At 43.0% G+C, this 69,366-nt stretch overlaps 3 protein-coding genes across 3 annotated transcripts; all 3 read right to left on the bottom strand.

The window, feature by feature from the left end:
* Window positions 1–8,622: 8,622 nt before the first annotated feature.
* On the bottom strand, window positions 8,623–42,859 carry STX7 (syntaxin 7). Its single transcript, XM_063124669.1, has 10 exons — window positions 42,761–42,859; window positions 37,928–38,068; window positions 25,572–25,641; window positions 23,491–23,581; window positions 21,767–21,904; window positions 20,135–20,187; window positions 18,533–18,623; window positions 16,580–16,652; window positions 14,465–14,547; window positions 8,623–10,358 (listed from the first exon to the last, which is right to left on the bottom strand). Exons 2-10 carry the CDS (start codon window positions 38,010–38,012, stop codon window positions 10,260–10,262), a joined length of 783 nt encoding a protein of 260 aa, XP_062980739.1. The 5' UTR covers window positions 38,013–38,068; window positions 42,761–42,859; the 3' UTR covers window positions 8,623–10,259.
* A 15,815-nt stretch (window positions 42,860–58,674) lies between these two features.
* LOC134398196 (trace amine-associated receptor 5-like) lies at window positions 58,675–59,751 on the bottom strand. The gene has a single exon (XM_063125445.1). The coding sequence runs from the start codon at window positions 59,749–59,751 to the stop codon at window positions 58,675–58,677; it is 1,077 nt and encodes a 358-aa protein (XP_062981515.1).
* Window positions 59,752–66,536: 6,785 nt separating this feature from the next.
* Window positions 66,537–67,568, bottom strand: TAAR2 (trace amine associated receptor 2). Its single transcript, XM_063125444.1, has one exon. The coding sequence runs from the start codon at window positions 67,566–67,568 to the stop codon at window positions 66,537–66,539; it is 1,032 nt and encodes a 343-aa protein (XP_062981514.1).
* Between the last annotated feature and the right edge of the window lie 1,798 nt (window positions 67,569–69,366).

Raw genomic sequence — 69,366 nt, 5'->3', positions numbered from 1 at the left:
TGGGAGTTGTCGTTCAATACATCTGTGGGGCACCAGATTGGGGAAGTCTGTTTGAGAGAGTGGATGAACTGCATAGGAGAAGGGGCATGTTCCCCCTGCCAATCATTTCTTTGCTCCAAGTCACTGCAATGACATTTCCCTCTCACAGGGTTCTAAGAACATGCTTTGAAGCATGGCTTCCCATTCAATGGAAGCACCCCTTCCCTTCCTCTCTAATCCCACTTCTCTATTATGTGGCGAATACATTTGATGATATAACATCTAATGAGGTTCTCATTTGGAGAGTGGTGAAAACAGTGATGCTGTTCATAGCCTGAAGGGAAGGAGGGCCTCCTGTTTTTCACAAGCGATGCCTCATACCTATTACGAGTATTATTTTAAAGTATATGTATGTTTATCCCCTAAGGAAAGACATGCAAAGTTCTCTCTAGGTTAAGTGACAGCAAATTGCACAGCTTTGAATGTTTGGAGGGATAAAGTAGATTTTAAATGGCCATGGCCGGATTAACCATTGGGCTAAGGGGGCTGCTGCCCCTGGCCCACCATCTCAGGGGGCCCTACAGCTAGCCCAGATTCCCAGCTTTCAAACTGAAACAAACATGAATCATGGCTTCTCTAAATGACTGATTTATAGCACGCTCGTGACTGACTACTCATGGAAGTTTCCTGGTCGATTACATGGTGCTGTAAACCTCCATTGCCTCTCTTGTACTTTGGACGGATTTCCACGGCTTAATATGAAACCAAGAAAAACTAGTAACAAAAAGACCCCCTTTCTGTTTCAGCATGAAATGAGGAGATCAGGCTATAAGAAGAGGCAGACTTGTAGCTGTATAAATGAAACATAGAGAAGTCCTGGTTAAAGGGAAAAGGGAAGTGTGTGTGTAAAGAGAGCACATTGTGATTGTTGGGTGAAAACGGAAGCACAAAACTGTGGTAAAGTTGTGAGATGTTCCCTGGTGTAGAAATGCTCTCAATCTCGGGCCCTTTCTTAAATGAGGTTGTGCATGCAAGAGTTTCTATGGATCTGTATGTCTCTATGCTGTCAAAGGGTTAGTGTGTGTTTGTATTGAGTTCTCTACAATGGATGCGATATTAGTCTTTTGTTTCCTGGAAAGTGTGGAATGATTGCCACTAAAATATGTAGTAAAAATGCTTTTGCATTGTTGTTGTACATAACCTAGTTTCCTTTGTGTGTGTACATGCACAAATGTCATGCATGAGTTCAGTACTGGGAGCAGAGTAGGGTGCCCACCACAGTTTGCTAGCCCCAGGATCATCACAGCTATGATCCGGCCCTGTCAATGACAGGTGTATGGAACAGCCTGCCGTCATGGTGGGTTTTTTTGGGGGGGGGGGGTTTGCTTGTATTTAAATAAAAAGAGATTGTGATCACCAGCTGAGGCAGGGAATTAAATTTGCATGGAAAACCAGTCAGTTAGGAAAGGGTTACGTGGCTCCTCCCACATAAAAAATGGGGGAGTGTTATAGCATCTGCCATATAATGTCCAGTTTAGGCCAGAGATGGTTTGTTAGTTTTGAATAGAACATTGATGCAACAGAGTTTCAAAGTGTGTGTGAATGGTGTCCCACGGCTGCCATACCTGGGAACTACATGCTCAACAAAGGTGTAGCCGGAGGGGTGTGTGACTGGAGGGCTGCATCAGCATGCAGGGCTAGCTCCTACAAGCCTGTGACCTCCTCAAGTGTGCTTTAACATGTGAACACACACACACACACACGAATTAGCCTTTAAGGGCACATGAAGTGTAAGAGCAAGCTGAATGAAGGAAAAATAATAGAATAACAAAGAATAGAATAACCACACCATGCTCTTGTTCAGAAATGCCCCACTTTTCTTACTGTGTGCACATGCAAGCAAAATGTATGGTTTATTTACAGTCTAATCCTATACCTGCTAACTCAAAAGTGTCCCACTGAGCTCAATGGGTCTTACTCACATGTAATAGTGCATAGGTTTGCAGCCTTTATCATACATACCGTGGTGAGAAAAAGTTTGTGAACCCTAATAATAATTATGGAAATTCCATAGCTTTACCATGATAGCCTTCGTGAATCCAAAGTAGTCCTTTTCTAAAAATGCTGTAGGGTTTATACTAACTAATTCTGTGTCTTGTGAATGAAAATGATGAATAAATTATGCAAACAATGAGTAGTTAAGAGTTCAGGTATGTGCAAAAGTATATGAACTCCTGGATGCATCAGCTCAATTAAAGGGAATAATTAGAAATAGGTGTTTAAGTAATTAGGCAGATCTTCCTGGGTAAGTTTGGGTGGCCCCACCCTATAAAAGGATCAGAAACATTGTGAGTTTGGTCTTCAATGTGTGGTTGCTTGGCAACAAATCATGCCACAATCAAAAGACATCTCTGCTGCTCTTCAGTCTAGAAAGGGTTACAAAACCATTTTTAGGATTTGGGGTTCCACCAATCCACTGTCAGACAGATAGTTTACAAATGGAGAAGGCTCAAGAACACAGACACTCTACCCAGGAGCGGTTGTGCTACCAAAATTTATCTAAGTACAAAACAGTGCATCATCCTGGAAGTCAAAAAGAACCCCAGAGTAAAAGGATCTACAAGCCACTCTCCCCTTGCCTAATGTGAGTATTCATGACTCAATGTTCAAAAAAAGATGGAACAACCATGGTGTTCATGGGTGGATAGCCGGGAGGAAACCACTGTCTCTAAAAAGAACATCTAAAATTTGCTGAAGATTACATAGATGATCCCCAAGGCTTCTAGAACAATGTTCTCTGGACAGACGAGTCAATGGTAGTAGAACTTTTTGGCCTCAATGAGAAACATTATGGTTGATGAAAAAGAAACACTTCGTTCAAACATAAGAACCTAATCCAAACCATCAGACATGGTGATGGGAAGGTTATGGTTTGGGCTGCTTTATTTTAGAATGACCTAGTCGACCCATTCAAAACGTTGTGGCAGGACCTAAAGTGACCTGTTCATGCAAGGAAGACTTCAAATACCACCAAGCTGAAGCAGTTCTGTAAGGAGGAATGGCCCCAAATTGGTCAAAACTTATGTGAGAGACTGGCCAACAATTACAGGAAATGCTTACTTGAAGTCATTCCTGCTCAAGAGCGCATTACCAGGTACTGAATCTAAAGGCTCACATACTTTTAAGCACATGGATATTGAATGTTGAATTAGTCATGGATAAATAAACATTGAAAAATCAGCATGTTTGTGTGCCGTTTGTTTAATCAGATTATTTATTGTTCTTTATCTTGGGATTATGGGGTTAGATTAAGTTCTAATATCATTTTAGGTTGGAAATATGTGACAGTCCTAAGGGGTTCACAGACTTTTCCCTACTACTGTGATCAAGGAAGAGTAGTGGTTATAATACTTGTGATTTACAGGTGTGGCTCTTTAGTGCACATATTGATAGATATTGGCACCTTTAGGGCATCATGTGTACTACATGCTCTGATTTCTCTTAAAACCAGTGTTCCATTCCCTCCCCCCCCCCCCACTAACCACGCATGGTACAAATGGAGTAAATTTCCTGGTCGCCAATGGTGCCCAACTTTCCTATTGTTAGATGCCCAAAGAATCCACCCCATTCTACATAGACTCGGCAGTCCAATGTAAGCAAATTAGTGGTTCAGGCTAAGATGGCAACTCCAATCAGTAGTAGTAGAATGTGTTAAATGTAAGGTGTAAATACTTAACCATACAGACACATAGGATTAGCTCATGGCTGTAGGTAAGGAGAAATATCCCACATCTCTGGTGAGAACCAAGACCTAAAATTGGGGTATATATGTAGATCTGGAGTAGGTCAGAGCTGCAATCCTGATCAGATCAGCAGTTCATAAAATTTGACTTTCTAGGCTAGCCATTTGCCATCACATCCCTACAATGTCCATAATAGATGCCTTTTTGACCATGAAACTCTGCAGACCTCCAGGGAAGAAGCATCCACCATTTAGCTAGACAGCTTATTCCTCTGTGGATGTGTTCCAAGTCCTACCCTCTGCTGTGCACTGAACACAGATGTTGCACTACTTCTACATACTTTGTTGATGGCTGTGATGGGAAGCATTCCTTGCTTAGCGTCATCTTGACGTGTGTTTCTTTTGGGTCAGCTCACATATTGCGATTTGACTGGCAATGTACCACAAAGAGGAGCAGCCTGGGCTTGTCTTTCGATCTTTATCCTAACTTCACCCCAGCCACAACCCAAGGAAGTTTTGTGTATGCACAAGTGAGGTTTACACATGCAGTTCTCTTTGAAATGTTCTTGCTTCAGTAGTTACCATTACAGTACAAACACACTCCATATCCCACTTTTGAAAAAATAAATAAATAAAAAATAGCTTGCCTAAAAGGCCAAAAGATGCATCAGCTACATATAAGGTTCTTTCCTGCACACTTGGATTGCAACCTGTATTTTTAGGGCAGCCTTTTCTTGCCTGTTGCCCTTTAGATGTCCGGGGCTACAACACCCATCATCAGCTATCAGTCATCCTGCCTAGAGATGATAGGAGCTGTAGTCCACTACATCTGGAGGACACAAGGTTGATGAAGGCTGCTTTGGGACATCAAGTGCAAGTGATGCTCCGGCTTCCCTTAAAACAAATCAATAACTTTAAGCATCATAACTTTATCTAAAAACTCACCTGAAAAGTGTCTCCAAGCAAGCATGAAAGAATTTACTAATGGAGGTTTCTTGAGGCTATAGCTTACCCAGAAACTTTTTACAAAGTTAATGCTTTCTTTCTTTTTTTTTTACAGAGTCAAATATAGAAAATAAATATTTCTCAGTCCATCTTTTATTTCACACTAAATAATATCCCATCCCACATTCTGATGTTAAGGCCCAGGTGTTTTAGATTTGGTTTAAATATCTAAAGCAAATTGGTACAAATTCCTCTCGAGCTCAATTGCAATGTGTGAGGTTTACCTCTTACTAAACAAATTAAATGGTGCCTTTTTTTTAAAAAAAAAAAATCCTTTAAACCCAAAATATGTAGAACACAAACTCAAAACTAGTCAAAACAGGTCTCGCCTACTAATGAAGCTGGCACTGAAACAGAAGCCAGAACAGTCTGGAGATGAGAGGCAATTTTGATATCCTCTAGTCACGTACATGCAAAGGAAAGGAAAACACTGAGAAACTATTTAGAAGTAACAAAAAAGTCACAGCACATTTGATGGCCTCCCTTGCATTAGGAATTAAAAATGAAGATATTAGGACAGAAGAAAATAAAGGCTTGTTGGAAGCTACATTTTAATTCTAAGTGCCTAGTGTCAGATTTAGAGTAAGGAGATCTGGAATAGAAAGCTTACAAGAGCACAAGATGTATGAAGAGCCACATCCCCTTAATGCAGTTTTCATTCCTTTCTACTTTCCCTACTGTGGGGGAAGATCTACATAAACAGACAATGGGAAAAAACAATATTCCTTTTTGAGAGGGATGAAAGGTGTGCAAACAACATCACCCCTGGGAAGACGCAATAATGACGATACCAGGAGACTTAACAAGCCTCCAGTACATGTTACGATGCATCATCCTGACAACAGTTCTCCTTGAATTGCACAGGTCACTGAGAGAACTGAGCGGAATGCATGACTCCCTTTCTGCTTAGGTCACTTTTCCATATGTAGGGAAAGGAATATTGATTGTAGAGAGCGGGACCCTGTAATGGCAAACCCAAAACTTGTGCAGTTCAGCAAAGGACCAAGTGTTTGTCTATCCAGTTACCTTTGGCAAATGTTGTTTTTATTTTAAATCCAGGCAACAAGAACATCGGACATGCTCTCAAAAACTGGGAGAGAGGCTGAAAGGAAATATTATTAGTACAAGAAATTGTGGCTACAAACTGGCCATTAATAAATTTGGCTTGCACATGAAAAAGAAAGATGAAGGTGCAAAATTCCACAACACTTTCCCCAATGCCACTGTGGGAACAAAAATATCTCACTGCATGGAAGTTAGAAGTGGTTAAATTTATGAACAGCTTCCAATGCAAAGCCTCAGTTCCAGCCTATTGAGATGAGGATTCCTCCCCTCCCCATGATTGTAGGGTTTCTTTGTCCTCTTCCTCTGGCCATAGTCAATGCCACAACCAGAGTGTGATTAGAATATCAGAGATGAGCATCCCTCTCCCATCTTCCAATTTATCTTGGCAGTAACATGGTGAGCATTTTGCTTACCTTCAGAACACGCTGATAATCAGAGTAAGGATTAAGAAAGAATTGAATTCAGATTGACTAACAACCACAAAGAACCGTTCCTGTTCCCACCCCTCACCCCACTCATCCATCATGCCCAGATTAGCTCATTTGCTCAAGCTATCTGGAGCACTTTGTTGTGGCACCTTTTCTGAAATGTGCTTGCCCTGAATAACACTGGCTAACTTGGCGGGGGTGGGGGTGGGCAGGACAATGGGCTGGATTAAATGTTCTTTTGGTTCCTCTTCCCCTCTGGGAATCTATACAAGGTTGCTTACAGACTGGTGGTGCCTAGTTCCACTAACCATTGCTCTTAGGCTGTGAACTACAAGCAGAATTGCAATTGAATATCCATAGTACTGGAGAAATGCACACACACCCCTCACCAATGGGTGTGTTATAGCCCTGTGGGCAGCCAAAACATGTGGGCCACTGTGGGTATAGAGAGATCATTGTCATAATGAAATGGGCTATCATGAACTATAGCCTGAATTTGGTTGAATTCATTAAGTGAACACATAGAGCTCTGGCCAACTGCTCAGGTGACCTTCCTATTTCAGATATTATGACATTTCTTTTCTATCCTACATTTTCTGCAAAGAGCGCAACAAGGCAGAATACTCCCTGCCCATTCCAAATTCATCCTCACAATAACCTTGTGAGGCAAGTTAGGCTGAGAGGTAGTCACTGGCCCAAGGTTTCACAGATGAATGGACATTTCAAGCCTGGTCTTCCCAGTCCATACTCTAACCATTACACCACATTGGTTCTAATGACAAAAGCTTCAGTAAGATAGCTGGTGGAGCCAGTGATTTGTTTTATTTATTTTTATTTATTTAGAGTATTTTTATCCTGCACCCCAGCCAAAAGGCTCTCGGAGCGGCTTACAATGTATCAATAAAGAAGACAGTCCCTACCCTCAGACTTACATTCTAAAAAAAGACATGACACACAAGGAAAAGTAGATGGGGAGGGAAGAGGGAGAAAATAAAAAGAAATTAAGGAGACTGTTTAGGCTGGTGGGAAGGCCCTGCTCCGTCCTCTCATCTCCCAATAGAAGGGCAAACCAACAGCTCCTTCTTCCCCACAAGGTGAACATGTTAGCCCTGTGGGTGGTGGGTCCAACTGAAGCAGGCTCTGATGGTCCCTGCCTGATCCAGTCTTCCTCGCATCTTCTTCCCCACAGGGTGAAGATGGCAGTTAGCCCCGGGGGGGGGGGGGGGTTCCAACTGAAGCAGGCTCCGTCGCATTTATTTTTATTACATTTATATACCGCCCCACAGCCGATAATCATTGGGATCCATGCAACCTAACAGGCCCACCAAAGTCCAATATTTACCAGGAAAAAATGGTGCCACAGTGGATAAGATGTGTATTTCGTGGTTTGGCAGCAACTGTAGTGTAGGGTAATTTTCTTTGGGCCATGTATGGAAAAGAAGTTCATCCTGTTGCTATGTCTGATATAAGCTAAAGTTCTAATCTTGCCACCTGGGTGCCTGAAGGGCAAAATTGTGGAGCAGTTTTTGTAGGGCCCTAGTTAAAATCCCCTGCCACCAATTTCTTCCATACCTGGGTCTACATTGGCTGAGCCAGGCATATTTAGCCTGGAGAAGATTGAGGGGCGACATGATAGCACTCTTCAATTACTTGAAAGGTTGTCACAAAGAGGAGGGCCAGGATCTCTTCTCGATCATCCAAGAGTGCAAGACACAGAATAATAGGCTCAAGTTACAGGAAACCATATTTCGGCTGGACATCATGAAAAACTTCCTGACTCTTAGAGCAGTACGACAATGGAACCAATTACCTAGGGAGGTCATGGGCTCTCACACACTAGAAGCCTTCAGTAGGCATCTGGACAGCCATCTGTCAAGTATGCTGTAGGTGGATTCCTGCAATGAGCAGGGGGTTGGACTCTATGGCCTTATAGGCCCTTTCCAATTCTACTATTCTATGATTTTATGATGACCTGGATGCATGAAGAAATGGGATGCGAAGACCTTAACTATGATTGGGGCAGTCTCACACTTGAAAGAGCAGCAGCAGCAGCTTCACATTGAGCTCACAGGGTGGAGGATTGCAATCTGTGCATTCTTTCGACTGGATTATTCTTCCGTTTAAGATTAGTCCCTTTTAAAATTCTAAACTTTCAACCGATTAGTTATATACGACAGCGGCAGATAAACAGCACAGGACAACCTGCAAAAAATTCACTTTCAAAATTACCTTTATTTAGATAGTGAAATCCAAGTTTTAGCTTGTATAGTTCTCCCCCCAAATCACAAGTCTCAAGAGCTTATCATGTAAACACTGCTTCTCTATCAAATGGCTGTACAAAAAATGTATAAGACAAATAACATTTATACAGTACATTTTAATAAGCCCAATGTCTTTAAAAAAAAAAAAGCAAAATTGATTAGATGGCAAATAACATCATGTTACTTTTCAAATGTATGTTACCTCAAAATGGGACCCAAAATAGCAGTTTTTAAAAATCTAAGGACTTCAGAAAATTAAGCTGAATTTAACTATTTGGAAGTCAAATCTTTCAAAATGCTGTTCAGGACCCAAGTCCTTCGACACTAAAGGAAAGAGGATTTGCCAAAAACCAAATAAAGGGCTTGCTTTTCATATTGGCTCATATAGGAGGACACATTGGAATTCATGTAGAAGTAAATTGAGAATTTTTGCTGATTACTACCTTATGCAAAATCTGAGGGCCAAACTAGATGAGACCCACAATTAGATCTCCAGGTGTGTGTTTTAAAAGGGTAAATGCAGAGGCACCCTCCCCATCATAGATCACAGAACAGCAGGGGTGTTGATTCTCCCTCTGGTGATGTATTCCCAATATGAGCAGCTTTCTCCATCCTGAGTTGCCATGGCAGCCCTGTGTGGGAACACATAGAGGAACCCACAGGTATTCAGTTCCATGACCTAATCTGATCATGAATCTTCCACTTTCTCATCTAGCTGTTCCCCGAGACCTAACAAAAAGAGCTTTCCAGTTACGTATGTGTATATTATTGGACGTTCAGATGAGAGAAGATTTGAGAGCCAAATTTGCAGTTAATCAACTATACATATTTATTCTGCCTATATACTTTAAACTACAAATATTGAATGAATGCATAAATTAAGGTGCAAATTTTAGCTAATCTTAAATGTGTCCCAAAGGCTTATCATTAAAGGCACACATAAACACACACTGTCTACATGATCAAACCGTTCTTGCTAGAAGAGGCTTTGCTAACTTTGCTGATACCCAGTATCGGTTGTTATTTTTAATATCAAAATACAAAGAGAAAGATATAGTTCTTAAGTAAAAGAGAAACCACAGAATTAATCCAAAGGTTTTGAAAAGATTACGACAGAACGAGACTTCAACCTTTAGTAATCCGACTATTAGATTTGACTTATGCAGAGATTTGTAGAAGGATCTATCCACTTTACTCAGTCTATGGAATGAATCAATGGGACAGTATGTAGGGCATCTCAAAAATGAGAAGCAACGTAGCATTTCATTTAGAACCAAGCCACAGAGAGAGGAACCGTCTCTGAAAGTGATCCGTTCCAGTAAATTAAGCTTCCCATATTAAGCTGTGGAAAGACTAAATTGGAATTTGGGAATTTGCAGTCCTCTCACAAGTCCCTCTCCAAGGCCTTCAAGGGGTGCAGCTTGTAAGACTCCACATTTGTGTACTAAAGCTTGGCCCGCTTGATCAGCAAGACATTCCTGTGCTACAGCAGGCATGCGAGCCTTGTCCCCAATAGCCAGTGTAACTTGGCCTGGAGGTAAAAAGAAGAAAAGGAGGCACCCTATAAAGAAGTTGCCTACACCTGGCTTATGTCTTGGCAAGTTACTTCGCGGCAGTAAATTCAAATTAATCCTACCTACGCAAGCTGAAGGAAAAAAGCACTCTTGGATTAAAAATGCATTTTGTGAGAAAGCAGAAGTGGCAAAGATGGACGCATCATTTACTGAACAGCTTTCACGATGAGACATGTCTGGAAACCCTCCTGCATCCTTTCACACATCATGATGATTTTGATGCGCCCCATATGATTAGGCCAAGGACAGTTGCTCCCACAGCAAGGATAAGAATGAGGATACAGATCTTCTTACGGGACTTGCGCTGCAGAGAAGCAGAAAAGAGGAGATGGTTAGTGAGCTTAGTTCCCACAAGCAGGTACAGGAAACCTGCATTTGTATGTTTCAGAATTCAGGCAGGAATTGCTTCCATGTGATACAAATACTGTCTAGGTAGAAAAAAAGATGTTGTTAGAAGAGTTATTTCCACAACATGCTAGCTTTCCAAACACAGGGATTACTGTATGTAAGAGTGTTCAAATATGTGAGCCCTTACCTGTAATCCAAGGGTAGGCAAACTGATGCCCTCCAGTTGTTTTGGACTACAACTCCCAGAAGCCCCAGCCAACATGGCCAATGATCAAGGATTATGAGACTTGTAGTCTACAACTTGTCTACCTCTGCTGTAGTCTGAACTGGATGTAGCCTTGAACCAGTTTTTCCCATCTCATCTGTTACTTGTCAGAGACCAAGTCTACCTCACTGAGTGTGAAAGAGCTTCTATAGAACCACCACAGACAGTAGAGGTTGGTGGCTCCAATATTTTTTGGGGGTGGGGTGGGGGTATGAATCCATTCTGGGTTTCAGTCAGAACCAGCCAAAAGACTAAAGGAGCTTTACACAATGCTGAAACCATTTTAGGGCTAGGGTAGCTCCTTTAGAGTTCTGGCTGGTTCTGATTGAAACCCAAAATGGATTTACAGCCCCACCAAAATCGAAGCCACCAACTTCCACTGACCAAAGACTAGTTTTCATTTCACCCATGTCCTTTCAAGCACGTGTCCTTTCAACAAGAGGCTTGATGCTGCTACTGTAGCCTGTACGCACAGTCAATTTCTATTGCTCTTTGCAGAATACCACCACACTCATCAGGAGTGACATCTGCTATACCTTGACCAAGGGTATGTCTACACCATGCCTGATCCAGGGGATCATCCAGGGATCATCCCTGTGCATCCAAATGATGCACAAGGGATCCTGGTGGCAGGGGATCCTGGTGGAGGCCTGGTGGCCTCCATTTCCCCGGGATAACCCAGATGGCTTTTAGCCCAATTTCTCCCGCATTCTCAGGATCATCCCGAGACTGCAGAAGCCTCTCCTGGTTTCATCCTGGCTCCTCGTGAGGAGCTGGGTAACAGGCATGGAGCTCTTCAGGCACTCTGTGCCCATTGGGGATGGGGACGGGAGCGGGTCTTTTTTTATGTTTTAATTTTTGCTGGAGCGTGAGTGCGCTCCCGCTCTTGTTCGTAAAAAAAAATGGCCGCCACGACGGGCACGATGCCCAGGACGTTGCGCAGCCCATGTGGACCGAGGGGGAGGATCTCGCGATCAGCATATTGCGAGATCGTCCCCCTCCCCAACCCTGGTGCAGACATGCCCTAGGACTCAAACTCAGGGGGCTCCAGGTTGAAGGTAAGTGGTGGCAGTTGCAGGGAATTGTGCCCTTTGTATGCAAGGAGATTCATGCCCTGACAGTATTCCCTATTGCTGCTTGTCTGGAAGCCAGCTCCTCCCAGTGCTGGGGCAGGAGATGATGCAAACTGCTTTGGTGAAGAGGCCAAGGAGGAAGAGGGAGTAGGCATGTGGCACAGAGACGGTGCTGCTCAGCAGGCACCAAAACATCAGCCTCCGAGGCAAGGAGACCTTGGCTCCACATGCCAACTCAACAGATTGAGATGGATCACATGTTCATTTGAGAGCTAGAGCAATATGCAAGTTAGTTCAAATCACAGTTGGCTTTTTATGATAACAGTTTAGAGGAACACATTCAGATTTGCAGGAGAGGCAGAAAAGGTGAAAGACACTTAATAATTTGCTTTGAAAGTCTGCTAACAGATGGAGAACCTACCCAAGTTTACGGCACTTAAAGCTGTATTTAAATCCCACATTACTCATTTTGCCCCTCCGTAATGGAATAATCTCAGTAATGGGAAATCAGAAGGAAACACGACATTCACATTTTGCTAATGTCAGTTTCATAAGTATAATACATGTGATGGAGTAGTCTGCTAGTTAAAACCATCACCTTTCCTGTCGATCCAACTTATTAAATAGTTCATGGCCATTACTATGGCACAAATATTTTCACCACTGACCATAAGACAGCCAAGCAATATTTGTACTCCACGCACTGAGCATTTGGGTCTTAATAATACATACAGTAAAGGTCCTTCAGGTCAAATGGAACTAGGTAAGTGTGCCTATTTAGGTCATGACAGTAGCCCTATTCAAGTCAGTGGCATTAGCATTAGGCTCAAGGAATGTTGGCATTTCACCACTGTAAAGTGGGTGGGATCCAACCCAATAGATGGATGATGCTTAAAAGTGAACCAGAACTTCTTGGTCTCTGGAACTTCTAATTGCAATCAAGCAAGCAAAAGCTTAATTTCAGCAATACTAGTTCACGCACAACATAAAGCCAATGAATTAGACCAGCCTTCTCCAGTCTGGTGTCTTTCAGATGCATTGGACCACAACTCCTATTGGCCATGCTGGCTGGGAATGATGGGAGCTGTATTCCAACATATCTGGAGGGCACCAAGTTTGGGAAAGGCTACAGTAGACAGAAGATTCTAGTTTACTCCCACCTGGGACAAAGACATTTACTCATTTATTGAATACGGCAACACCTTTCTCCTTTCGCAAATGAGACAAGAGATGGCAAGTTGTGATATCAGCTGGGGTAATTAAGCAAACAACACCGACTCAAGGCTTTTGAAGTGCATCAGAAACTGGGCACAGTAGGTGAGCCCTTTCAGGCTAGGCTGATTATTTTGGCAAGAAGACACATTGGGTGGAGATCAACTAGTTTTGCATTAAATAAGCATTAAGCAATGCTATGTTACTACCAAGCAACCATCTATCATTGTAAATTTCCGGAGTGATTTTCCAAATTAAGTCAAGGCTCTGTGCCTCAGTAGTTCCACTCTACCTGGAGGGTTGGCTTCAGAAGGTGATGCTGAGAGTTCTAGTGCTGCCCCCTAACACTTAGGGCATCACATTCTCCAGCTTCCACGTATCCCCCATTCTATTTAATCCATGTGAAACTACTGCTGGATGGGATTGATGGGTCACCCAAGAATTTGAGGTTTGGAGACATCCACTGAGGTGTCATCGGTGTTCAGATGATCCCAAGCTCTACTTCCTCTTTTCTTCCCCAAATGGTAGGATAGCCTGTCATTGGCTAGTGCTAACTGATGATCAATCCAGACAAGACAGAGGTCCTGTTGGTGATAGGAGTTACACTCCCGACAGAGAGTGAGTCCTGAGTTTGTTCTGGATGAGGCTGCTCTCCTCCTAAACTAAGAGGCTGACAGCTTGGGGATGCTTTTGGATCCAGCCTCATCTTTGGAAGCCCACATGACATCAGAGCACATTGTACAAATTTTGCCAGCCAAGGAAAGTTGAAGCTGGCACACCAATGTTCTCGCTACAGTTATCCATTTTCTGGTCATGGCAAAGTTAGATTGCTGTAGTGCAGTATGCATGGGGCTGCCTTTGAAGACTAACTCTGGCTGGTCCAAAATGTGGAGGTGAGGCCATTGAGAGGACTGCCTGCAATGAATGTGTTATCTTGCAGAACCTCTGATGGCTGCGGGTGTGCAAGCCCTAAATGGCCTGGCCCCAGAGCATCGGAATGACCGTCTGTCATACAAGCCTACCTGCTTTCTCAGACCTGCATCAGAGGCCCTTCTCTGGCAAAGCAGCTGGTGACTAGAGAGAGGACCTTCAGTGCTTTCAGTGCCCCACCTTTGGAAGTGTTGTCCTCCCGCCTCCCCCTGGTCTCCTGAGATCTTCTTGCTGCCTTCAGTGCTGGCATTTCGGCTGCCATCTAGTTGTGCTTGAAAAGTCTCCGAGGGCTGCTTTTTCAGCTGCTGTTTCTCTTATTGCAACTGAGACGTTTCATTTGATTTCAAATGTGACTGCAATTTTGTAAGTTGGTCCAGCCTTTTTCTCTTATAAAAGCAGGATATAGATTTTGTATTGAAATAAAAACAACCATCAAAAGATGGACTAAAGTGTGTGTGAGGTGAGTCCCAAGAGCCTCACATTTCTGGCCTTCGAGTAAATCCAAACTGTAAAAAATTCACTTCTTAATACAATGGATGGAAACTTCCCAACATAATCTTTGTTGCTTGTGATCACATTTACCTGGTACTCTGCTGCTCTAGACAACTGCTGATTTGCTTGCTGAACATGGACTTCAGTCGTTTCTACATTGGCTTCTATGCTATCTTTGGGAAGAAGAAGAAGAAGAAAAACGTTATAAAAATTCCAGAATACAATCCTCAGTAACAAGGATTGCTAATGCTCTGGGACCTTACATGTTTGGCCCTGTTCTGCAACCATGACACAGAAATGACTCAAGGGATAATCCCAAGCACACTTACTTGGGAATAGGTTAAATAAATAGAGCAAAACCACAAGTTACAAAGAACACAGGGCTGCTGCTGAAAATGCGTAATTCCACACACCCTCCACACAATGTTCTGATGTCACTACAATAGTTACACATTGAAGTAAATGTGTTTGTGATTTGAGATCTTGCTTCCCCTCTACCCCAAGAAGGCAAATGGAAGTCCTTCCTCAAATTATAATCGTAACCAACTTGGGAAATCATACTGTATCTGGACAAACGTTATTGCAGTAAGTGCACTGTGGTGACCCCTGAACACAAAAATGCACACTAACTATTTTTTTAAAAAAATGGGACACATTGTCTCAGTTCAGACAACATGTTAGTCAACAAAGTGTGAAAACTGCACTCAATGGCTCAGTTTTTAGGGGGTACATGTTCTAACTTCACCATTATGTGACTGTGGGCTACCGTGGAGTTGAGTAAAATCCATCATGATGTTTGACTGACAGTTCCACCACCTTCTCTCCTCCCCTGGTCCTCCTGATGGTATAACATCAGCTATTGCTGCAAGAAAAAAACCAATCCCGGCGGCTCTCCTAGAGCAGAGGTCCCCAACCCCCAACCCCCGGGCCACGGACTGGTACTGGTCTGTGGCCTGTTAGGAAGCGGGCCACGCAGGTGAGCTGCTTTCACCCCCTCACCCTAGCATACCTGGGCGCAGGGCGCCATCTCGCCTGCCCAGCCGAAGCGAAGCCAGGCGGGCAGCTTCAGAACAGCGCGCCTGGCTGGAAGCCGCTCTGGGAGAGTGACTTCCGGGCACGCTATTCCGAAGCCACCTGCCCGCCCCAGCATCATGGCTTCACTTTGGCTGGGCGCCCACCCAGCCGAAGCGAAGCCAGGATGCTGGAGTGGGGGGCGGGGGGGGGCTTCCCAAAACCATCCCCCTCAAGCCCCGGTCCGTGGAAAAATTGTCTTCCACGAAACCGGTCCCTGGTGCCAAAAAGGTTGGGGACCGCTGTCCTAGAGTGACACTCACTCTTTTCGCTGCTCTTGCCAGGGAATTCTGTAACCAGCGGGAAAAGTCAACTCAATGCAATGGAAAACTCCACAGAGCCCGCCATGCAACACGCAACACAACAGTTATGCAGGAATTCTCCTCTGCACATCGTGGATATTATACATGGAGTGTTTTAAAAAAAAACTCCACCGCTGCATGGAGCTTTCCCGCCAGACAATACGTTTCTCAACAGTGGTGTAAAAACACCATTGTGGAGTTTTAAAACCACTGTTGAGAAACGTGTTGCCTGAACTGAGCCGTCATCTTCCTGAACATCATGGATGTGATTATAAAATATTTATTTTAAAATACTTTTCCCTATGCACTCTGTTACTTCTTCTAATGTTCAGTTCCATTGGAATTTGAAAAGTTGTCATGAACAATCTAACATGTTGCACTACAAGAACAAAGGCCACAGCTAGATCCTGGGATCATCCAGGGTTCACCCCTGCTTGAGGACTGGATCCCCTGTGTATCACCTAGATGAACAGGTTTGACCCCTGGACGATCCAGGGATAAACCTTAGGTCTAGCTATCGCCTTAGTTTGAAAACATACTTTTAAACCATAAAACGGAGAGCACTCTAACACATATTTCATTTCATATCTCTTTGAGTCTAAAACTCAAGACAGCTGTATATCAATTGATAACATCTAGAAAGTGAATAGGAATATCCAGATTCTTGGCAAGCCAAATTTCATTTTACTTAATTGCTGCGAAGTAGCTAATTCTATTTTTCCTCAAATTGCTGCAAGATTTATTCAGGTTAATGCAAGGCAACTATTGTGCTGAAATATGATTTTAAAAAAAAGTTTGCAAAAAGCTCTTGCAAAACACGAATTCTGCTTACCTATTACATCTCCTTGTTCATGAATCATCATCCCCAGATCTTTAAATATTTCATTAATGTCCAGAATGTCTGACTGTAACAAAGAAATGTGTTTTAATACAACCCTCCGCAGTGCATAATATAATTGCAGTTGTACATTATCAACAGTTTGGATAGCAAGAAGGAAGGAAAGAAAGAGATGGGCTCAATGGGAAAGAGATGACTTAGGGCCTTGCTAGACCCTGCCAGATAAGCCGGCATGGAGGCGGGGGGACGGCGCGCTAACTTTAGCGCGTGCCGCCCCGCCTCCTAGACGGCCGACGTGCAGGGACTACGGAAGCCCTGCAGCGTCGGCCATTTTCTTTTTGGTTAAAGGGGCCACGTGCAGCCCGAAGACTCCGGAGAAGGTAAGGTTTTTTTTTAATTAAGCCCCCCACCATTTTTTTAATTAAGCCCCCTGCCCACTCTTTCCCCGCCCTCCCTCCCCGTCCCCGTCTCCCGTGTCGCCCTCCGCCCTCCCCCTCTCCTGCCGGTCCGGCCTTCCCCCCCATGTCCCCCCGGGATCCCCCCCCCCGGCCCGATGGGCACAGCGCTCATATGAGCGCTGTGCCCAGTCCGTGGTTTTTCCTGGCTACTCGCGAGTAAGCGAGTAGCCGCAAAAAGCCACGGACCTTGCTAGGCCGGGGCTGCGGAAAAGGCGCGCCATAAGCGACTTCGCTTATGGCGCGCTAAGGGAGGCTTCAGTGCGCCTTGACCCCGGATTCCCCTGTGCGTCATCTGGACGCACAGCAGGGAAACCGGGCCTCAAAGCGCGCTAAGGGCTCGTCTAGCAAGGCCCTTAGTTACAAAACCATTTGAAAGAGAAACAAGCAGAAACACATTATTTTTATAAGTCATCATACTACTTCTAACAAAGAAAATTGGATGAGATGTGCTTATGAGCCAGCAGGACAAAGAAAGAAAGAAAGAAAGAAAGAAAGAGAGAGAGAGAGATTTTAATTAGTTAAGGAATAACCGAAGCAAAACAGAGAAGAGTTAAGCATAGGGTCATTGACAGTCCCAAGTGTTCAGTCCTGCATGGCTTAGTCCCCTATTTCATATACCATCCAGCCTCTTAATTCTAATACGAAAAAAAGGTTTCATAAGAACATAGAAACTATAGGTCCATCTAGCCCTGTATTCCAACACTGACTGGCAGCAATGACTCCCCAGGGTTTCAGGCAGCAGTATTTCCTGCCCTATCTGGAGATGCCGAGGATCGAACGTGGAACCTTCTGCATGCAAAGCAGGGCCTCTACCACTAAGCTACAGCCCCTCCCCAAATAAAACCAACAAAATCTATAGGGCCAAATAAAATCCAATAAAATCTACTGGACCAAAGTGGAGCTGGCCTGTGCCATTTAGCAAACCAGTAAATTAAGATTTTTCATTAACTTTAACCACTAAAAAGAGAGAAATTCTAGATTGGAACCTTGAATTTCTGAAATATATGTAGTTATTGTTGCTCTGGATGGTACAAAATCTGGCCGGCAGGGAGGGGAGAAGCTTCTGATAATCATATTCCTATTGAGGTTTCTGTGGAATTATTGAAATTCCAGCCTTTGGAGAGTTTTCATCAAAGAAGACAAAGAAAAATGTAAAGGGAGAACAAAAGGCTGGGATGAAGCAAAGTGATAAGGACAAGAAATCTTTCAGTATGTAACTTGTGGCCTACATATGTCACAAACTCCATGACACAAGGAGCACTGGGAACCCAATAAGCGAAGCAGCATCTTACAAATGTTGGGAGAAGGGACAGTGCCCCCTATTGTCCCAAAGGAGCTTTACAGGTTAATGAACAACTTTTGTGGAAACCCACAACTTAAGGGCAATAAGCACCACCAAGACAAGAATATTTCGATATATGGTCAAATTGAGGACAGAAAAAAATCTGCTCTTAATCTCATTGTGTCTCCCACATTGGCCAATGCTCACCTCAAGCTGCCTGATAGCAGACTCCCTCTCCTCAATAAGACGAAGGTCATCTTCGGTGATTTCTTCATCTTGTATCTGTGTCTGAGGTTGGCTTTAAATTAAGCACAGACAGGGTGCCCAAGCAGATTATTTATATATCACAATGCTTTACATGCAAAGACATCAAAACATCTTCACTCCCTTAAAGCTAGATCTACTGTAATATCAGATTTACAACCCCAAGGTGAGAAACTAGTCAATACAACCCTTTTCATAGCCATACTTGCTCATGGAGGCAGTAGGACAATATTTTAAAAATCTAACTGCAAGGGGAGGGGTCATAGGGGCTTCCCCTTAAAGAAAGTTAGGATGCCATCTTATGCATGTTTTGCCAGAAAAAAATGTCCTTCAAATCCCAGAATTCTCCAGCCAGGAAATGCTGGGAATTATAGAACTTTTTTTCTGGCTAAAAATGCACCCACAGGAAACTTTAAAATGCAGGGATCTGCCTCTTCATCTTAGTTCATGCATTCAGACTGCAATCCTATGCTCATTTACCTGGGAATAAGCTCTTTTGAACACAGTGGGAAAAAGCACCCTTGAACCCAGTGAGACTTACTTCTGAGTAAACATGCATACAATTGCACTGTCACCCAGGAGGAGGCTAAAATAGTGTGGAGGATGAGCGGTTGCACAATTTCTCTTCCATTTCTAGAGGCAAGATCCGCACGATCCAGGGCTCAACACAGAACACTCGGTTCATAAAAGACACTTTTTGCACGGTGTTCCTCCAACATGGTATTTCTACCTGAATGTATGAATCAAGGCTTGGTAACTGCACTTAGCTTTCAGGCACAAGTCAAGGTGTCAGTTTCAATATTTAAAATCCTAAACTGGTATAGACACATCCAATGATAGGTTGTCCTTTCGTTACGTGAGTGCTTCCATCTGCTGAGATTTGCCATTGTAGCTAAGCTCTGGATTTTCTCCATGGAGCAGCTATTAGCTTGTACAACAGCTACAGAATTATTATTTTCTGTTTCAATGAAGCCTGTATATGCCCAGACTTTTCTAAAAGCTTTCTAAAATAAGGTTTTAACCAGCTTCCTAAAATGCCCTCTGGATTTTTAACTGATGTTGGATTTAATTTGTTTCAGACATGGGTCTTAACATTTTAGGCTGATTTTTGTTTACTAGATGTCAACTGATTTTTTTTTAATGTAACCCACTTTAGTAATGGCTGTAAACTACACAGATTGGGTGGGTTATTTTTTTTTTTTTTTTAAAAAAACATACTGCAAACATTTTTAGTGTTCTATATGCACAATCCCACTAAATTCAGTCAAAGTGCTGTAGAGAAAGTGGTTTGGAGCTGCAACCATGTTTTCCTTGCTTTGGCATTTTGGTTTTCAGAGCAACAGAGATGAGTGGGGAAGAAGTTAAAAATCCCAAAATGTCATGCTTTAGCAATCAACGCATCACATTTTGTTACATCACACTTAAGCTTTACAATGTTCTGTTGCCTACTTGTTAGTGTTTCAAGAACATATCGCAATATAAAACAGACCGTGTTTTCACCCATTTTTATGTTCAATAAATGTCCCGGTTTATAGCATTTCTTACCTGTCCCAGGACACGAGCGTCCCTTCTCTGTAGCTTTCCTCTGGGCCACCACCCTGTAAAGTTACAAGATGGAAAAACAACTTGCAACATTTCTTTTGGCCATTGGCTATCAAAAACCACGACACTGTTCAACAGCAGCATTCCACAATAAATCAGGTGGGTGGAAACAAATGGGAAAGTTGGATCAGCCTCATTTTGTTTTTGAGGGGCTGTCTTCATAGCGCCACGTTGGCACTGCCTCCCTCCTCAATCCTGCGGTTTCCCTCTCCCAGGGTAGCGGCAGGTAATCGCGATGCCGAGGAGAGAGTGCAAGGTTTTCTGGGATGCCATCCAGGTCCTGGAGCCATCCCCACACACTTCCTGGTGGAAATCAACCAATCACTGGTTGCCTTCCACCAGGCTCCATCCCCGGGTTGGTCCTGGACTGACTGTGGAGCGACGTTACATGGCGGAAACTCCATGTTGACATCACTCTCTTTGAAAAAGTTGGGGTAAATCCCCAACTTTTTCAGAATGCAGCATCGCAGGGAAGCCCAGCGGTGGCTGCGAACCTGTGCCTGCCTCGTCTAACTGCATGTAGACAGCCCCTGAGTTATATCTTGGCAGTAGGAGGCAATGTATGTAACTGCAAGCAAAATGTATTCTTCTAGGTTAGAGAAAGAAATTACAATACTGGACATTGGGCTGCTTGTATTTAGCTAGCAACAATCAACACTCTGATACCCAAAGTGGGGGGAACCCACCAGAGTACAGAAATGCTGTACTTCATCATAATTCATCCATTACTTTTTACTAGCAAACACCCAGCTTCACATGGGTTGGGATAGCCCCTAGGCTGGTGCAGCAAAGCCTTCAAGCGAAGTTACACAGCCATCAGAGTTGGACACATTGTACCTGCTCCATCCATGTGTGGCATAAGCCCTGGTTCAGAAATTCTCTCAAAGTATATTGTCAGTATGTTGGCAACTACTGATTACCTGTCTACTGTGTATATAGTCAGATTTCTTTTAAAACCAGATACCATCTATGAGTAAGCTCAATACTTCACTCTTGATATGGTGATGCAGAATTCTTTTCTTAAGAACATTTGTGGGATTTTGTTTGGGGGTATTTTTACTGCAAAGTATTAGTACAAATTCAAACATCAAATATGAAACACCTAACATCATTCTTAAATCAGGCTTCTAAACAGAGTCAGGTACCTTTGCCACTTCTCAAACTGGGTAGCATTAGGCATTGGGATCTCATTTTAAATTCTAGAATTTCTTGGAGGCATTTGATGATAGAATTTCTCAAAAGAGCAGCAGGGGTAAGATGATGTAAATATGAAAGGTTTACTTGATCTGCCACACATGTCCAGCCATGTCTTGGACCCACCCCAAGGCATGGCCCCTCCCATGGTACATAGCCTCCTAAACACAGACACACAATTAAATCAATTAAAATAATTAATATGTTTTTTAGACCCAATAACTCTGAGTTCCACACCCTTAGGGTCTTCTTAGTATGTATGCCAAGTTTGAGGTGTCTAGGTTTTGAAGTTTTGGCGCTACGGGTGCTGTCAGACAAACATCCTCCATTATCATCATTAGCATTATTAATAGGTTAAACTGCAGTTCAATCTAAACTTACCGATACCCTAGAGCTGGCTCGCACTCTTGCTACAAATTCTCTCTCTTTCTCAGCAGCTTGTCTTTGGACCCGCTGGAAGTTTGTAAGTGACGTAGTGAACTCATTCACAAGTCGGTCCTTCTGTATTTTTCTTTGACGCTGAAAGGCAAGAAGGGGGAGAAACTTGTTGCATCTATATTGGGGACGGTATAATGGACACCATGGCGGAACATCTAATTAAACAGTCACACACAATGCTCCAGGCTCTACCCGACACTGGCCCCTGACGCCTTGCATAAAGGCGAGAAATCTGAGAGAAGTAGCAATTGACAATGAATTTAGCATCAGCTTCTACTGAGCGGTTGTGCTGAGATTTGTGGACTAAGTTTAAACTGAATGTTGGAATAATCTCTGCCCTTTCCAAAATACACAGGGAAGTACGAATCCTTGCAATAAATCCAATCACTATGACTTTAAACCCGATGTAGGAAGAGACAGTGAGGCCAACACTAATCATACAGCAGGAGGCCTTTGCAGCGCTATTTTAGGACCCAAATTTCATGCTGTCTGTCTTTAGCACAAAATATCCAAGAGTAAGATAGTGGTCAGATGGTTATTAAATGTTTGGGTTTTTCCCCTTCAGAGATATACAATGTGAATGTCACAATGGCCCTGTTCAGACAACATGCTAAACCATGCTGCTTAACCACAAAATTGTTAATGGAATGCATTCCGTTAACCATTTTGTGGTTAAGCAGCATGGTTTAACGTGTTGTCTGAATGGGGCCAATTCCTAATATGACACAGAAGAAGCTCTAAGACAGGGATGGGCAACTGCAGAGGATCTGGAGGCCAATTTCAACCCTGCAGAACCTACTGTGGGCTGCAACAGCTGCCACTACTTTCACTTTTTTTAAAAAAGCTGCACTGCCACTTTTAAATAAAGCATGAACAGAGCACATGCCTGGCTTTAACACAAGATTGTCCTCCCAAAGCTCTGGGGGAGTGCGATTTTGCATTAAAACATGCCCTGTGCGCCTTCTTTGAAAGCAAATATGCAGCTTTTCCCCTTGCTGCCGCACATGCTCAAAATTCAGCTACAATTCACTGTACAATTCACTGTGCTGGCCATATGGTGTGTGTGTGTGTGTGTGCGTGTGGGGTTGTATTTCCACATGCAGCCCATAGGTCCTGAGTTGCCCAGCCTTGCTAAGAGCAAGGCACCAATTTGGAACAAGGGTCTGGAGTTTGGGATTAATTCCAGTTTGCATCTTTTCCCCCTTGTACCTATACATACACAGACCCTTAAGACTTTGATAGAGCAAAAACTGCTGTTTCGAAGGATGAAATGCATGAAAGATACATTAATTTCATTTTGCCTACGACGTTATGTATGCACACCTAAAATTTAAACAGAAAGGTTGAGATTCTGCACATATTTAGGCTGATTAAACCTCACTAAAGTCAACAGGATTTAAGCAGCCTAACTGTGCACAAGTTTTCAGTCAATGTGATTAAAATGATCATAATCCAAGTGCCTGCACCAAAATAAATCCTATAATCCTAGTAGTTCAGAAATACTTGGCCTCTTAATTACATCAAATATCACCAAGTACTAGTAATGTATTTTGCTTGATATGCCTCAGAAGTCAACACTTGCAAACACATAGTGGAGAAATGAAAACATATTAAAACAAAATAAAACAAAACAAAACAAAACTCAAAATCTGTTTTCATATTTATACCTGTTCAGTTATTGAAGGCAGAGATCCAAACTCTTTAATGTATTTGTCTGTTTCTTTGGCAAGTTGGTTTGTATACTGCTGTTTTTGTTGCCTGAAAATAGAAAGTTGTAATTCAGGTGCTAGATTACTTTACCAACATATCGCAACACAGTTTGCTTATCTTTCGAGCGAAGTCTGGAGGAAAGAGCCTTACTGGATAGCTGCAAAGTAACTACTGGCAAATATGTGACCCTCTTCAGACGACACGCTAAGCCATGGTGGTTAAGCATTTTGAGCTAAACATTATGGCTTAGCATGCCATGTGAACCATGACTTAGTGTGTCATGTGAAACATTCCTAACCATGGTGGCTAAATAACCACAGTTTAAACACTCTCACTAACCATTTGCTGCAAAAGGGTTAGTAGCCTAATCATGGCTTAGCCTGTCATCTGAATAGGCCTAAAGACTATATAATAAAACTGAACTTGAAAAGTAATCATTGGCCTCAGTTCCATGGAAGCCAAGGGCAAAGAACTGCAAAGTCCTGGATTAGATTCTTCACTTTTTAAAACATGAATAATTATTGACATAGGCTGCTGACAGAAAGGCTACAAAAGGTATATGCAATATTTTTATATGTAAATACTTATGGGGGAGAGCATTTCAATGGTTAAAAAAACCCTGAATGTATGCCAAATACAATGTTAAGGGAAGTTTACAGATTTCTTTCTTCTTTTTTAAAAGAGGATAAGAGTAAAAATCCTCTTTCAGGTATTATAAGCACAAGTTATCTTTAAGGAGACCATATTCAAATGTTGAACCATGACTGAAGGAGCTTTAGTGCACTCGATGACCATAAGTAAGTGTGCTTCAGTCTACAGCAGATGTGAGCTGAAGGTAGATTGGCATCTGCTGGTAGATTGCTTATTGCCTTGCAGTAGATCCACAAGGGTTTCTGAAACGCCTCTTTAACAATAGCAACAATAAAGATTCATTTCCCCTCCCTTAAAAATTGGGCTGATGAAATGGACAAAGCTAAGGGAAGGAGCTGGAGCGGAGCGGATGTGTGTATGAAAACTCAATTCTGGCACTAAAGCAATTTTCTTGGCTGGTCATGTGCTCAGAGGTACTTTGTTTTTAATTCTAAGTGTGCATCTTCCCACTCTTGGTCTACAGTGTATTTCCTGTTTCTATCCACAGCATATCCACAGAACAAGCCCAGAATGCATGTTTCATGCTTTAAGCAAAAGGCACTGATGTGCCAGGTAACCTGACCAAAATTCTGGCAACCAGGCTCAGGTGGAAATTTGTGGTCATTATTAAGACTGCAAAGTGATGCAAACTGTTAAGCTCATTTTTTCAGCATGTATTCAACTTGGAGGGATCACCGGCTACTGGCCCTATTTACACTGCCCTAGCGGAAAACAACACTGCCCTATGTCTCACCAATAATATTATTATCATTCACATTGATTCTTCCACTTCTGAGCAGGGGGGGAAAGATACTAAACAGCAAGATGCCCAATGAAAAAGTCTAGGTGTATGATCATATACAACTATAATTTTGAAGCATCTGTTTAAGTAAAAAAATAAACCTGATTATTTGCACAGCCTTCAGATACACCAGTAATTACTACCAACAACGCAAAACAGAAACAATGCATTTCCACTTCTGGGTTCCCTCCTCCCTCTTGTCATATTTTGCCTTACAACTCTTTTCCCCCCTCATTTTATGTTCTACTATGCAGTTAGCCAAGTTACAAAATCCAACTTGCTGGACTCTTGTTAAAACCTAATGGCAGCAATTGCCAATGTTGGCAGGTAGTAAATAAGAATGTGGTTTAAACTTTTAAAGACAACTCATTAGCCTTTGTTAGCTATCTATATTCTCATTTCCAACACCATCTGGGTGCTTAATAGCTTAATGTAACTTGGGAGGATTAAAAAGTCAACATACAGATAAATGATGGTTTTTCCCCTCCCCTTTCTTTTTGTTCTCAAATGTTTTGAAGATGCTGAGCACTTTCGTAAGATACCAGCACATACCGAGAGGATATCTACAATGCAGTTAAATGAAAGGTCATCTCATGAAGCACTTACAGCTGTTGCCGCAATTCATGCGTGTCTTGTGGTGTTCCAAGTTGATTCAGTACTCTTTGTATTTCTGCAGCTGTTTGCAAAAAAAGAGGAAGAGAGTTTTTGTAAATGATACATTTCCACCACAATTTCATGCATTTCTAATTGACAATTCAGAAACATACACCAGTTGATAGAGCTGCGGTAGGTCAAATTCAGCACAACTATCAAAGATATAGATGCTCATACCAGAAACCAGACCATGGTACAGCTGAACTGCTGAAAGCTAAAGCCTTTCAAAACCACATTCTAAAAGTTTAAACATTTTAAGTAGCATGAATGTTGCACAAATGACTGCAGCTCTGTTTAAGTATATGGCCTATGCTAATTTAAAGAAACGAACCATTTTCAGATTCTTAAAATCAAGAATTTAGGAAACAAATTTCTTGCTCTTCAGGGATAATAATACATAATCAGACAAATACATTTCAGCAAGAAAGAGTACAGTGGAAAGACAATTTTAGACAGAACATTTTTTCAACTATCTATGTTCAGTATTAGAAAACTGGAAGTCACAGGCAATGCACCTATGTTTGGACTAAAATGCTGCTAGTACATAGCAGATCAGGACTAGCAGGCTTAGCCCAAATGATACAATCCATAACACTGCCTAGTGCAAAATTGTCCATGCTAGTTTGTACCTCAACAATTCTGGTTTTATACCCATACTGATCTGCTAGGCGTAAAGTATTCTGTTTTCTGGTTTCAGTCTTAATGTCCTTTTTTATTATTTTTTAAGGAAGCCAGTCTCCTGGTCAAGATCCAGTTAGAATTGTGGGATAATTGGCCCAAGGGTAATGGGATGCAGTGGATTTGTAGCTAAACAAATCCATTGAGAGCCAGTGTGGTATAGTGGTTAGAGTACTGGACTGGGATACAGGAGAACTGGATTCTAGCCCACTCAGCCATGAAGCTCAGCCTAACCTACCTCACAGGGTTGTTGTGAGGATAATAATAGAGAGGACAACCATGTAAGACACATGCAAGAGGGCGGGATATAAATGTAATAAATAAACAAATAAATAAATAATGCAGGAGTGGTCAACCTCTGGCTCTTAGCCAAATTTCATGTCACCATCAGCCTGACTTCAAGAGCCCTCTGCATGCAATTAGCTTAGACCTCCGGCAAGAGTGATCTGTCCCTTCCCGGGCAGCCGGTTGGGCAGGAAGGAAGAGGGGGAGAAAAGGGGATGGCAGAAAAAGGAAGAGGAAAGGGGTGACTGATTTACTTTTGGCTTTGGCACGGCTCACGGCTGACCTGCGGTCTCTAGCAAATGACCCGTGAGGGCATGCATACCACGACAGCAAAGAGTATGCCCATTCCTGACCTATTGCAACCGATGGATAAACCACTGGAATGAAAAGTACTAGCAAATAAAGACTGCTGAACTATCAAACATCACAGATCCTACTGAAGAGTTTCCTATAAAAGGGACGTTAACACCCACGACACCATATCAAAATTAAAGGTTAGGTTGTCCCTCCCTCATCCACACACTAGCTCTGTGCTCCTCTTCAGCTCCATGCACTGCCCAAAAGCAAAGAGCCTAAGAGCCCCACCCCTGACCTCCACGCATTTGACCAAAAGTGAGAAAAGGCTGTACATATGCCTGTGATTGGCAACTCCGACATGCGTACCAGGGTTCTTGATCTCACGTACAGTTGCACACACATGGAGTCTATGCTCACCTGTAGGCAAATGTGCAGAGGTGAGGGGTGGGGCCCATGGGTGCCATTGACATGATCACTCCCTTCCACATGTTCACTCTGTGTGTGGAGTTGAAGGACAGAACAAGGCAAGCATGTTTAGTTCACCCTCTAAAGATAGCGTAGGCTGAGAATGCACCTCTCTCAACCACCAAGCAAATGTCACAGTTGAGTCAACTTTGAAGCCAGGCTTCCAGCCTGCTAGCTATTTATGTTAGTGTAACATAATGGAACTCCGTTAGCTTTGGAGAATGTACAGCAGTGATTATCATGTTAAGATGCTCAAGGACATGTTCGTTGGGCATTACAAACAGGGAAATTACGTACACATTGGGACTCAGAGCACAATGCCAAGTCACAGAGTACTTGGACTTCAGGAGCCATTTACTATAGAAGAAAACACCAGTCCAAAACGTGGAATTGAGCATGGCCTCTGAAGCTTATATTAGCTTAATGAACATGTATTTAAGCAGGATTTCAGTGGCTGCATGTAGCTAAGGTTTGCTTTCGCTCTCAATTTTATTTAGTTTTTAAATGGTTAATGCAAACCAAGCTTTTGCTCTGAACAAAGAATGGACAGGTATGCCAAGATTAGATTACTAAAAACGTTTACATGCACAGTACACTTGCACAAAGTATTTAAGATCCTTCTTAGTGACTGAACTTGGAGATGACAGATTAACAGTGATTTGTTGAAACGTTGAGAAAGTTTAGTCTGAAAGATAAGTCAATTTACTCTGGAATAGCCTTATTTAGGTCAATGGTTCTGATCTAGATCATTTACAGTATGAAAGTACAGTGACAGCCTGAATCAACTATGGTTAGGGGGGCACAGATATCTGGCACATCTTATGAAGGAACGCCATCTGCTGGCTGTCTTAGAGAGAAGCAGCCTCAACCGGTAAAATGAGACCACCATCTGGAAACTGTTTCCCTTTGTGGAGCTTCTCTATTGCGGATGCATCTGGAGAACCCCTTGGGCACATGCACAAACACTTTCTCCACTCTGCTCAGTACTCCCTTCCCATCTACATTGTGTACTACGAGGGCTCAATGAGCACGGTAGAGGGAATTCAGCCACATTCCAGATGCTTTTTGTTGTTTATTCGTTCAGTCGCTTCCGACTCTTCGTGACTTCATGGACCAGCCCACGCCAGAGCTTTCTGTCGGCTGTCGCCACCCCCAGCTTCCCCAAGGTCAAGTCTGTCACCTCCAGAATATCATCCATCCATCTTGCCCTTGGTCGGCCCCTCTTCCTTTTGCCTTCCACTTTCCCTAGCATCAGCCTCTTCTCCAGGGTATCCTGTCTTCTCATTATGTGGCCAAAGTACTTCAGTTTTGCCTTTAATACCATTCCCTCAAGTGAGCAGTCTGGCTTTATTTCCTGGAGTACGGACTGGTTTGATCTTCTTGCAGTCCAAGGCACTCTCAGAATTTTCCTCCAACACCACAGTTCAAAAGCATCTATCTTCCTTCGCTCAGCTTTCCTTATGGTCCAGCTCTCGCAGCCATAGGTTACTACGGGGAATACCATTGCTTTAACTATGCAGACCTTTGTTGTCAATGTGGTGTCTCTGCTCTTCACTATTTTATCAAGATTTGTCATTGCTCTCCTCCCAAGAAGTAAACGTCTTCTGATTTCCTGGCTGCAGTCAGCGTCTGCAGTAATCTTTGCGCCCAGAAATACAAAGTCTGTCTCTGCCTCCACGTTTTCTCCCTCTATTTGCCAGTTATCAATCAAGCTAGTTGCCATAATATTGGTTTTTTTTAGGTTTAACTGCAACCTGGCTTTTGCACTTTCTTCTTTCACCTTTGTCATAAGGCTCCTCAGCTCCTCCTCGCTTTCAGCCATCAAAGTGGTGTCATCTGCATATCTGAGGTTGTTAATGTTTCTTCCTGCAATTTTAACTCCAGCCTTGGATTCGTCAAGCCCACCACGTCGCATGATGTGTTCTGCATACAAGTTGAATAGATAAGGTGAGAGTATACAACCCTGCCGTACTCCTTTCCCAATCTTAAACCAGTCCGTTGTTCCGTGGTCTGTTCTTACCGTTGCTACTTGTTCGTTATACAGATTCCTCAGGAGGCGGACAAGATGACTTGGTATCCCCATACCACCAAGAACTTGCCACAGTTTGTTATGATCCACACAGTCAAAGGCTTTAGAATAGTCAATAAAACAGAAATAGATGTTTTTCTGGAACTCCCTGGCTTTCTCCATTATCCAGCGGATATTGGCAATTTGGTCTCTAGTTCCTCTGCCTTTTCTAAACCCAGCTTGGACATCTGGCAATTCTCGCTCCATGAATTTCTGGAGTCTACCTTGCAGGATCTTGAGCATTACCTTGCTGGCATGTGAAATAAGTGCCACTGTCCGATAGTTTGAACATTCTTTAATGTTTCCCTTTTTTGGCATGGGGATATAAGTTGATTTTTTCCAGTCTGATGGCCATTCTTGTGTTTTCCAAATTTGCTGGCATATGGCATGCATCACTTTGACAGCATCATCTTGCAATATTTTAAACAGTTCAGCTGGGATACCGTCGTCTCCTGCTGCCTTGTTATTAGCAATGCTTCTTAAGGCCCATTCGACCTCACTCTTCAGGATGTCTGGCTCTAACTCACTGACCACACTGTCTGAGCTATCCCCGATATTATTATTTTTCCTATATAGATCTTCCGTATATTCTTGCCACCTTTTCTTGATCTCTTCTGTTTCTGTTAGGTCCTTGCCATCTTTGTTTTTGATCATACCCATTTTTGCCTGGAATTTACCTCCGATGTTTCTAATTTTCTGGAAGAGGTCTCTTGTCCTTCCTATTCTATTGTCTTCTTCCACTTCCGCACATTGCTTGTTTAAAAATAATTCCTTATCTCTTCTAGCTAACTACATGCTAAACATGAACGTAGAATATGTTGAGTTCCAGAAACACAACTTTTATTTACTGAAATGGCATTCGGATCCCCCCTGATCCTTTAATAGCTGCAGCAAACTCTTTGTTCATGTAGTATATTGATCAAATAGTTATAAACCAGCTTTAACACTTTCATTAGGGCAGACTAGGTTAATTAAGAAACTTGGGGTGTTTAAGGTTTCCCCCCCCCCCCCCCCACAGGACAATCATCTCACAAAGTAAGTTATCAGCTAACAACTCACTTTGGGGTTTTGTTTTTGTCTTTCTAGTATCGAATTTGATAGATTTTACAACGTTTTGTCGTTAAAGGGATAGCCACACTGCCATCTGGTGGATGCACAGGACAATAGCAGTGGAGGAAAAAATAGCAAGTCAATTAAATTTTGCTGTAAAGAGATCAGGCCCATATGAGCGCACACAAGTGTAACATCTTCCTCATACTCATGTTTTGAATTTTCCTTTATCATGGGTGTAATTATTCTCCACCTCTTCATAAAAAGAAAACAGATAGGCGCAAACAAGTTCTTGGCCTTCTTTTCCATCTCAGCTAAAGGCCAAGAATATGCAAAAGCCTGGCAATGGTTTCTAGTCTTCAATATGGAACCTCCAGCCACTTCTGAACAGAAGCATTTTCCATACATCAAGCATGCAGATTCAAAGCATGTGATCTGGAAGTCAGACAAGGACAAACTATGCCTCCATGGATCTCAGTCAAGTGCAGCAGCCACAGAACAACCTCCCTCATGTAATGTCATTGCAGAACATGTCATTCCTCCATGTCAACTGTTCTCACCAATTTCCTTAAGTACCTTTTCAGTCTAGCACTAAACAAGCCATGGACTTCTCTCTCGACCAGAGGTGGGCAACAGACATGTTCTTCGGTCTTGTGTGTAGCAACTGCTGACCCTGGATTTGTTGCTGTGGTGGCAACAGAGTCAAATTGGCCCCTGGAGGTTCAGAAATTGCCTGGCCCTGTTCTATACAAACAAATACCCAGTCAGCTATATGTCCACTAATGTTACTACCCACAATTTTTCCTCTAGTTGTCCTCATATAGTTCTATCAGTTGTTCAGGGCACACAGACAAAACTATGCTTTCAGTTTACAAATCTTTCATTGTATGAGGGTTTTTCTTCATTCGCCACAGGTGAATGGTTATTTCAACATTATTTACTGGCTGAAGAGCTCCTACATTCTGATATTTACTTTACTCAGGAATTTAAAAACTAGCTCCTAATTTAAATGGCCAGGCTTGAACCAAGCACTACAGAAATGGATTTTCTGTGAAGTTATCTGGTGTTAACTTGAGGAGGAACTCTATAATACTAAGCAAACTACATTAGGCAGAATATATGAGGAGAAAAGTGGAATACAGGAAGTGTTCAACTCTAGTGCAATTGTAGGGCTTACCCATTGTGATAAGGAAACTGCTCTCAGCCCTATTGAAGTCGAACTGGTTTGGCAAGCAATCAAGAGTAGGTTTGATGCATAGTTTAGGAAAATGCTCAGTAAGTGGAGGAAGAACTGCCAACTACCTTTTCCCAGTCAAGATTTGAATAGTTAAATTTGAGTTTAGCGAGATCTCAGCAAAAGAAGATAAGAAGAGCCATGATGGATCAGACCAAGCATCCATCTAGACCAGCTTTCTGTTCACAGTGACCAACCACAGCTGCCTATGGAAAACCCACAAGTAGGACATGAGTGTAGCAGCACCCTTCAGACTATGTTCCCCAGCAACTGGTGTACATAGGCATACTGCAGCACCTTGTATTGCAAACTCAAGGGGGCAGGAAAGAAAGAGGCTGAAAGACCCCACTGTGTGAAGCTGAAAACTTCTGTCCCAAAGAGAGCTCTTGAGCTTTTAATAGTAATATGGAAGAGGGATGCCCAGCAGCAGCAACTCCTCTGAGACTGCTTTCTGACAGACCACTAACAAAACAAGGAGCCACTTTCAAACCTCGTACTGACACCCGCCACACATTATAAACAGCTCTGAATCACTTCTGCTTTTCAGTTCTACAGAAAGAACAGAAGGATAAAGACTTCAAAGTTCTCCACAAGACCAGAAAAGATAAAGACTTCAAAGTTCTGGCTTCGTCATGATGCATCATGAACACGCAGTCACAAAATATACAACATCAAAGGCTATCGCCATTTTATCCTTCTGCTGCACACAAGTGTAGGCACTGGATCTCAGATCAAGTAGCTAAGGAACTTCTGTGTCATCAACTCTTCATTGCCTAACTAAACTGAAAGCTGTTTTGCTATTCTTTCACCTCACAATGCAGTAAGTCGCCTTATACACCAGGTCCTCTGGATGTTCTAGCTTATGCCTGTCATCCCTAGCCAGCATAGTCAATGGTGAGGGATGTTGGGAGTTGTAGGCCAAAACATCTGGAGGCCACAAACTGACCATCCCTGTTATATTGGTCCCAGAATTCAGATCAACTGAGTAGGTTCAGATCAAGTACATTGGTCTCATCGTGAAGAGCATTTATTATACTAGATTGCTACTAGCAACTAAAAGGCCCAAAGTACCAAGGTATGGATTGAAAGCTCATAATGCAGTCACTTTGCTGACGCTAAATAGTTCTTGGTCCGGTGAATGATACAAAGTGGCATGGATCCAAAGATACCTTCCATAAGTGGAAAAGTACTTCCAGTTGTGCAAAGCAGCCCCACCAAATCCTCTGATTTTCCTGTGTTGCCGCAAGTCCCCATACCCCATTGTAATGCCATTCCAGATGGTCCATTGAACTTCAGGAGCAGCACTGGGGATGGGGAAGGGGGCGCACAAAGGTTGTGGTGGGAGGGAAGAGCCGGAAAGCTCTATTGCACAAGCAGAGTTCCTTTCATCCACCTCTGGATTCAACCAATACAATACATCAAGATCAGACAGGTACAGAACTTATAGAGTTGCTAAACTGTATCTCCTACAGAAGTGTGCAGGAGCTTGGTGTTTATAATGAATCCCTTACTACCCACATAGGCCGGAAGCGTCGTATGTACAAAGCAACTGTCCAATTAAAGGGAAACATGACACATCATTAGAACTTGTCTGTCTTGTTTAGTCGTAAGTGTTTATGAGTCAAAGCATTACAGAAGTCTACTTTGGGTGCTATGGCAGTGATTACATCATCAGTGTGGGCTGCTTTTCTCAAGGTAAATTGCTGGTACCAAATTAATCTGCTCTTCCATGACCCACTAAGAATTCCAATCTGAATTTAGTGCAAGCTGGAATGCTTGAGATGTTAATGGGTTATGCTACCAAGGTTAGAGAGATTACACTGTTGACAGAGTTTGAAAGTGGTTTCCACCTTCCTAGGAGTCATTGACTCATGGCCTTCTTCATTCAAGGACTCTTCCATTGGCAAAGTTCTGAAGCTGGAAAGGGGCAGAACTCGAATGGAAGATAGTGAACAACACAGGAAACAGGAAGAAGAACCGTTCGGCCATTTTCAGGCTCTAAAACAAGTGCTGAATAAACCCAAAGAAAGATTATTGTGGGAAGCACACCCAGTGTTTGCATGCTACACAAATCCAGTAGTGAAAGAAATTGACGGTGAGCTCTCGGACCAAACTCCATCAAACTCTTCTTTCCCTGTATTGCTGATTCAACCAGAATCAATTTTAGTACTGAAATAAATGGGTTTGTATTGTAATTTTTTTATGTAAGGTACTTAGAGATCTTATTTTTGATGATGATAATGATGATATCAAGTGGTAAATATGCTGCTTTCAGCAAATATATAAATAAATATTAAACATACTGATTTTTAAAAACTTGTACACCATCTAGTTGGGTCGTTTATAGGCATCAAATGGCTCCTTCATCAATATTTCCCAGATTTATGAAGCACATGCATGTTATAACACTATCATGCTGTTACCCTAAGCTCTTTTATCACTGAAAGCCCTCTTAATATATGCCTTTACCAGTACGGCTGCCCTGCCTTTGTAGCTTTTCTCACATGAGTCCAGGTAAGGGTCAAGTATTCTTGCCCATGTGGTCCGCCTACCATTCCCGCTTTCATCACATACACACACAAGCAGTGATCCTCCCAAGGGGTTGGGCACTGTTTGCATGTTACATAAATGGCTGAAGGCTTTTATGTGCAGGCGTGGGAACAAATGCAGCCACAGTCAACCAGGTAAAGGAATGCATAAGAAAATGGGGAGGACTGAATCACAGCCAATCTGCATATTCAGAAACAGCATATACTGTTCTTTGGGCCTGGATCATTTTAGAATTGGAGCGAGGTGGGGTGGGAGGAGACTGAATGCTACACGTATCAAGAATTCTCTGCCTGTGGAAAGCTAGTACCTGAGGGAGAAAGCTTCCTGCTTTTAAATACAAGTTAGACCGAATTTTTCCTTTAAGTTAACACTGATCAGATTTGTTGGAAAAAATGTTAAATGCACATCTTCTTTTTTTTGACAGCTCATGACAGTTTAGAAAAATAAAAATAGCATGCAGATTTAAAGAAAGGAGGTTGTTCACAATTTAACAGCAGAAATAAGACAAGTGGGACCCACAACAAAACGCTGTGGAGTAGTCCTGTTCAGGGTGCTAGCCTTGCTCTCTTCCAGATAATTCTATTCCATTCCACCTCCTCCCTAGTTTTCCCATCTCTATCTCCATTACCACCACCAGTCAGCAGTCCATGGCCAAAGACGTTTCTTCAAGTATTAGGTTTTTTTCCCCTCTTAAAAATCTTTTCTACTTCTGCAAATCTTTGAGTTTCCCCAAGCCTTCTAGTACTTCCCTCTTCTCTATGAATGGTGCCATTTCAGCTATATAAGGATCCACACTCCATAAATAGGATGTTACTTATGAGATTACAAGTAAAGGGTCCTGTTATCCAAGTTTTAACATTTAGGGAAAGGAAAGGAACCTCTCGTGCAAGCACTGAGTCATTACTGACTCTTGGAGGGACGCCAGCTTTCGCTGACGTTTTCTTGGCAGGCCTTATAGCGGGGTGGTTTGCCGTTGCCTTCCCCGGCCGTTATTACCTTTCCCCCAGCTAACTGGGTACTCATTTTACCGACCTCGGGAGGATGGAAGGCTGAGTCGACCCGAGCCGGCTGCCTGAAACCAGCTTCTGCTGGGATCGAACTCAGGCCGTGGGGAGAGTTTCAGCTGCAGAAACTGCTGCTTTACCGCTCTGCGCCACACATTTAACTTACACCAAAATGGGTAAGAACATAAGAAGTGCCACACTGGATCAGACCAAGGGCCCATCTAGTCCAGCACTCTGTTCACACAGTGGCCAACCAGCCATCGGCCAGGGACCAACAAGCAGGACATGGTGCTACAGCACATTCCCACCCAAGTACCCCAGCAACTGGTGCATACAGGCTTACTGCCTTGAATACTGGAGATAGTACACAACTATCAGGACTAGTAGCCATTGATAGCCTTCGCCTCCAGGAATTTATCCAACCCGCTTTTAAAGCCATCCAAATTGGTAGCCATCACTACATCTTGTGGTAGTGAGTTCCATGATTTAACTATGCACTGTGTGAAGAAGTACTTCCTTTTATTTGTCCTAGATCTCCCACCAATCAACTTCATGGGATGTCCCCTGGTTCTAGTATTTTAAGAGAGAGAAAAATGTCTCCCTATCCACATTCTCTATACTATGCATAATTTTGTTCACCTCTATCATGTCTCCCCTTAGCCTCCTTTTTTGAAAGCTAAACAATCCTAGTTGATGTAACCTTCCCTCATAGGGGAGATGCTCCAGCCCCTTAAACATTTTAGTTGCCCTTTTCTGCACTTTTTCCAGTTCTATAATATCCTTTGATGACCAGAACTGTACACAGTGTTCTAAGTGTGGTCGCACTATAGATTTGTATAAAGGCAGTATGATACTGGCCGTTTTATTCTCAAATTCCTTTTCTTATAATGCCTAACATGGAATTTGCCTTCTTTACAGCAGCCGCACACTGGGTGGACATTTTCATCGAGCTTTTCCACCACAATCCCAAGATCTCTTTCTTGTTTGGTCACCGCCAGCTCAGATCCCATTAGGTTATTCTTGAAGTTGGGGTATATTTTAGCCATAAGCTGCATAATGACATCTACCTTGAAAATACTGAAAAATAGGTGGTCTAAAGGCATCCGCTTTAGTTACCAAATCCTCATGAGAAATTACACAGTTATCAATTATTAAATTCTGAACAGAAAGTAATTGCTTTTTGTTTCTGTGCCAAAAGATCAGCCAGATTTTGTGAATTGGGAATGTAACGGCACAATAGCACTTAAGCCATCACAATGCCCAATAGCAAGTGAAGAAATAGTTAAAGTCACGATAATACATATAACAATGACAACAAAGAAAAGAAACTCAACATAAAGGCCAGAACAGCTAAGAGAGCAATCCTATGGCCCCTAGACAGCATCCCAGGGGCCATAGGATTGTGCAGGAAAACAAAGCCATAGAGAGAGAGAGAGCTCCAACCTAAGAAGGGTTTTCCCAATGTTGGGGCCCTCAGTATAGCTCCTCCCAGTCACCATGGAAGTTTCTGCAGTGACTTTCTCTATGAGGTTGGAACTTTGATCACCCAGAGGGGGGAAATGGGCACTTTGGGGGTGTAGTGGTGTGCAGGGTGGGAGTAGCCAGTGATCCAGGGGGTCACAAGTCCTCCAAGCTCCTGACCACATATCCGTCCCCAGGAAACATTCAGGTGTCCTCAAAAACACATCTAAATGCTGGAAGTTGAAGGGATTTTTTTCCTTCCATCTATCTCTTGACTTCCAACCATTTGGCAAGAGCCCAGGATATAGGAAGGAATGAAACACTCCACTGAGGGCATAGGATTGCTTTCCAAGTTTCTCGAGCCAGCAAACCCGGTTACCCATGAAGGCATCTAGAAGTGTTAGAGCTTCCATTGTCCTGCTGGTTTTTCAAGAATAAGTTGGCAAGATCATCCAAAAGCCAAACATATTTCACTGATAAAACTGCAATACAATATGTATATGCAAATCATGTGTTGGTTGTTCTGTTTTTTGGAGGACAGATCTTAAGGTAACAGGTTTGTTCCCACATTAATCTGGCCAAGTGAATTCTGGTCCATGAAAACACTGTTTTAAGGTGCTGCAGGACATTGCTTATTTAACATGCATATATATATATATATATATATATATATATATATATATATATTACCATAAACTTATCTAAAGCAGCAAGACAAGCTGCTTTTTCTTTAAGAAAGCAGCCCTATTACCAACGTACTTCACAGCCAGCAGTATTTTCAGGGGACATTTGAATATCAAATATACCAGTATATTACAACACATAAAGCAAACTTATTGGGGTGGGTGGGGGGCAGTGTATCTTTCTACGCCAGTCAATTTGAGCTGCATTTTTTTAGCACAAAAGCAATGTGCAAGATAAATGCAGTATTCTTGACTCAATCCTTCACCACCCAGAACACGTACTTCAGATTAGATTATTGAGAGATATAATTCATGGCTCGCTGCCCAACTCTCACCAAAAGTCAGACATTGAATTGCCATTGCATAACTGATGGAAGTTTTGCTAATGAAGTCAAAAATTGCAAAACTGACATTAAATTACTACCTATACAATGCCTTGAGATGTTAAGAATTTCTTTTAAATAAAGCTTCTAAACCTGTCTCAACAAAAGTGAAAGGCACAGAAACATTATAATTATGAATGTTTAACTTACTGCATTGTGTGATTTTCTGGATATTGGAAGTTATACGCTGTGCTAACTGGTTAGGATCCCCAGCAGTGCTTGCATTGTATGCCATGGCTGACTATAATATCCACAAAAGTCATAGACGAAAAGGTCCGCAAATAACGGCACCTGAAAATATAGAAAAACAAGTTACTTTTTAAGAGGTTTCACACTATGGACAATCTCATTGTAAAATCTCAAATAATCAGATGGTTGAGCTCCTTCAAGGAAAAGTGGATTCAAACGTAAGAAAAGGTTGCTTTTTGTTTTACGAGCAGCTTCAGACGTTAGAGGAAGAGACAGTACAACACATAGGAAGGATTTCACTAGTCCTCTTATTACACGACTGCATCTTGTAAAGGAAATTCTGCAAAGGAAGTGCACAAGCTCTAGATCAGGAGTAAGCAACTTGGGACCCTCCAATTGTTTGGGCCTACAACTCCCATGATCCCTCAGCACTGGATATGGTACCTAGGGCTGGTGGGAACAACCAAAACATCTGGAGGGCTACAAATTTCCCTATCCCCTGCTCTAAATGCATTAACAGCCCTTCCCCAACTAAGGCTGCAATCAGACATACACTAACTTTGGAATATGTGTCATAGAACTCAATGGGGCCTTTTAGATTGTAAGCCTATGCGGCAGGGTCTTGCTATTTACTGTTTTACTCTGTACAGCACCATGTACATTGATGGTGCTATATAAATAATAATAATAATAATAATAATAGACACACACACATAGGATTGCACAGTTACACAGAATGCATGTATTTTGCATTTGAGAATCAATGTAAGAAGCTGCACCAAAGCCCCATTCAGACATTTAAATTCATGCCTTCTCTATTATGTGAGTGGGAAGAGCAGGACCACATTCATTAGCGCCACATCATTGTATCACAGTGCATTGCTCCTCCACATGTTGCTAGATGAACTTTTGCAGCAAGGAGTTCGCAGCACTGAAATAGGTCTATGTGACTCAGAACCCCACATAATCAGAGGCCCCCATGCATGGCAGAGGTGACGAGTATGCAGGGCCAGCAAGCACTTCCCCACTCTCTCTTGTCATGTGATTCACATCACGTGTGATTTGAACACATAAATAGGGCTGGTATTTTGATATGTTATTTTGACGTAACAACGCTGTGAGGGTACCACAACTGCATTAAGTGTGCACAAGACTGTAGCCATTACTAACATGATCAAAGAGAAGAGTACAATCAATGTGTTCACAGTTGCACATCAGTCATTGCAGTTGGCACCCACCCACCCACTTCCTGGGAGTAAGTCTTATTTAACCCCATGGGGCTCTACTAGTTGCTCAGAACTCAAAAGCATCTTTGGACATCCCCTATATTCAGTAGACGTTCTAATTGCCATCAAGCCAGCTGTTCGTGGGAAGGATTGAGTGGAAGCAGCAGCCCTGACTTCCTGAGCTGGTCACTTTGTTACTCCCCAAGTTTGGTCTGGAAGGGTTGACCAGATGCTTCAAAAGAGAGGCGGTTCACTACCCCACTGCTGAAGCCGAGGACCTGAGTACACGCCTGCCCCCTTCATGGATGAAACACATGGAAGGGCTCCACACAACAAAAGGGGGCAGGGAGGCCACATTGTTGCTACAGCCAGTGAGGTCATGAATCTCCCTGACTGCCAACATCTGTGGGTTGTGCATGTCCATCTACAGGGGGAAAGGCTACATCCTTAGACGTTTACAGATGTAGAATTCTACTAAAACTGGGACTCTGATGCAGGATTCCAGCTTCTGTGGAGGTCTCTCTGTGTGTTGGCTTTCACTCTCCCTGCAGACATCTGTGCTCAAAATGTGAATATCAGGAATGCCATACCACCTTGAGAGGAGGATAAGCAGCCCCATCAATTGTGTGGAGCCTCTTCCCACATGTAACTCATAAAGGGGGCTGCTAGGCAAGAAATATGTTCCTCTCTACTAGGGTGGAAGATCTACCTGGGGAAGCCCACCCCTGCCAAGACCATAAAAAAAAATCCTTGCTGAAAACTGTTGTTGGACATCTTGAGCAAGGTAAATCATTTTGACAGCTTCTCGTTGCAAAGTAGTCTATATTCTAAATAAAACAGGTCAAGAACAAGCTTGGGGAAATTCCAGGAAGAAAATAGAAAGACCACTGGGGCATTATACTTAGGCAGTTATCCACCCAGGTATGGATAAATAGTCAAGTCCAGAAGAAATTTTAGCAGGAGGCCCGACATACAGCCAGGCTTGGGTTACTCTCAGTAGAGCTCTTTTTCATGAAGTAGTTTTCAAGCTGCAGCTTGAAATACTATTTTTAAGTATTCTTTCAATTCCTCTCACTGCAGAACCTTCTACAACTGGTGGGGCTTCCTCTTCCTCTGCTTTCAATCTATGAACCTTTCTGCAGGGTTGACTTATGTGAGTTTCTGAAGTGTCTCATATTGTTGCTGAGCTTTTACAGCCATTGGTAGTACTAATGAATAAAGGCTGCTAATGGTCCATGGAAGAAAACTTACTGGAATTGATCTACAGAGGCATCGGATCCCCCCCCCCAATAATAAAATCTACTTCCTCCCTTGAGCTAAATAAAAACTGATAAGAAACCCTCTCAACACGAGAGCAAAGCCAACCAAAAGATCCAAACTTGGAATAGAGGAAGGCACAGTTATTCTTCCCTAAAGTCATTTTTGTAAAAAGCTGTCAGTGGAGCTTGAGTACCCACAGCACAACATTTCAGGATTCTCAGCATCAGTAAGGTGCAGTAATTGCTGGAGCATCACAGCCACAATGAATTGATTAGGATGCAAAGCATACTAACACAGGTGATTTTTACAGAACAAGTGAATTTAAAAGCAATTAAATACTTGCAGTGATACATATAGATCTCCCTAACTAAACTGCAACTTTGCAACAAAAACAGATGGGTAAACTCTGCCCTCTTAAATGTTTTCCCAAGGTTTGTTTACACAGTCAGTTATCCCAAAGTCCTGATCAAGCCCTGATTTTATTTTAGGGAAAAAATACACCTTACAGGGCAGATCCTAAAAACTTCAGGGTTTGTTTTTTTAAGGAAGCCAAAATTACACATGTAAAAACTCTACCCAGAGTTTTGTAGTTTGTTTTTTTAAGCAAACCAAATGTAAGCCTCAGGAGGCTGCAGCTTTAAACAGAATAATGATAAATGAAGGGGATGATTAACTTTGACTCCTCTAGTCTTTTTTTTTTTTTCTGTTTAAGAACATTAGAGAAGTAATGCTGGATCAGACCAAGGGCCTATCTAGTCCAGTGTTCTGTTTACACAGAGGCCAACCTGATGCCTATAGGAAGCTCACAAGCAAGACATAAGGAACACAGCAACCTCCTGACCATGTTCCCCAGCAGCAGCCATACATGATACTGGAGGTAATATATAGCCATCTTGAACAGCAGCATTTAATAAACTTATCCTACATGAATTTGTCTAATCCCCTTTTGAAGTTGTCCAAGTTGGTGACAATCCATACACCTCTGTCTGCCCTAAGCAATGCCCACCAACAAAAGGGGGGAGGGGGTAAAAGAGACAGGGTTCAGATTTCTTTCAATCTGCACCAATAGCTACAACGTCACCGGGCGGTCATATTTTTAGTCCTTGATCGTCCAACACATGTTATATTGTATCTTTCCATAAGTGACAAGGGAGTTACAATAATCCAAAAGGCAAAGCAGAAAGGGCCTTCTTAGACAAACATTACAACAAAGGCTGAATGACCTGAACATTACAATATATCTTAGAGCTGCCTTTCCCAACCTCTCCATGGCTGGCTGGGTGTGGGCAATGCCAGGAGTTGCAGACCAGCTCCAACACATCTGGAGAGCACCAGCTTGGGGAAGGCTGTTTTAGAGGAACCTTATCAATTTTACATAAGGAATATGCTATAGCAGCAACTGCTACCATACAGAAAGTCATCATGTGCGCTCACCGTGCATGTGTGAGTGCATACACACACATTCATTTAGGCCCAATACCTTTCCCCTTAATCCTCTGACGGCCTTTATTGGAGGAAGAAGGGGGAAACTGTGATTCCTTATCACTATCACATGATTGTTCCACCCGCAGGAGGGAGGCGCCGAGGGAAGGCCGTTAAGGAAGGCTTGTTTGCCATTGCCGGGTGGCATCATGCGCCTCCTTCAGCTCTCCGCGGCGCACCCACCCTTCTCCCCCCCACACACACACACACAGCCCAGCCGCGCGTGCTGCGAAGACGCGCCTCGGCACTCCAAGATTGGAGGGCGCGCTCGCCTTCCACCCACCCGCTAGTGGGCAGGCGTGACACATTCCAGCGTCGCGAAAGGAAATGCAGGAAAAACAGGAGTTTTCCCGAAGCAGAGCGAGTGACTGACTGAGACTGTGCTGGTTCAAGCCGAGTCAGGGAGGGGGAGGAGGGGACTCTCGAGCAGGGGTCGCTCTGGGGCAGATCGGGCAAGAGGGGCGGAGTTTGGGCAAGGCTTCGGCTTCGGATGCTTTGGGCGGCTGCGAGCGCAGCAAGAACTCGCCCGCTCGCAGCCAGGGGCCTGCCTGGGGAATGCGGAACTGCCACCTCTACCGCAGTCGGCGCAGCAAGCTCGGCGTTCGAGTCCAGAAGCGCGCCCGGCCACCCCTCTCCTCCCTCGGCCCGAGCAGCAACAGACACCAGGGGTGGGTGGCGCACAGCCGCCGGCCCTTGGCACTAAGCGGACTCCACTCGCGGGGCAGCAGGAGCTCTGCGCCAGGGCGGCGGCGGCCACCGGGGCCCCGCCACGCACCCAACCAACCCAGGAAAGGGGCCGGACCGAAGAGCCCCCCGCACTCCTTACCCAAAGCCGGCAGCTCTGGCCTCTCCGGGCGGGCGGGTTCCGGAGTTGGGCTCGCTACCGCTCAGCTGATCCGCGGGAGGCGGACACTCCCTTCGGCCCAACCCAGTTGCTGCAGCAGAAGCGGCCGTTCCCGGGAACGGGTGGGCGGGGCCCTGCCTCTCGGCTCCGCCTTCTCCCACACCTCCTTCGTTGCCAAAGGACGCGCTGACGGCTGAGTTCATCAGAGCCGTCTCTGTGCTACGGCTAGATGCGCGGACCACTAGGTTATTTATTTATTTATTGCGTTTTTATACCGCCCAATAGCCGATGTGTGTGTGTAGCGGGAGCGGTGCTCCATGATACATCTGGGCCGGAGCCCAACGTGGCAAGCATTCATAAACAACGTGGGAAAGTGAAAGGGACTTACATTACAACCCCCGTACCTATCTATTCAGAAGTAATCTTCACTGGCAGGCTGAGTTCGGACAACACGCAAATCAACGGTTGTTTCCCATTCTGTTGCTATTACCCCCGCCCTCGTTGATTAGCATGTGGTCTGAACTCGGCCACTGAGTTCAATGGTTCTTACTCCCTGGTATAGGATTCCTTTCTTGTAACTGAACCTGTCTTTTAAAGAAAGAAAGAAAGAAAGAAATTAAGTGAAGCACTTGAACTCAGTCTAAGCACATTCCCCTGAACCAATCAGATTTTATTTTGTTATACTTTCATACCATTTACTATATTAAAATCCTTAAGTGGTTCACAAACACCAGTTTTAAAATCTCTTCACTGGCTGCCAATTAGTTTCCGGGTGAAGTATAAAGTGTTGGTTATCACCTTTAAAGCCCTACATGGTTTGGGTCCAGGTTACCTACAGGATCGCCTTCTCCCATACAGTCCGCCTCGCACGCTCAGCTCCTCTGGGGAGAATTTACGCCAGCCAGCAAAAACTAGATTGACAACTGTCACCCAGAGGACCTTCTCTTCTGCTGCTCCCAGACTGTGGAATGGCCTGCCAGAGGAGACTCATCAATTTATTTATTTATTTATTTATTACATTTCTATACCGCCCAATAGCCGGAGCTCTCTGGGCGGTTCACAAACAGTCTATCAGCATTTAAGAAAGTTATTAAGACTGATCTCTTCCGGCAGGCCTATCCAGTGTAATTTTAGGATGTTTTTAAAAGGCTTTTAGGATGTTTTAACAATGTATATTATGTTTTAATTCAGTTATATGTATATTATATTTACTGTTGTTCCCCGCCTTGATCAGAATGGAGAGGTGGGTAAAAAATAAATTTATTATTATTATTATTATTATTATTATTATTATTATTTACTGTAGTATCATATCTTGCTTCCTTGTTTACCCCTGCCTTCTCTTTCCTCCCTCTGCTATTTCACCTGTGTAGAATTGAAAATTGCAAACTTGTAGGGCAGGGTTGGGAAAGATGTGGCCCGCTGAATGGTGTTGGACTGCAACTCATATCAACCCAAGCCACAAGGGGTGGCACCGGGGGGGGGGGGAGGGCAAGGGGAAAAAGTACCCCCAAGCAAGGAGCTTCTCCCCCCCCCCCACTCACCCTCCATTGCTGGATTCCTACCATTATTTGAAAGAATACAGTTTCCTCATACACAAGTGCATCCATTTATTATTATCTCAGTTCAGCTGCAGCTCTTGAGCTGACAAAGGCTACACATTTCACTGCTATTGACATACTCTTCAAAATGTCAAGAGACCAGTGGGCAATCCATGGAGGGAAAGGAGAAGCATCTGACATGCAGGAGAGAGAAGTGATCGAAGAGGCATGGACAGCTGCACTGTTTTTTCTCCACCCACCCCCCAAAACTCAAACTTCTTGGTGTCAGCCAGGCTGGGAATTATTTTCTGCGTTGTTATGCAATCACAACCCCTCTTCCAATCACCTGAGAATGGGATCACTCCTTTAATCCCAATTTATCAATCTCTGTGTGATCCTTGTGAAATTACAGTGTAAATCCACCCCCACCCCCAGTGCACATTTATTACTTAATAAACGAGTTAGGAAAGTATGCATAGAATTGCAGCCTTATATATTATACCGAATGTTATCTGGAGTGAGATATAGCCTATTCCTATACATAAGCAAGAAACAGTAACGTGGGCTTTTGGTTGCATTCGTCTTAGGCTTGGTTTAGGAGATATGAATATAATTATAGGAGAGCTCCTGTGCTTCAAAATTTACCAAAATTTCTACACAAGGCTTTTATTGTGCTCATGGTAGTTTGTGGGTCCTTTACATGAAATTGTCTATCGCGGGGCTTTTGTTTTTTTCTAATGAGGAAATCTGGTAATATTTAGAAATGGCAGAATGAGAGTCTCGCATAATCGCATAGTTCTGCTATATTATAGCACTATCTAGTAGTTGTATAATGAAACATATAGAAAGGCAGAGAAATAAAAAAATCTGGAAAAAAGCACATGTAAAGGAGCTGATCTTAATCTCGCAAAGAATCTGGAAGCAGAAGCCTCAGTAAAGGGAGAAGGGGTTATCTCAATACATCAGAAGGGCCGTGGGGGTATTGCACAGCCTACAGAAGGAAGTCCAATTCATCCTGTGATAAAACGTTTTTTCATCATCAAAATATGGGCAATCATGCAGACATGTCAAACACACATGGTGCGAAGTCTACTTATGGTTGGAATATAGTGTAAACAAGAAAATCCCTTGTTTTGCTTTCCTTGTGCCACCATTTCAGTGGTGTAAATGCATTTACTCATAAAGGTACAACAACTGGGAAAATGGCACTGATACAGGACAGAAGCTGCAAAACAGCATAGACAGTGCGAAAGTGAATCAAGTGATAACGGGAAATGTTCTTGAAGTTCATTTCTCATGAAGTGAAGGAAGCTGACTTTTTCACATTAATTGTTGATGAAACTAAGGACTTACTTAATGAGGAACAAATGTCACTAGTTCTCCATTATTGCTACAATGACTCTCTCTCTCTCTCTCTCTCTCTCTCTCTATATATATATATATATGAATAGTTTGTTAGTAGGGATGTGCTCCGCTCCGATTAGAATCGGAGAATCAGAAGTGAATTGGCCTGCTCCGCCTTGCCCAGAGGCAGAGTAGAAGCAGACCGCGGACCCTTAGAAGCATGGCGAAGAGAAGCGGCCATAGGAGAAGCGCTTCTCTTTTTGCAGAGCGCTCCACCCACCATTTTGGATCATTTCGCCCATAGGATTGCATTGCGGAAAAGATTAAGGCATAACCGTGTTGTTTTAAAGCTATCTTTCTGAAATTTCTTGTGCTTAGAGAGTTGTGGCTGGGGGTCATTTTGAGCCTACTCTCAGCACTCTGTGTGGTGCGGTTCGCTTGCTATATTTTTTTAAAAAATTGGGTAAAAAAAGCAGGAGAGGTACCTTTTTGAAGTGCTGAGAGGCAGATTCATGATCACATGATCCCAAAGTTGGAGGAGGGGATAGGCAAAATGAGATACTAGTAACTTGGGATACTGGGAAACTTCTCTTTCTTAGTCTGAACGGACTTTTCCCAGTGTTTTTTTTTAAAAAGTAGCCCCACCAAATGCACAAACACAACCTGAAATCATATACTAAGCAAATAAATAACAGATAGGAAACACAGCACTGCTACCCACCCTAACCTTGGTGAACAACTCAATAGATGTGGTGCAAGGGGATGAGGTCCCCTAGGGCATGTGGACATGCCCAGTGCACACACTCTCCCACCCTTGGAGGGTTATCAGAGCCCTCCAAAGAGTAACCAGTGGAGAGACTGAAGCTAATGCCTATTATGAGTTGAAGTGACAGGTAGCTTCTTAAGACTGGTACTTACTTAGGGCCAGTAAAAAATTGGCATATCCCCCTCCCCCTGGGCACGTCCACTTTCCTCTTACTGGTAAAAGACAGACATAGCCTTTTTTTAAAAAAATCTTCTTGTTGTTTATTCAGCAACACTGCTGCTTTTAATTCCACCCCTCCTTTGTTTGTTTGTTTGTTTATTTATTTATTCCATTTTATATTTACACCCCATAGCCCAAGCTCTCCTGGCTTTTCCTCTTCAGTGAAGTCAGGCAGGCTTTCATTGTGGTTCAACTCATTGTTGTTGTTGTTGTTGTTGTTGTTATTGCTATTAATATTAATTAGTACTGCTATTATTAACATTACTATTGTTGTTGTTGTTTAATAATGGCTGTGATCAGAGTGCAGTCAATCAACTGTGAAGCAAGGATCACAAAGCTTTACTCTTATCCTCCTAGCCTCCTAGTTATGGGATGCAAAAGAAAAGGCATCTCTCTGTGCTGCTCCCGCCTCACAGGGATGGTTTGCATTACTGGCTTTGAAACTATCCTTGGTTCACTTCCTTGTGCCCCCAGAAATGTCTGCTGCCTGCCTGCCTTCCCCCCGGGGTGCTGCTGTGGTGGGGCATCTGCCGGGACTGACTCCCCCATACTAGATCTATGGCATATCTCTGCCTGGCTCTCTGCCCACCTGTCCTCTTCCTCTGTGACCGCCTCACAGGGTTGGTTTGCAATGTGTTACTGCTGGCTTAGAAAGAAACAAGCCATCCTTTGCTCACTCCTTTCACCCGCCTCGCAGGGTTGGTTTGCAATGCGTTACTGCTGGCTTAGAAAGAAACAAACCATCCTTGCCGCACTTCCTTGTGCCCCCAGAAATGTCTGCTGCCTGCCTGCCTTCCCTCCCTCCTCCCCTGCCCGCCTCGCAGGGATGGTTTGTGTGTGTCTTGCTTTGACACAGGGGATAAGTCCTTCCTGCGCTCACTTAGACTTTTTGAAGTTCTAAATCAATTTATCAAGTGTGGAAGAAGATTCATATAGGTTTATCTACTCCCCAATTCATGGCATGTTGGGATTTCCTTTGAAATGGCCCCATTGAGCTGTCTGCAGCTTTAAATCCCTGAGATACTGGGGTGTCCGATTTTCAAAAATCCCCCCAAAATCAGGGGAGGCTTGGATTGGATTGAGTCTTGGCATGCGTGTGCATATGTCCATGAGGTGTCATGGTGCTGAACTTGAGGTTTCTAACGTGAAAATTGACGTAGTTCTAGCATGGGACTTGATTTGGGGTGAGTTAAAAGGTTAAAGCCCTGCCAAAAATCAGGGGATGATGGGATTTGCTTGAAACTTGCCATGAATGTGGATCTAGCTGGCATCTGTGAGGGTGCCCACTTCAAAAAAAAATTATCTGTCAAAATGTCGGAGAACAGTCCATGTCTGAAAATGGGGTGTCCGATTTTCAAAATTTTCCCCAAAATCAGGGGAGGCTTGGATTGGCTTGAGTCTTGGCATACATGTGTATATGTCCATGAGGTGTCATGGTGCTGAACTTGAGGTTTCTAACGTGAAAATTGACGTAGTTCTAGCATGGGACTTGATTTGGGGTGAGTTAAAAGGTTAAAGCCCCGTCAAAAATCAGGGGATGATGGGATTTGCTTGAAACTTGCCATGAATGTGGATCTAGATGGCATCTGTGAGGGTGCCCACTTCAAAAACAATTATCTGTCAAAATGTCGGAGAACAGTCCATGTCTGAAAATGGGGTGTCCGATTTTCAAAAATTTCCCCAAAATCAGGGGAGGCTTGGATTGGCTTGAGTCTTGGCATACATGTGTATACGTCCATGAGGTGTCATGGTGCCGAACTTGAGGTTTCTAACGTGAAAATTGACATAGTTCTAGCATGGGACTTGATTTGGGGTGAGTTAAAAGGTTAAAGCCCCGCCAAAAATCAGGGGATGGTGGGATTTGCTTGAAACTTGCCATGAATGTGGATCTAGATGGCATCTGTGAGGGTGCCTGCTTCCAAGTTTTATCTGTCAAAATGTCAGAGTAAATCCCATGTCTGAAAATGGGGTGTCTGATTTTCAAAAATTCCCCGAAAATCAGGGGATGCTTGGATTGGCTTGAGTCTTGGCATACGTGTGTATACATCCATGAGGTGTCATGGTGCTGAACTTGAGGTTTCTAACTTTAACATAAAAAAAGTTGTAGGGTTTTTTGGATTTCAATGCAAGCCTATGGGGGGAAAAGTGGAGCTCCGATCCGGATCCGGAGCTTCGCAGCGAACCGGAGTGGACTATAGGTGGAGCGGAGTGGACTCGATCTGGAAGTTGCGGATCTGGAAGAGAAGCGGATCGGGGGGGTCTGTGCACACCCCTATTTGTTGGTTTCCATCCATGTCATTCACAGGATGTTCCTTCACTAGTGAGTTACATAAAGAACATCTTAGCATGTTGTGGCATAGCACAAACCAATGTAATGAGTGAAAAACTAAATGGGGTGCAGGCACTGCTCCTGAAAGAGGTGCCACAAGCCATCTATGTCCATTGTTTCAACCACAGACTGAACTTAATTATTATTGATGTTTATAAACTTCTTGTATCCTGTTCATATGTGCACCCACATTTCATTGAATTGCCAAGACAAACAGGGAATAGAATTATTGAATTAAAAAGATGGTCAGACACTCACTGGGTGTGTCAGATTGCATCCTGTCATTTTATTGCTTCTGAATTTAATCTGTAATGAAACAAATTCTGAAAGAAGTGTAGAGGCTCCTGGCATTCCAAACCAAATAGATTTTTGGCTTTGAATCTTTTTAGTGAAGTGCTTCTTGAACTCAAAGTGGTATCACATTATTTGCAAAAATCAGATTGTGACATGGTTCAAGCTTGTGTAATTGCTAATTCCCTGATGGATAAATTGCAAAATCTCTGCCAACAGGAGGGAATTTTTAGTAAAATTATGGCAGATGTAAAGATGTGCGCACAAGAAAATTCAATCAAAATGCAATATAAAGAAAAGAGAATATGCTGTTTTGCAAAACAATTTCAAAGCTATGTCACTGAATTAACCACAACAGAAAGTATTTATCCAAACACTGACCAAGATTTTAGAATTAGATGTTCCTTCCTGTTGTTGATTGCACTTATGTACTGTGCATGATTTTGTTCACCTTACACATCATTTTTCTAAGCTAAACAGTCCCAGATGTTGTAATCTTTCTGCATACGGGAGTTGCTCCAGGTCCTTGATCATTTTAGTTGCCCTTTTCTGCCCTTTTTCCAATTCTACAATATCCGTTTTTAGGTGCAGTGACCAAAACTGTGCACAGTGGTTGCACTATAGATATGTATAAAAACAGCATGATATTGGCAGTTTCATTTTCAATTCCTTTTCTATTATGCCTGACATGAATTTTGCCTTTTTCACAGCAGCCACACACTAGGTCAAGTAGCTCGTGCAGTGTGGTGGGTGGCGGCAGCAGCTCGGTGAGCAACCTATGAGAATGGATGGTGGTGAATCTGCCCATCTCTATCATCAGCAAACTTGGCTACCTCCTTGCTCCACTCACACCTTCACCCTTCCATCAATGGGGTCTTGAAAAACACCATTGATGCAGGAAGCAGAAGTGCATGATTTAGGCATGGTGGGTGGGCAGCTCACCAGAGCCTTTTGAGCTCTTGGGTGAGGTCCATGCTCATGGCAGGATCTACACTACTGCTTATAACGGTTTATAATGGTTATGGAAACTGTTCAGGACCAGGACACATTTGTTGTTGTTTATTCGTTCAGTCGCTTCCGACTCTTCGTGACTTCATGGACCAGCCCACGCCAGAGCTTTCTGTCGGCTGTCGCCACCCCTAGCTCCCCCAAGGTCAAGTCTGTCACCTCCAGAATATCATCCATCCATCTTGCCCTTGGTCTCTTCCTTTTGCCTTCCACTTTCCCTAGCATCAGCCTCTTCTCCAGGGTATCCTGTCTTCTCATTATGTGGCCAAAGTACTTCAGTTTTGCCTTTAATACCATTCCCTCAAGTGAGTAGTCTGGCTTTATTTCCTGGAGTATGGACTGGTTTGATCTTCTTGCAGTCCAAGGCACTCTCAGAATTTTCCTCCAACACCACAGTTCAAAAGCACATTTTTCATACCGTTTTAAAAGTGTTATATCCTGCTTGGTGTAGATCAGCCCCATGTCAGGGGTGCCCAGCTGGATTCAGGCGGGCGAACGTGGGGGGAGGGGTCAGCTGGACTCCCAGACCCAGTCAGGCACTCACAGCATTCCCATATTTTACAAGTTACTGATCCAGCTTCTGTTCTTTAACCAGCACTGCTCCTCTTATTCCATGACTCTGGGGACTTTTCACCCATATCCACACATTTATTGACATTCTCAAAAAACCCTAAAAGTTTAGTGCATGAGCCCAGAAATGGACTGGATGAGGGACAATAAACTGAGACTCAATCCAGACAAGATGGAGGTACTGTTAGCGGATGGTTCACCCATCTGGCTAAGTGATGTTCACCCTGTTCTGGACAGGTTTGCACTCCCCCTAAAGGATCGGGTTTGTAGTTTGGGGCTGCTCTTGGATCCGGTGCTGTCACTTGACGCACAGGTGAACTCAGTGGCAAAGAGCACCTTTTATCAACTTAAGCTGATATACCAACTGTGTCCTTATCTGGACAGAGATAGCTTAGTTACAGTTATCCATGCTCTCATAACCCCTTGTTTGTATTCCTGCAATGCATTATATGTGGGGCTGCCTTTGAAAACGGTCCAGAAACTTCAACTGGTACAAAACAGGGCAGCACATTTATTAACAGGGATTGGCCAATGAGACCACATCATGCCAGTCCTTTTTCAACTTCACTGGCTGCCAGTCGAGGTCTGGGCCCAATTCAAAGTGCTGCTATTAACATTTAAAGCCCTCAACGGCTTGGGGCCAGGCTATCTGAAGTACCTCCCATAAGTACCTGCCTGGACCCTAAGGTCATCCTCAAGGGTCCTTCTCTGTGAGCCCCTGCCAAAGGAAGTAAGGCAGGTGGCTACCAGGAGGAGGGCCTTCTCTGCTTGGCGCTACCAGAGTGCACGGCACTTTACAGAGCTCAAGAGCCGAAGGACAACGTGGTATAAAGAAATCTAGAAAGCCTAAGTCTTTCTGGTTTTCTTTACACCACATTGTCTTTGGGCTCTTGAGCTCTGTAAAGTGCCATGCACACTGGTAGTGCCAATAATGTTTACTCAGCAAATAGCCAACAGCCTGATCCTGTGCATATTTACTCAGAAGTAAGTCCCACTGAGTTCAATTGGATTTGTTCCCAAATAAATGTGCATAGATTTATTGTAATGCATCACAAACCTAACCATGTTTAGTAAGTCTCTAGGGCACTACCAGCCCAAGACATTTTCTTGCCTAAAGTAAGGCAGCAAAAGGTAGCCCCCCACCCTAACTCACCCAGGTCAAGGTAGTACCAAGAACTAGCACATGAAGCCAAAAAAATACAAACCTTTCTTTCCCTCCGTGACAGTAAAAATACAATAATAAATTAAATTACTAACTATTTGCTGCCTTTTCATGATACTCAAAATCTTCTGCCTAATGGTAGGACCCACACTTCCATAGGGAGCTTACTTCTTAGGCTGCCCAAAACAAAAAACAAACTCAGTGTAAGGGTCCTCTGATTTTCTACATCTACAGTACTGTCTCTTGTTTTATTGTATTAAAAAAACCTCCCAGTTTAATTAAATATTTTTATAAGTATTTTAACTGGTGTAAGTCACCTTGAGCACTGTTCCTACAGTGGAAGTGGCTCATTATCAGTCAGACTGGTGGGCAGAAAGCAGGTAAGCAGAGGCAGAGGCAAGGGGTCAACAGAGCCAAGACTAACATTGTGCAGAGGAACTTTTAAAGATATTATAGTTGACCAGCCAGCCATTGGGTACAGTTTTTTTTTTTTTTTAAAAAAAAGACATAATATTGTGCAAATGAATTATAAGCCACTTTATGATTTTTCCATACCCACAATAAGCCATCTTATTTTTTTCTCCCAGCCTCAGAAAAGGCTGGAAAAATGTTTTCTCCAGTTTCACAAAAGCATTATGTCAGCCCATGATTTTTCCAATCTGACAAAAGCGTTGGGAGCCAGTTTATGATTTTTCAATCTGATAAAGGTGTAACTTTTGTAAACCGCCCAGAGAGCTTCGGCTATGGGGTGGTATATAAATGTAATAAATAAATATAAATAAATAAATAAGCCAGTTTATGTTTTTTCCAGTCTCACAAAAATATTATAAGCCAGTTTATAATTTTTTCCCCAGCCTGACAAAAGCAAAGGCAATCTCAGAGAGGGGGAAAAGGGGGCGTGCCGGTTGGTGGAGCGGGGAGAGGACTGGGGAAGCTGGGATACAACAAATCCTGAGGCCTCCCCAGCCTCCTTCCATCCCACTATGACACACTCTAGCTAGATGGACAAAAAAAGCCCATCTAGCCAAAATGCAGAGTGGGAAAAGCACAGAGGTGAAGATCGCCTCCACTGATCCTCCCACTCTGCATAGGTTGCCCATAAACCTCCAACTTTGAGGCTTCGAGGCATTGCAATAGGATTGTGCCCTTAGATCCTACGTTTATTAGTTGTTTCCTGGGAGCCCCTCTTGGCCTAAAACACCCTCGGAGTCCCTCTGGGGCCTTAAACACCTACAGGGAGGTGATGTTTGTGGCGCTTCCCATGATGGACTGAGTCCCCAGTCGAGGGGTGCTTTTTGATCTGACCTCTGATGGGTAAACATAATCAGACTCAGTTCTTGCTAGATCCCTTGTGTTCCTTATCAATGATCATTCTTCAGAACAGCATATCTCAAGTCAATAGAGATCTATTTGGAAGGACTTGATCAGAGTTCATTCTGTGGAAGTTTGTCTTAATGACAGTGTTCAGTTTTGATCATAAGTGCGCTGCACTTTCTGGTATGGGAATTTATGTTTTTGTGTGCTTTGGTTTAAATGTATTTCTTTTGTGGCGGGATAGAAACGTAATTCAAAATAAAATATTTGGCCTTAGCAATAGATGCCTTTCAGCAACTGAAGCTGGTGCAACCCCTGTGGCCCCTCCTGGACAGAGATAAACTGGCGACTGCTAGCCGTGTTCTAGTAACAGCCAGTTTAGATGCCTGCAATGCGTTTGTACGTGTGACTGCCTTTCAAGACTGCCTGGAAGCTTAAGCAGGAGCTTTGAGAATGAACAATGATACAGAACAGGGTGTATCTTGATGTTCTCATTGCTTTAAGTGGCTAGAAGGCATAACTTTTTAGCTGTACTCAGGTATCTGAAGAACCATCTACTCCAACCTTCTCCAACCTGGTGCCCTCCAAATGTGTTGGGCTACAATTCCCATCGTCCCCAGACACCAGGCAGGCAGCCATTCTGACCAGGAAGGGTGGGAATTACAACCCAACGCATCTGGAAGGTGTCAGGTTGGAAGAAGGCAAATGAATCTGCCTGAACGTTAAGGTCGTTCTCTGAATATTACGATCGTCCATTCTTTTCCTGGTGCTGTTCCTAATCCAAGGCTAGGCAGGTGACAAATGGGGTGGTGGGGAGGGTATTTTCTCTTGAGGTGTCGTGGTTGTGAAAGAGCCCTGAATCTTCTTCTATTATTCCAGACTGCTTGATTCATGCAGGCTTTTTATAATATGGGCAAATTCTGTTGTCGTTGCTTCGGCTGTTTTATCATTTTTCTGTCTGCTGCTTTTTTGTAATGCTTCAGGGTTGTTACAATTGTAACAACCCCAAAGCATTACAAAAACCCCAGAAGCATGAGAAAAATGTCTTAGGCTGTGTCTTGATGGCAGCGCATTGGCGCCAGCATGGCAAGGAGTGCAAGGGTGAGGTTTTTCGGAAGGCACCCATGCTCATGCACTCCACCGCATCATTGCACAGGTGCCAGGGTGCTCCCCCATTGTTTCCCTCCTCCTCCCCCTCCCTGAAAACAAAGGAGGAAAGTCAGCACTCCTTTTTGTTGTTGTCAATTTGGGGTTAATGCACTGAGGTGTGTAGGCTCAGCTGCCAGGCAGGTCGCTTGGTTGCTATTTTATTTTTATTCTTTAACCGCGTTTCTCTGCTGGCCCGGGGAGGCGCATAGGCGGTGCAGTGGCCAGGGGGCTTGCTCGGTGCTCCCCTCACCATGCTCAGCTCCAGGTTCTTTTCTTTTTTAAAAAAAACACTTTTGTTTAATTGTACTGGCCTTCAGAGATGTGCAGACGGTCCAGCAGTCATTCGGCTCGCTGTACCACCCCCTCCCCCTCTCCCAGCCGGGTGACCAATCAGGGGTCACCATCGACTGGGGCATGCCTCCAACACAGCTCTAAAGCAAGGTGACAGACGACAGATGTCATGGTCACCTTGCTCTAAGAGAAAAAAAGTCACATTAAGTGCCCGACTTTTTGAAACTGGAGCTTTGGGGGGGTTTGCCCCTGGATGGCTTTGCGATGGCAGCTGCATCATATAGATGACCTGCTGCCACTCCAGATCCACCACAGGGCAAATCCCTCATCAAGATGTACCCCTGGCCATATTTAAGCAAATTGGAACCTGGGGCTTGTCTATGTGGCTTCTTTACCCCAACTTAAATGCACGTATTCGCATTTTAGGGTTACATGATGCAGCCGTCTATTCGTCTCAGCACTGGGTTTTAACTGCAATAATGTGCATATTCGCATTCGCCATTTACCACAACTTTTAGATCGGGTCCAAGTTTGCACTATGTTATGGCTGTGTGTCTTTGGGGGAGTTATGTTGGATTTTGACATGTGGGCGGAACTTTGAGGGTAGGATAACGTGATTGGCCCATTTCCCAATTTTGCACCTCCCTCGTTTGTGCCAATTTTAGTTTGAAGTCTCTCTGCAGAGCTCCGCAGAGAAAGCGTCTTAAAACAAATTTATTCTTCTATTAATATATATATTTATTGCATTTCTGTACTGCCCAATATGCAAAGCTCTCTGGGTGGTTCACCAAAAGAAAGTGAGTGAAACGGGCAGCCAGACGAGGAGACGTGTTCTGCTGCCTCCTTCCTTTCCCTCTGTAGCCTCATTCCCCACCCCCCTGCTTCCGGTTCGTGGAGGCTGTTTCTTCGAATTTCCTTTCTGGGAGCAATGATGGGAACAAAGCAAGAAACAGCCAGCCAGCCTCCTTCCTTTCCCTCTGTAGCCTTGTCCCCCCCTGCTCCCACTCAGTTTGTGTATTATATTAGTCTGTAGAGCTCCGCAGATAAGATTAATAGCTTCGTTGTCTTCTACTCATTATCATCGTATATGGGATAATGTGATAATGCACATGTGCACATTAATAACTCACTATATAAAAAATAATAATTTAGGAAATAATTCGCTGTTGCTGCTGCAGTGTGACGCTCTTTACCTACATTTTGAATCAATGAAAAATCGGGTTTTTATTTAAAGAGGAACTATCCCGCTGTCATATAGACAAGGGCCTGGCAATATCAGAGTATTATATAGGAACATCTACAGTTACAAAGTTGGCCACCAGATGGCACACCAATAACATTATTTGGAACCTGGTGAAATTCCCTCTTCCTCACAATAACTAAAGTTGTAGGAGCTCTGCCCTCTTTTGTATCTGGTCACTCTAGCTATACTCCTGCAGCTTTAACTGTTGTGATGAAGACATTTCACCAGGTGCAGCATGCATGCAAATGAGACCTGCTGAAATTCTCTTCTTTATACAGCTGTGAAAGATACAGGAGCCCTTTCTTCCTTTTCATATGATCATCCTACATTATGGCTTACCATGTCATGTTAACCATTCTTAACCATGGCTACATAACCATGGTTTAAACATGCTCACTAACCATTTGCTGCAAAAGGGTTAGCAGCCGAACCATTGCTTAGTGTGTTGACTGAACAGGCCCAGTGTCATGATTGCTGCAAATCATGTTATGTTAAAGTTGAATAAATTTTTGGCTCTTGTTAACCCAATAACATGTCTTGTCATTCCAGGAATAATACCTGCTGGCTGGGGAATTGTAGGATTTTTTTTCTGTCTAAACATGCATAACATTACTTCTGAGTAAACACATATAGAACTGACTTTTAATGGTGTGGTCACTGAGAAGCATTTTTTTAAAGTCTAAAACAGCAAACTGGAAAGAAATGCTCTGCATCCCTATGCTTACTTCTGAGGTCCTACTTCTCTCTCTCTTCAATGGGGTTTACTCAAAGGTAAGCATGCATCTGATTTTAGTATGACTGGGATGTAAATGCATTTGAAATCAATGGGATTTACTCTTGAGTAAGGGAACCAGCAGAACTGTAGTTTATGAACTTGGAGATGCACAGTTTCGCATGATCAAAGGAAAGGAAGATCGATCCTTCAAACTGATTCAACTTGACATGCTGAAAGCCCTCCTTAAGAGCTATCACTCGTATAATCTTTTTTAATTATTATTTCCAAACATCAGTAAATAAAAAACACTAACAAAACAAACACATCCACAAAAATAAGACAAAACAAAATCAAACAAACAAACAAAACATCAAATAAAATGTTCTTCCAATATTCTCCTCAGCAAAAATATATAATAATATTGTCATTATTATTGTTTTTCTTTATCACTGTCAAATCCAAATCTCTAATTTCTCTCTCCACATTTTCTACACTATTGGTTGAATCCACAGATATACAAGTCATTTTTTTCTCGTCCCTTCATAAAATTTACAAAAAGTTCCCATTCAGTTATAAATCTTACAGTTGATTTTTCCCTCATTATTGCCATGATGTTCGAGCTAGCGGAGATGGTGAAACTTAAGAGCTATCACTATGTCAATTTTGATCTCTTTATCTTTAAAACTTATCCATTTAAAAAATTCCTTAAAATCAAGGGATGAACCAATCTGATGCAAACTTGGGGTGGCTAAAACCCTCCTTAAGAGCTATCACTATGCCAATTTTGATCTCTTTATCTTTAAAAATTGGGGAGCTGCAGGCAAGGAGGATGCATTTTCCACATTTCTTTTAAGGTGAAAAATGCCTACTTAGGAGTTAGAGCATAGAGTTAAATGGGACCTCTCTCCCTCCCCCTTCATGGTTGAGTGGAGAACTGCCCTGCCCTCTTCTTTCACTATCGAGACCACCCTTAGAGACGAACGGGATGGTCGGATAGAACGCAACGACAGCAATACATGGGAAGGAGGAGCACATTTATTTTGCAAGGAGGGGAAATAATCCTGACTTTCCCTGTTCCAAAAAGAAACCAAACATGGAGGCGAAGAGGCAAAATGAGTGCAAGATGTGGACGACATCATGTGAATACCGGGCTGAAAAACGGCATACCAGGCATGGCAAGTGTGCGATAAATCCCTGGTGTGATGGAGCTCTTCATTTGTTTTTATTTATTTATGTATTTATTTATTACATTTATATCCTGCCTTTTTTCCTCTTGCAAGGAACTCAATGCAGCTTTCATGTTCTTCCTCTTTTCCATTTTCACCAACAACCCTGCAAGGTAGGCTAGGCTAAGAATCAGTGATTGGCCCAAAGTTGCCCAGTGAGCTTCGTGACTGAGTGGAGATTAGAACCCAGATCTCCTGAGTCCCAGTCCAACACTTTAAGCACTACACCACCGTGATTCTCATTTACTAAAATGAATTACAATAATAACAATAATAATGGATGAATAGTTTTCTCCCAGATAGCATGTCCTTTTGTTTACACATCTTTAATTTATTCCACACTTTTCACAAATTATATTACAGCAACATTGGGATGCTTCAAAAGGTGATGAGCAGAGATAGTCAGGTAAATTCTTTGCAGTTCTTACGTGCCACCCTTCAAGCAGGCCATGGGCCTTTGCATTCAGGGTTGGCCCTACCATTTGGCAGAGTGAGACAACTGCTCAAGCAGCTAACCTTGGGTATCATGAGAGAGCAGCAAATTGTTGGTTATTTAATATATTATTATTATTTTACAGGAAGGGAAGAGGGATTTTCTGCCTCAGGTGCCTAAATAATTTGACAGGCCTTGACTACTCTACGCTTTGACCTACAGGGTGCAGGGAAGAGCATTTGCTAGGAAATACCTTGGATCTTGTTTGCGCCCCCAAGTCTCTGTTGCCATTGGGTCATTCCTCCTGGTACAAGTCTACCGTAGTTGTTCTTGTATGGAAAATCTGCTGAGTTAAAATGAGCTTTACAGCTTTTCTGAACCAACGGTAAGAAAACACATAAATCAAGGGGTTGCAGGCAGAATTAAAGTAAGCAAACCAAATAAGAACATCGAACAGGACAGGTGGGGTAATGAAACCTAGCAGGCTGTCGGCCATGGTGTCTATGGTAAAGGGCAACCAGCACAGCAAATAAATTGCTACTGCGATCCCAAGTGTTTTCGCTGCCTTCCTTTCTCTTTTCATGGCTCCTAGCTGATGCTTGGACCCCTCGGCTCTCTTATTCATGCTGCTAATCTGTTTGGCTTGTCTGGTGGCTACAATAAATATCTTGATGTACAACCCTATCATGATCAGGCAGGGGAAGAAGAAGAGTGGGAAGTTGATCCAACCCCAGAGTTTGTTGAAGAGGAGCTGGCAGCTCCCAACGCAGGGCAGGTCCTGCAAGAACTGGTCTAACCCATCCTCCACTGTTTTGCTGTACAGGAAGATGGAGGTGTAAACCGCAGGCACCCCCCACCCCACCGCTATGTAGACGCAAGCCACACGTACGGTGAACTTGCTGGGGTAGAGCAATGGGTCACAGATGGCACAGTGACGGTCGATGGAGATAAAGCAGAGGTGGAATATGGAGGTCAAGCAAAACAGTGTGTCCAGAAAAGTGTGGAACCGGCAAAAAGCATTGCCAAAATACCAGCAGCTCTCCACAGAGCGGATTGTACTAAAGGGAAGCACTGTTAAGCCCAGGAGGAGGTCTGCCAGTGCCAGGGAGAGGAGCAAGAAATTGGTGGGGGTGTGAAGTATTTTGAAGTGGAAGACCGCAATCACCACCAGCAGGTTCCCCAGCACCGTAAGTAGCATGCCCATGGCACAGATGATGTAGATGGCTAACTGGACTCCCAGAGGATGCAGGGTTCTGTAACAGGAACCATTCATTTGAAAGCAGAGTAGAATCGGGACGGGGTCTTCTGCAGTGTAAGTCATGCTTCTTTGCCACCTGGCACTCTTGGCTTCGGCCTGCATCAAATGTTTCATGTATGGCAATCTTCCTTCATTATTGGAGACAATAAATAAATAAATACTTGAATTATTATCTGAATGTATGTTATCTGGGGCGGAGGGAATGGCATGTAATATCACAGAGACTGTGGTTCCTGTGAAACCTGTGTGCCTCCCACTCCTTCTAGCCTTTTTTGTGTCACAAATAACACTCCAGTAAGTTCAACTTATTTTTCAAGATGGAAGTTGCCACTATGCAGAAGAAGCAGTGCAATCAAAATGGCCCTCTGAATGGGCCACGTGCACACTGTTTACTTCCTCTTTCAAAAGAGGAAATAATGAGGGACAAATGCATGGGCGGAGAAGCAACAGTAAGCAAAAGCGATTCCCCCCCCCCCCATGTGATTATGCTCTAAGAATGCACGGCCACTCAATCTGATGTATTGGCTACGTACACAAAACCACATGCTTGTCCTCTTGATTTGTTATTCTGGACTAGCTAACACCCCAAGCTCTACACATATAATCACTAAAGCAGATCAAAATCCTCATTCCACCTTTATGTATGCCTTCAAACAGTGGACAAAATGCATTGTCTTCCCCACTCATTCCGATTGGAAGTACAGCAAACTGAACTAATTTGGATTAGATATGGCCACAGGGGCTATACACAAGTTTAAGTACCCAATAATTAATCTTTTTTTCTGATTAATGTTATGACGTTTTGTGAAGATCATACAGCTGCCTGTTCTTGGGATGATAAAAGTTTAATTTTTAAGTCTTTTACTTTAACTTGAAACAGAGTGCTTTGGACTAATTTATTATATCTGTATTCATGTCAAGGATATGTTCATATAAGCATATTGCACTGTGTATAACTGTATTTGCTCAATATTGCTGAGTCATTGTTCGGTCTTTTGTATTATTATTATTTTAAAATGAAAGTTAACTATTGAATACATGAATGAGAGAATAAAAGAGTTCTGTGTTAGAACAAGAATTTGTGGGGAGAAACCTTGGTTCTCTGCTAAAAAGGTATTTCTCATTCCAGATTAATTTTTCTGAAATGCATTTCTTTCTTTCCAGTTATTGCAAATATATAAATAGAAAAGTACTATGGCACTGAGAATCTCACATCCAATAGGTTTTGTAAAAACAGAAACAAAATAGCAATTGCACAATTATTGGTTTATACTCCTGGCGTCACTGTTTAAATATTAAATGTCTACTTTACAAAGCAAATAAACTAGGATAAAGAGCTACAGAATAATACAAATAGCATTTGTTTCAGTGGAAATGTCCAAGGTTTTTGGTTTGTCTGGTAAGGTCCCAACATTTACCTGCATGATTTAGAGAGACACAATTATAGACCTTTGAGAACACCTGTTTTATTGATCTGTAATAGATAAATAAAACATAGAGAAAGCACGGAGGCAGCGTACTCACACAAAATACATTTGCTGGTTAAACTTCTAAAGGTGTTTCTGAAATGCATTTGAGATTAATATAGAAGCTTTGATTTTGATCACGGGAATGCAAAAAGAAAGCATTCTTTCTTGTATTAGGATTGAAATATATATACAAAAATACAATAAGGGTTACCTACCAGTGTCCACTGTATTAACTCTCAGGGTCTGCCTTCATTCTGTATCTGGGAAGTGTGAAATCATGCTTTATATAATCCAGTTGGAACAACAGTCCTCTCTAATGACTAGTGTATTTGTAGGTGTGGTCAACAATGTCCATGCATGTTCAGCAACAATGCTTGTTTTCAAAAAGCCTTATACCATGGCTTACAGGCATACATATTCATTACTTGTCTTTTTTTTAAAAAAATGTTAACAGCCTAATCCTATGCATGCTGACTCTGAAGTAAGTTGTTTTGAATTCAAGTGGAAATTATCCTTGCAGCCTTCCCCAACCTGGTGCCCTCCAGAATTGTTGGACAATTACCATCATACCCAGACAACATGGGAAGGCTGTGTTATAGGATCACGACCTGAGTCACAAATTGCCTCTACATTTCCTGCCCATAATAACATTACTCTTCTGTCTCTCTTCGTGCCTTCCCCTCAGTGTGTTCCCTTTCACCTTTAGCCTTTGAAGTTCCCTTTTATCTCACTGCTGCCCTATAATGAAAGGTTCTCAGGGTGGCTCACTCAAAACAGCAGGTTCAAAACAATTCTCCTTGCGGAACCCTTTCCATTCCACATTACTTCACCTCAAGTTTCTAGGCCAGGGGTGAGGAACATCTCTTGACCTGGGGCCAGATTGCCACTTGGGCCAACCCTACTGTCTGGATGATGAAAGGGGGCAGACCGCTGCTCTGAACTGCCCCCCCCCCAGTGAAGCCCCCTCCCATTTTATATTCCTCCATGCAGAGAGCAGCACAGAGCTTCATGTTCTATATCTGCATGGAGAAGAGACTTGGGGCTCATCTACACCAAGCAGGATATTCCACTATGAAAGCAGTATGAAAGTGGTATATAAAAGGCAGGAACCTCGCTACTGCTTTATAGCAGTATTGAAGTGCACTGCAGGATCTACACTACTGCTTTATGGTGGTACTGAAGTGTACTGACAACTGTTGGGGCCCATGATGCATCTACACCAAGCAGGATATAACACTATGAAAGCGGTATGAAAGTGGTATATGGTATGTGTCAATGGGCCCCAACAGTTGTCAATGCACTTCAATACTGGTACAAAGCAGTAGTGTGGCTCCTGCCTTTTATATACCGCTTTCATACCACGTTCATAGTGGAATATCCTGCTTGGTGTAGATGAGCCCTTGGACAGCGCCTGGAGGAGCAGCTCTTCCTCATGGTTTTTATGTTCTGAAATTTTTGCAAATTGCTTTGGTTGGCTTCAGAAAGGCAATAAATACAATAAATGAATAAGTTCTTTCTAGCATTAGACAAATCAGGCGCTTCTTTTGTGCAGCACTAGCCATCCTGATTGGGACAGTGATAAGTGCATGTAGGGGAATCTCCAATGTTATTTCCAACCAGTGATTGGAGATAACAGAAGGAAATCCTCTACCTTCACTTGCAAAAGAGAATTCCCACAGAAATGGGGACCAGCTTGGGAGGGAAATCTCCATGGCCTGGATGGGGAACCACCATGGGTTGCATTTGACTTCTGGCTGCAGGTGTCCCATTCCTGCTCTAGACAGACCTTGATTTTCACATTATCAGCAAACATTCTGCAAACTTGGATGAACTGGGCAAGCAGTGATACTGCCCCTGGGACTGGGATAGGGCAGCTCTAAATTAAAATTCCTGTTCCTTCATGAAGCAAACTTGACTGATTTATTTTTGCATATTTTACTACTTTTATTTCCTTGATTTTATTTCCTTGAACATTAAGCCCAAAATAGGTTATCAGAAGACAGAAGTCCATAAACTGTGCAGACTTATCTTCAAAAGTATACCTGAAATAGCTTCAGCAAAAAAACTTTCCAAAAGAATATTCACGCTGCATGTGAGAGTCTCATTTATTGTACTGCCCCTGGGGGCCACTGCCTTCCTTTGCAGTCTCTTCCAAGCTGTTTACTTCTGACAAAAAGTGTGTCTCACTTGGGAAGTGTCAAACCAGAACAATTATTCCAACTGTTATTTCCCAGGGCTCTTAGGGAAAGAATGTGGTCCTACAAAATATTCAAGAAGACAGATTGAGGCTCCTGGCTTCATTTAAGTCCTAGCAAAAACATCTATTCATCTCAAGGATATATTGAGGAAGATGTGTGAATTGCAAATATACAATTCATCTTCTAAAATACAGAGACTAAAAAACAACAGCCAGAACTCTAAATGAGCTATCTAAGGTGCTGAATGCCACCCCCAAAATAGGTTCAGCACCTTGGATGGGTCCTTTAGAGTTCTGACTGGTTCTGACTGAAACCAGAATGGATTCATAGCCCCACCAAAATTGGACCCACCAGCTTCCAATGATTAGCAGTGAAACACAGAAGGGGAGGGAACCAGATATTAAGCTGGAACAACCCTGCTGGTGGAAGTGGAATTCCGCAACCCACCCTACTTCCCAGCCCCTCCAGCCCCCTGAAAATGCCACACAGAGAGCCAGAAGACCTTGCTGATTAGGGTGAGCTGTGGGATAGGGGAAGAAGGACCTCCCAAAATTGGGTGGAGGCACCTTCTGCAAGCGGAAGGTAGATCCAGCCCCATGTCTTTATTATTGCTGTTCTCTAAAGAAAGAATAGAAAAGATAGATAGATGATCAAAGTCCCAGGTGTGGCAGCATGAACTTTTTTGTTCCACAATATCAAGTTCAAAGCCCATTTCTTAGCTAAGTTACTATCAGTTTGCCTCTCCTCCCGCTCGTGCTCTTCGCTCCTCTGATGCCATGTTTCTCGCCTGCCCAAGGGTCTCTACTTCCCTTGCTCGGCTTCATCCATTTTCTTCTGCTGCCCCTTATGCCTGGAACGCTCTTCCAGAACATTTGAGAACTACAAGTTCAACCACAGCTTTTAAAGCTCAGCTAAAAACTTTTCTTTTTCCTAAAGCTTTTAAAACTTGATCTTGTTCTGACTTTATACTGTTAGTTTTACCCTACCCAGTGCCTGTTTACCCTACCCTGTGCCTGTTTGCATTCTCTTCCCCTCCTTATTGTTTTATTATGATTTTATTCGAATGTAAGCCTATGCGGCAGGGTCTTGCTATTTACTGTTTTACTCTGTACAGCACTATGTACATTGATGGTGCTATATAAATAAATAAATAATAATAATAATAATAATAATAATAATAATAATAATAATAACAATAACAAGAAGTTCTCCCTTTTTGGAGAAACTGTTGGAGGCCATATTCCAGTGCTGGGTAGGAGCAAAGGCAAAAGAGGTGGGGTCAAACCCCCAAATTACTGGCATGATTTATCTCTAACTGCCAGCAACCAAGCCTTAGGCAAGGCAGTTCTATCTTTTAGAATGGGAAAAAATGCACAAAAGGTGAAAAAGCACCAATCAGTGGTCTCAGGGAAAGGGGGGGGCAGGCTTTTGTGGACACCAGGGAGGGACTGATTGGGACCCCCAAAGGGCCTGCCTCCCGCCAAGGCTGATTTATCGGTATGAATTCAAATTTAGAAATGATTACTATAATTTAAATAGAAATACAATACAGCTCACCATATTGAGGGGGAACTGTGAGCAGAAGACCTGTGTTCCTTCTAGGGATGGAGGAGAAATTTGTTTGGTTCACATTTTAATATGAAGAGATCTCATCCACAGCCCCCAAATGAGTACATGATTCATTTATCCTTCCATTTTTGCCACACTCCAAATATTGCCATGCAGTTTTACCAATTAAAAAATGCATAGAAAAATGCACACATTAGGGGAAATTGCATACAAAAGGGTGTGTGTTAGTATAAAATGGCATACAGGAAAGCATGCATTAGGAGGAAGTGCTTGCCAAAAATCACTATATTAATGGAATTGTGTAAAAAAATGCATATGAATTTTCCAGTGGAGTTTTTAAAATAAATACATAAATTGCAAACTAATGCAGAAACGAGAATGGGACAAACTTGTGCTTGAAACAAAGTGAACCATTAATTCCTAGTGCCGCAGTTGTCTCAGTTGGTAGACAATTCCAACATCCCTGCTCTCCCATTGTGTTTTAAACCAGGCTTGAACAGGAGAGCCCTTCAAACAGAGGATGCCTGGAAATAGAGGACTGTTCTCTTTCAAGCAGTACTCATGACCACAGCTCTGGGCTCTAGAACTCCCTGCCAAGGGAAGCTAGGTTGGCGTCCTCTCTATTGTAATATAATAAATAAATATAGTTGTTTTAAATCAATCTTGTTTTTAAATAGATATTGTTTTTATGCTTTTGATGGTTTTAAATTTTTGTGTATCTGTTTTTAATGTTTTTAACTTTTGTAAACCGCCCAGAGAGCTTCAGCTATGGGGCAGTATATAAATGTAATAAATAAATAAATAAATAAATAAATAAATATTGTCCTTCCACTGGCAGGCAAAGACATTTGTATTCAGGCAGGCCTGTGACATATAAGCTGGTATGTTGCTGAAGCAGTCTTTAATAGTTTAGCACAGTTTATTTCTTTGTGATGTCTGAGGCCTTCAGACACAGAGGAAGCCGCAGCCCTTTCTTTGGGCTTATATCCAGCTCGATGGCCTGCTGAACTTTGTAACTAAACATCTAGTGTCTGGGTTTGCTTTTTTCCTCCTCCTTCTCAATACAATTTCCTTTTGTGTCGTGTCTTTTAGACTGGAAGCCTGTGGGCAGGGACTGATCTTCTGATCGTTGTAAGCCATTCTGGGAGCCGTTTTGGCTGTAAAAACTGCTTTAAATAAATAAATAAGCAGAAAGGATACCACAGTAAGGGGTTGAGTTTAAATTAGTTAATGATTAGACTCAACTGTTAATGAAGCACTTTAACCATGGTTGGTGTGAGTCTAGGGTCAGAACAGTCATTCATGCAATGATCAATACTGGCTAACCTTTTTCACAGTACAACAATGAATCATTCCTAGTTCAAACAAAAGTCCAGTATAGTACTGTGGCTTCCAGGATCTGGGCTGCACATGAACACCTGTACAAACTGGGAGCTTTGAAGCATCATAAATGGTGTTGTTGCAAGTGGTTCAGAATAAAAACAAAAAAACTGAGATAAAGACAGGTCAAGAATGGTGTGTGTTACACAGCAGCACTATCTTGTAATATCCTCCTCCAGACTTCTTGTAAGTAGCTTGAATTTGGTCAAATCTAAACCATAGAAAGGATGCCATTTTATGCCAGAGGAACCATGGAATGCCTTGGGTTGATAAATGAGTTGGTTTATTGATTTTCCAGAAACAGATTAGCAGTGCAGAAATGTGGACGGAATGTCTTTCCTAAGAGGATACATCTAAGTGCTTTTTGAAACCATGGGTAAAAAAAGCCATATATTAATGGGTTACAACTGGAGTTGAGGTAACCAAACCAAGTTAAAGCATCAAATAACACAGTGGGAGTTGAAAAACCAATAAAAGGGTCAATTAAAATTGTGATGAAACATGGAAACCAACATAAGAGGAAAAACCCCATCACAATGCTCAAGGTCTTAGTAGCTTTCCTGTCTTTGCTTCTGGAAAGCCGGCTTGGTTTTTCATCACCTGAACTTCTGGGCTCGCTTTTCATGGCCTTCAGGTGTTTTTTGGACACATCAAAGATTTTGGCATAAATCCCAATCATCACAGTGCCAGGAATGAAGAAGCCAAATGAGAACACAACAATTCCCCACAGTTTATTAAACATCACTGGACAAGAACTGGAACACGCCACTAAAACCTCATAACCCTTGATGCCGGAAGCATATGCTTCAGAGAAAACCAGCCCAAAGGCAAAAGAAGCAGGCGCTGACCAACAAAGGACAATCAACAGCCTAATCACAGGGAGGGTAATTTTGCACGAATAGTGAAGAGGGTAGCAGATGGCATAGAAACGATCGACAGCGACAGAGCAAAGGTGGAAAATAGAAACCAAACAAAGCATCAGGTCAAAGCTGTAGTGGACCTTGCAGAAGGTCATCCCAAAATACCAGCAGTTCTCCACCGATCTGATCATGCTATAGGGCATAATGAAGAAGCCAAGCAGGAAGTCAGTGACGGCCATGGAAAGGATGAGGAAGTTAGTCGGGGAGTGAAGTTGCCGGAAACAGGAGATTGAAATTATGATCGCTAAATTCCCCAAAATTGTGATGATGATGACTCCACTGATAAATATATAAATGGCTCCTCGAACACTTGCTGGCCGGAGATTTGCGGGACAGGATCCATTTCCAAATTCAGAGCAATCAACGGCATCTTTGGAGGTGTTAAGAAAAACCATAATCCTCAATCTGAAAATAAGAATATGAACTATTAGATGCTGGAAATAGTGGGTTAAGTTTCCTGGGCCCGCTCTACACCAAGCAGGATATAACACTTTAAAAATGGTATGAAAACAGTATATGTAATGTGTCCTGGGCCTGAACAGTTGTCATAACCATTATAAACCGTTATAAGCAGTAGTGTAGATCCTACCCTAGTCAACTGAAAAGCTTTATCCTACAAGCCTAGGCACAAATTCTGTTCTGTGAAGAATGCTTATAACAGAAATTCCTGTATATTATTACTCCACCAGTTATTCCCCCTTCTAGAGAAAAAACAAATATGCAGCCTAATTCACAGGTAGCTATCTCTTGATAATTTAGTTGTGGATTAATTCTGTGTTTAGCTTGTCTGTAGATTTCTTCTTTTTATTTATAAATCACACCCTCAGCCTAGTAACTCCCTGGGGGATGTACAATAAAAATATCATTACAACTTATCTTCAAACTAAGAAAACACAGGAGCAAAACCATACGATAAAATTTGAGATGCAGGGCTCAAACACACCTACCTTTTTTTTCCTGGTTTGCCTCTGCAATTTCCACCTCCTTCATTAGCCCATCCCTTTCACATGTGTTTGTGGTATCACCACTGCACCAGTGAAATCTCCTTTCACTTCTTTGCTCTCCCACTCCTCTCCACCCTGCCCCACCCCACCCCTTCTCCCCTCCAATTCATTGGTTCTTGTCGTTGATGGACATTGTGAGAGATGGGTGCCTTATTCCCCCACCCCCTTGCTCTGGCTTTGTTGTCTAGTGTTTTACCAGTTTAACATTTCGTTGGCTATTTCAACAGGCAATGAGAGTAGAGTTGGAGCAGCAAAAGTCCATTCAACTGAATCAGCACAAGCCCATTCGATCGACACAGCATGCTGGAAGAGGAGAACCGCCCCACCCTCCTCTTTTGTCAGCAAGACTTCCCTTCAAAGCACCCGCGCTCCCAACAAAGGACATAGCACAAGGAAAGCAATACATGGGGCAGAAGGGCGCTTTAATCCTGCATGGAGGAAATAAACCAGACTTTCCCCACTCTAGGAAAGCAAAGAAAATGGAGGGGAAGAGGCAGGGTGACTGCAGGACAGGCACGATATCATGTGAGTACTGCACTGCAAAACGGCAAACCAGGCATGATGAGAGTGCAATAAAACGCTGATGTGATGGAGCCCATACAGTAGATGCTAGTATTCTTGGGACAGGATCCAACATGGGGCTTCCATCTCTGCCAATTCTCTTCCGCCCCACCAACTGTGTTGTGCAAGTGACCCAGACCACTTGCGCAATGGTGCCTTAGCACTTCTGGAGCAACCTGAAAGGCTCGGATAAGCTTACTTTGCATTAGGGAGCTTCCTGAAAGCTCCCCTCACACATGAGAGCTCTGCCAACCTGCTTCCTTCCAGAAAGCAGTGTTTCTGCTTGTTTTGACACTTGCCCTAGGAAGCGTTAAATCTCCCTTGCTCAAGTGGTGAGTTCCGCTTGTAGAATGAAATTGGTGGGACCCACCGCTAGCAGAAGAGAATTGGCAGGCTGGAAAAGTATCAGTGGGGGTGTAAGTGCCCTGTTGAATTCTGCCCCTGGTCCCGTTCTTACTATATATTCCTATAAATTTGTAACTTTTCCCTTCTCCTTTTGTCAGAGGGACAGTGCCTAGCAAACCACTGGTTCTTCAAGTGATTCTAGTGGCATTAGTTGTAAACACAAGTGAGCTACAGTCACAGGCAGAGCAAGAAGCAAGCAGTGTACTTGAAGCACTCTGGGTAA

The sequence above is a fragment of the Elgaria multicarinata genome, chromosome 4 (genome assembly GCF_023053635.1).
Source record: "Elgaria multicarinata webbii isolate HBS135686 ecotype San Diego chromosome 4, rElgMul1.1.pri, whole genome shotgun sequence".
Lineage (NCBI taxonomy): Eukaryota > Metazoa > Chordata > Lepidosauria > Squamata > Anguidae > Elgaria > Elgaria multicarinata.
The sequence above is the reverse complement of the archived record's forward strand: the minus strand, read 5'-3'. Positions and strand labels throughout refer to the sequence as shown.

What these genes read in the sequence shown, in the direction of transcription:
- STX7 (XM_063124669.1), bottom strand. Translation starts at nt 38,012, where the DNA reads ATGGCATACAATGCAAGCACTGCTGGGGATCCTAACCAGTTAGCACAG. An exon ending in TGCCTTCAATAACTGAACAG is followed by an intron (nt 21,905 to 23,490) that starts GTATAAATATGA and finishes CTTGCCTTTCAG; the next exon opens with CGTCAAAGAAAAATACAGAA. An exon ending in TGAACAAGGAGATGTAATAG is followed by an intron (nt 14,548 to 16,579) that starts GTAAGCAGAATT and finishes TTCTTCCCAAAG; the next exon opens with ATAGCATAGAAGCCAATGTA.
- LOC134398196 (XM_063125445.1), bottom strand. Translation starts at nt 59,751, where the DNA reads ATGAAACATTTGATGCAGGCCGAAGCCAAGAGTGCCAGGTGGCAAAGA.
- TAAR2 (XM_063125444.1), bottom strand. Translation starts at nt 67,568, where the DNA reads ATGGTTTTTCTTAACACCTCCAAAGATGCCGTTGATTGCTCTGAATTT.